Source organism: Procambarus clarkii, chromosome 29, assembly GCF_040958095.1.
Source record: "Procambarus clarkii isolate CNS0578487 chromosome 29, FALCON_Pclarkii_2.0, whole genome shotgun sequence".
Taxonomy (NCBI): domain Eukaryota; kingdom Metazoa; phylum Arthropoda; class Malacostraca; order Decapoda; family Cambaridae; genus Procambarus; species Procambarus clarkii.
Window position 1 is genome coordinate 40,581,417 of NC_091178.1, and position 72,089 is coordinate 40,653,505.

The following is a 72,089-nucleotide window of genomic DNA, read 5'->3' on the forward strand; positions in this document are numbered from 1 at the left end:
GCTGGTAATTCCCACGGATATTATGCGATCACTAGAGGGCAACACTCTCCCCCTCCTCATCAAGTGTCAAGAACAGCTGATTGCAATGGCCTCTCCGCGCGAACTTTGCTTGTTTTCTAGATTCACGCGCGCTGTTCCTTTAAATTTTCCAATATTACTAGAAACTCGCACACTCGATATTGGCACAAATAAACCGAATTACTTAGTTACACTGTACTCAGGCTCAAACAGTCTTTTCTACAATCAATTCTACAATGATTCACTGTAATGGTCTTACACTGTTATTTATCCAACAATATATTATGAAATATTAGCACGGGAGTTTTCAGTACTTTCTCTCGTGGGCGATAACGCAATAATTCACTGTACTCACAAATGATTATTCACTGAATGAACATAGACATATATATGGTATATAAATCAATCATCAATTCATGGAAAATAAATAGTTTCTGGGCACATAGCCTAACCTCCAAATACTGGCATAATATTACATATAATTTACCACTATATGTTCATATCAAAATCTATAGAAAGATATACACAACACAGTAAATTTATCACTGGTTCTTGGTGTCTGTACACACCAATAATCAACATGAATATTACAAGTACTCTTGATAGTACTGTCTAGCACACTGGTGCTTTACCATGACATAGGTGAGACTTGCTCACGACATATAAAATCTTCAGGCTAGATAATATAGCCAAATAACATAGCTAACTAAAGGGGAATGGGGAGGGAACTAGAACCACCTACTTCACCCTATCCTCCGATGAGAGTCGAGATGTAGCTCCTGGTCCTCGTGTCGGGAACGCCCCCACACTACACGTCGTCGTGTCCTACCAGAGCCTCTCGTCGTCCCACCGTTTAGCGCGTCGTCTCCGTGCCTCCTCACTGCAGGTCCGTCCTCCTCCTTGACTTCTTGAAGGTTGGAGTCGGTCTCCTGGCCGTCGTCTTCTCCCAGCAACGGCTGTCGCCTACGTCTCAGCTACAGTCGTCCGGTTCCCCAAATAGTCCTCTCTTCCTCAGCTACCCAGTGGCTCTGTCAGCCACTACGCTGTCACGAACTGGTGAATTGCCACAGACGTCAACATACGTCACTGCACGGCTTCACTGCTACTGGCACAGTACCTGACTGGAGCACTTGTTGCTCAAATAACCGTCAATTCCCTCTTCTGGTTCAACACATGAACTAGGGAAGACTTCTCAGAGTACTGGCGGACTTCAGGTGACGCGTAAATCCACGGTAGTGGGAAACAGCTGTCCGACAGATAGGACCACTCGTCGCACGTCCGACCTCTATGACGGGTCGTGTCTGACTGATGGCGCCAGCCCGGCGCGCTGGCCGGACCCCCTTCCTTCGTGACGTCACTTTTACTATGGGAGGTTTTCATTGGCTCCCGGTGCCACACTGCTGTCGGTGACCAATCCGGTGCCACTGACGTCACACGGTTTTGGCGGGAGATCAGAGAGGTAAGCGCCATCTTGGCTCCCTAAAGGGCCTAAACCACAGGCCAAAATATCACTATTTCACAAATTTCTCGGCTCTCCGAGAACACTTCACTCTCTCCCATATATCAAATTGTAGCCTGCAACGTAGAGAACGCTTGGGAAAAGTAGACATGACTCTTACTGCAGGCGTGGGAGAATTATAAGGGGAGGAACTCCGTCACAATATATATATATATATATATATATATATATATATATATATATATATATATATATATATAAATATATATATATGTTTCATTGAATATGACCGCATATTCTGTATTTATTATTTTCTGGTTTAGGGCTTCTATCTCTCTAACTATTTTCTTAGCATCAGGGCTTAATTGAAATAGGAGTTCTCCAAAACTCATTTTCGTACTTTTAAGGTGAAGAAAAGAAGTGATTTACTATAGAGTGTATTACACTTATTTGTATAATTTGCACGACGTTTCGAACCTCCATGGTTCATTCTCAAGTGAACAGATCTTACAATACTAGTTGATTTTATACCCGCATTAGGTCAGGTGATAATACAATGAAGGTGAAAAACATGGGGGGGATACATAAGGGATAAACATAGGGGATGCAGAAGGCTTATTGGCCCATACGAGGCATCTCCTATCTAAACACAAAGATTAATCCAGTGTAATGCCAATTACACTGGATTACAGTATCTACATAAGCAAGTAGATGGGGTCGCCATGGGTTCTCCCCTAGGTGTCCTGTTTTCAAACTTCTACATGGGTACCATCGAGCAAAAAGTCTTAGTCGACATGAACTTGAAACCGGCCATATACTGCAGGTATGTTGACGACATTTTTACACAGGTACCTGATGTCAGACATCTGCAGGAGTTGAAGGAGGCATTTGAGCGGAGTTCCGTGCTGCGTTTCACTTACGAGATGGAAAAGGATGGGAAGCTGCCCTTTCTAGATGTAACAGTCATGGAAAAGGGCGGAGGTTTCCACACTGCAGTCTACACTAAGGAAACAAACATAGGAATGTGCCTAAATGCCAACAGCGACTGCCCAGACAGGTACAAGAGGAGTGTTGTTAACGCATATGTCGACCGTGCTCTCAGCCACAGCTCAGAATGGAAGCAAGTCGACGAAGAACTGTAGGGTAAGGCAGGTCCTTGTATATATTTACTTCTTTATGTTATAATTACCTATATATTATGCTTGTATGTCTGCTGTATCAGATGGGCCATTGTGCTACATCGGATGTGCCAATTGGGTGCATCTGATGGGCCAATGGGCCTTCTGCGTTGTCCAAGTATTGTACCTCACCTTACTTCACCACTCCTTCCTGCCTATTTATACCCATCACTCGATCTGTAAAATGACCTTCTGAAGATGTATTTAATATACGAAAGTACTTAAGGAAATTTCCTGTTTCATTTTTCCTCCGTGGTCTGACATTGTCACATTCTTAATCACGTGTTTATTTTCGTGATATACACACATATATATATATATATATATATATATATATATATTAGTATATTTTGGTAGCAGTCTTTCCTGTAGACATATATTATTAAATATGACCGAGAAAGTAAGATTAATAATTCTAACACGAATTTTCTCAATCTTTCGTACGATTCTTTTCACTGTTGGAGGTAAATCAAAAATCAATTCTCCTAAATTCATTTTTATTTCTAGTCTGACGCGACACTCGAGCGTGTTTCGTAAAACTTATTACATTTTCAAAGACTTTAGTTAACACATACACAACTGAATAGAACTTACACATCTCCGATTTTGTTTATATCTACATTTGAGTGAGGTGGATGGGGTGAGGTGGTATTTAATAAGGTATTAATTTCATCAACACAAGCCAGAACATGAAACAATGGGTATTGAATAGAAGTGATTGGAGAAAGCCTATTGGTCCATATTTCTTGATGATTCTATATTGGAGCGGAGTCTTGAGGTGGGTAGAATATAGTTGTGCATTAATTGGCTGTTGATTGCTGGTGTTGACTTCTTGATGTGTAATGCCTCGCAAACGTCAAGCCGCCTGTTATCGCTGTATCGATCGATGATTTCTGTGTTGTTTACTAGGATTTCTCTGGCGATGGTTTGGTTGTGGGAAGAGATTATATGTTCCTTAATGGAGCCCTGTTGCTTATGCATCGTTAAACGCCTAGAAAGAGATGTTGTTGTCTTGCCTATATACTGTTTTTTTTTGGAGCTTACAGTCCTCTTGACATACCAGAAAATATCCTAAGGAAACTACTCCAAGCTTGTACTAAAGAGGCACCCTTCTTGAGCCTGGATGGGCACATGTATAAGCAAGTAGATGGGGTCGCCATGGGTTCTCCCCCTAGGTGTCCTGTTTGCAAACTTCTACATGGGTACCATCGAGCAAAAAGTCTTAGTCGACATGAACATGAAACCGGCCATATACTGCAGGTATGTTCACGACATTTTTACACAGGTACCTGATGTCAGACATCTGCAGGAGTTGAAGGAGGCATTTGAGCGGAGTTCCGTGCTGCGTTTCACTTACGAGATGGAAAAGGATGGGAAGCTGCCCTTTCTAGATGTAACAGTCATGGAAAAGAGCGGAGGTTTCCACACTGCAGTCTACACTAAGGAAACGAACATAGGAATGTGCCTAAATGCCAAAAGCGACTGCCCAGATAGGTACAAGAGGAGTGTTTTTAACGCATATGTCGACCGTGCTCTCAGCCACAGATCAGAATGGAAGCAAGTCGACGAAAAACTCTGTAGGGTAAGGCAGGTCCTAGTCAGCAACGGGTTCTCCAATGGTTTCGACGAACACATCATAAGAAGGAAAGTGAAACGCCATGCAACCTCTGAAGACACAACCAACACAACACCTATACCCCCTATTAGACTATTTTACAGGAATTTCTTTTCCACGGCTCATAAAACGGAGGAAAGGGTCCTGAAAGATATTGTTAATAGAAACGTTGTCCCTACAGACAAAAATCAGAAGATACAACTGACGATTTACTATAAAACCAGAAAAACGGCCAGCCTACTCATGAGAAACTCTCCATACACAAAACAGAACGCTTTAAAAGAGACCAACGTCGTCTATGCCTTCAAATGCCCTCTTGGGGACTGTAAGCTCCAAAAAACCCAGTATATAGGCAAGAAAACAACATCTCTTTCCAGGCGTTTAACGATGCATAAGCAACAGGGCTCCATTAAGGAACATATAATCTCTTCCCACAACCAAACCATCGCCAGAGAAATCCTAGTAAACAACACAGAAATCATCGATAGATACAGCGATAGCAGGCGGCTTGACGTTTGCGATGCATCAAGAAGTCAACACCAGCAATCAACAGCCAATTAATGCACAACTATATTCTACCCACCTAAAGACTTCTCTCCAATATAGAAGCATCAAGAAATATGGACAAATAGGCTTTCTGCAATCATTTCTTTTCAATACCCATTGTTTCATGTTCTGGCATGTGTTGATGAAATTAATACCTTATTAAATACCACCTCACCCCATCAACCTCACTCAAATGTAGATATAAACAAAATCGGAGATGTGTAAGTTCTATTCAGTTGTGTATGTGTTAACTAAAGTCTTTGAAAATGAAATAAGTTTTACAAAACGCGCTCAAGTGTCGCGTCAGACTAGAAATAAAAATGAATTTTGGAGAATTGATTTTTGAATTACCTCCAACAGTGAAAAGAAATGTACGAAAGATTGAGAAAATTCGTGGTAGAATTATTAATCTTACTTTTTCGGTCATATTTAATAATATATATATATATATATATATATATATATATATATATATATATATATATATATATATATATATATATATATATATATATATATATATATATATATATATATATATATATATATTATTAAATATGACCGAAAAAGTAAGATTAATAATTCTAACACGAATTTTCTCAATCTTTCGTACATTACGCTTCACTGTTGGAGGTAAATCAAAAATCACTTCTCCAAAATTCATTTTTATTTCTAGTCTGACGCGACACGGGCGCGTTTCGTAAAACTTATTACATTTTCAAAGACTTCACAAATACACAACTGATTAGAACGTATCTCTGATTTTATATCTACATTTGAGTGAGGTGGGAAGGGTGATGTGGCATTAACACAAGACAGAACAGGAGGGGATATTAATAGGGTATTAAAAGTATCAACACAAGACAGAACAGAAACAATGGGTATTGAATAGAAGTGTTTGTGGAAAGCCTATTGGTCCATATTTCTTGATGCTTCTATATTGGAGCGGAGTCTTGAGGTGGGTAGAATATAGTTGTGCAATAATTGGCTGTTGATTGCTGGTGTTGACTTCTTGATGTGTAGTGCCTCGCAAACGTCAAGCCGCCTGCTATCGCTGTATCTATCGATGATTTCTGTGTTGTTTACTAGGATTTCTCTGGCGATGGTTTGGTTATGGGAAGAGATTATATGTTCCTTAATGGAGCCCTGTTGCTTATGCATCGTTAAACGCCTAGAAAGAGATGTTGTTGTCTTGCCTATATACTGGGTTTTTTGGAGCTTACAGTCCCCAAGTGGGCATTTGAAGGCATAGACGACATTAGTCTCTTTTAAAGCGTTCTGTTTTGTGTCTGGAGAGTTTCTCATGAGTAGGCTGGCCGTTTTTCTGGTTTTATAGTAAATCGTCAGTTGTATCCTCTGATTTTTGTCTGTAGGGATAACGTTTCTATTAACAATATCTTTCAGGACCCTTTCCTCCGTTTTATGAGCCGTGGAAAAGAAGTTCCTGTAAAATAGTCTAATAGGGGGTATAGGTGTTGTGTTAGTTGTCTCTTCAGAGGTTGCATGGCTTTTCACTTTCCTTCTTATGATGTCTTCGATGAAACCATTGGAGAAGCCGTTATTGACTAGGACCTGCCTTACTCTACAGAGTTCTTCGTCGACTTGCTTCCATTCTGAGCTGTGGCTGAGAGCACGGTCGACGTATGCGTTAACAACACTCCTCTTGTACCTGTCAGGGCAGTCGCTGTTGGCATTTAGGCACATTCCTATGTTTGTTTCCTTAGTGTAGTCTGCAGTGTGGAAACCTCCGCCCTTTTCCATGACTGTTACATCTAGAAAAGGCAGCTTCCCATCCTTTTCCGTCTCGTAAGTGAAACGCAGCACGGAACTCTGCTCAAATGCCTCCTTCAGCTTCTGCAGATGTCTGACATCAGGTACCTGTGTAAAAATGTCGTCAACATACCTGCAGTATATGGCCGGTTTCAAGTTCATGTCGACTAAGACTTTTTGCTCGATGGTACCCATGTAGAAGTTTGCAAACAGGACACCTAGGGGAGAACCCATGGCGACCCCATCTACTTGCTTATACATGTGCCCATCCGGGCTCAAGAAGGGTGCCTCTTTAGTACAAGCTTGGAGTAGTTTCCTCAGAATACTTTCTGGCATGTCAAGAGGAGTACAGGCTGGATCACGATACACTCTGTCGGCTATCATTCCGATTGTCTCGTCCACAGGTACGTTGGTAAACAGCGATTCTACGTCCAACGAGGCTCTTATCCCTGTGGCCCGTGTGCCCCGCAGTAAGTCCACAAATTCCTTTGGAGTCTTCAGGCTGAAGGCGCAAGGAACATAAGGAGTCAGCAGGCCGTTGAGTCGCTTTGCCAGTCTGTACGTGGGTGTGGGTATCTGGCTAATGATTGGCCGAAGTGGGTTTCCAGGCTTGTGCGTCTTGACATTTCCATACGCATATCCAGGTTTATATTCCCCAATGATCTTTGGCAGGTGGAGTCCGGATTTCTTGGCGTTTACAGTTTCGATCAGTTTGTTGACCTTTGCTTTTAATTCGGCTGTAGTGTCCTTCGTTACCCTTTGGAACTTAGTTTGGTCAGAGAGTATGATGTTCATTTTCGCCAGATATTCGTCTTTTTTAAGAATGACATATATTGGCGACTTGTCACCTCTCCTGACAACTATCTCCTTGTTCTCACGAAGGCTTTTAGCTGCCGCTTTAAGCTCGGGGGACAGTATGGTGCTTCTGTAGTTGCCTCGATTCTTTCCTCCTTCTGCAATAAGTTCTGCTTGTAAGGTATCTTTGGTAGTGACCTTCTTTTGTGTCTCGAGGTCGAATATGTCGTCCAACAGAATTTCCAACTCTACTTTCCGGGCCATTTCACTCGGTCTGGACATAACATGACAGTTTATGCCCAGATTTAGGAGAGTGACTTGGTCCTCAGTGAGGTTAATTCCTGCAAGGTTCAGGAAGCCATCTCTTGGTCGTGGAATTGCCATAGGTCCTCCATATAATGTTGTTAGTTTCTTGATAATCCTTGTTTCAGTGCTGAGGTGATGTTGGTCTGTGAGGATGTCGAGGTGTTGTTCAATGCGGGTACGGATACTATGGTCGATGTTGCTATTTCTCCACTCGTTTGTAGCATGAAGTAGTTGCGTTTTGTTGTCTTTGATTTCATTCTCTGCCTTGTATATCTGATCACGAATCAGATCCTGGCGATATTTTATCGTGAAGGCTTGATTCCTTGCTGCTGGGTCGTGCACTTTAATATTAGTATATTTTGGTAGCAGTCTTTCCTGTAGACATATATTATTAAATATGACCGAAAAGTAAGATTAATAATTCTAACACGAATTTTCTCAATCTTTCGTAAATTACGCTTCACTGTTGGAGGTAAATAAAAAATCACTTCTCCAAAATTCATTTTTATTTCTAGTCTGACGCGACACGGGCGCTTTTCGTAAAACTTATTACATTTTCAAAGACTTCACAAATACACAACTGATTAGAACGTATCTCTGATTTTATATCTACATTTGAGTGAGGTGGGAAGGGTGATGTGGCATTAACACAAGACAGAACAGGAGGGGATATTAATAGGGTATTAAAAGTATCAACACAAGACAGAACAGAAACAATGGGTATTGAATAGAAGTGTTTGTGGAAAGCCTATTGGTCCATATTTCTTGATGCTTCTATATTGGAGCGGAGTCTTGAGGTGGGTAGAATATAGTTGTGCAATAATTGGCTGTTGATTGCTGGTGTTGACTTCTTGATGTGTAGTGCCTCGCAAACGTCAAGCCGCCTGCTATCGCTGTATCTATCGATGATTTCTGTGTTGTTTACTAGGATTTCTCTGGCGATGGTTTGGTTATGGGAAGAGATTATATGTTCCTTAATGGAGCCCTGTTGCTTATGCATCGTTAAACGCCTAGAAAGAGATGTTGTTGTCTTGCCTATATACTGGGTTTTTTGGAGCTTACAGTCCCCAAGTGGGCATTTGAAGGCATAGACGACATTAGTCTCTTTTAAAGCGTTCTGTTTTGTGTCTGGAGAGTTTCTCATGAGTAGGCTGGCCGTTTTTCTGGTTTTATAGTAAATCGTCAGTTGTATCCTCTGATTTTTGTCTGTAGGGATAACGTTTCTATTAACAATATCTTTCAGGACCCTTTCCTCCGTTTTATGAGCTGTGGAAAAGAAGTTCCTGTAAAATAGTCTAATAGGGGGTATAGGTGTTGTGTTAGTTGTCTCTTCAGAGGTTGCATGGCTTTTCACTTTCCTTCTTATGATGTCTTCGATGAAACCATTGGAGAAGCCGTTATTGACTAGGACCTGCCTTACCCTACAGAGTTCTTCGTCGACTTGCTTCCATTCTGAGCTGTGGCTGAGAGCACGGTCGACGTATGCGTTAACAACACTCCTCTTGTACCTGTCAGGGCAGTCGCTGTTGGCATTTAGGCACATTCCTATGTTTGTTTCCTTAGTGTAGACTGCAGTGTGGAAACCTCCGCCCTTTTCCATGACTGTTACATCTAGAAAAGGCAGCTTCCCATCCTTTTCCGTCTCGTAAGTGAAACGCAGCACGAAACTCTGCTCAAATGCCTCCTTCAGCTTCTGCAGATGTCTGACATCAGGTACCTGTGTAAAAATGTCGTCAACATACCTGCAGTATATGGCCGGTTTCAAGTTCATGTCGACTAAGACTTTTTGCTCGATGGTACCCATGTAGAAGTTTGCAAACAGGACACCTAGGGGAGAACCCATGGCGACCCCATCTACTTGCTTAAACATGTGCCCATCCGGGCTCAAGAAGGGTTCCTCTTTAGTACAAGCTTGGAGTAGTTTCCTCAGAATACTTTCTGGCATGTCAAGAGGAGTACAGGCTGGATCACGATAGCAGGCGGCTTGACGTTTGCGAGGCACTACACATCAAGAAGTCAACACCAGCAATCAACAGCCAATTATTGCACAACTATATTCTACCCACCTCAAGACTTCGCTCCAATATAGAAGCATCAAGAAATATGGACCAATAGGCTTTCCACAAACACTTCTATTCAATACCCATTGTTTCTGTTCTGTCTTGTGTTGATACTTTTAATACCCTATTAATATCCCCTCCTGTTCTGTCTTGTGTTAATGCCACATCACCCTTCCCACCTCACTCAAATGTAGATATAAAATCAGAGATACGTTCTAATCAGTTGTGTATTTGTGAAGTCTTTGAAAATGTAATAAGTTTTATGAAACGCGCCCGTGTCGCGTCAGACTAGAAATAAAAATGAATTTTGGAGAAGTGATTTTTTATTTACCTCCAACAGTGAAGCGTAATGTACGAAAGATTGAGAAAATTCGTGTTAGAATTATTAATCTTACTTTTTCGGTCATATTTAATAATATATGTCTACAGGAAAGACTGCTACCAAAATATACTAATATTAAAGTGCACGACCCAGCAGCAAGGAATCAAGCCTTCACGATAAAATATCGCCAGGATCTGATTCGTGATCAGATATACAAGGCAGAGAATGAAATCAAAGACAACAAAACGCAACTACTTCATGCTACAAACGAGTGGAGAAATAGCAACATCGACCATAGTATCCGTACCCGCATTGAACAACACCTCGACATCCTCACAGACCAACATCACCTCAGCACTGAAACAAGGATTATCAAGAAACTAACAACATTATATGGAGGACCTATGGCAATTCCACGACCAAGAGATGGCTTCCTGAACCTTGCAGGAATTAACCTCACTGAGGACCAAGTCACTCTCCTAAATCTGGGCATAAACTGTCATGTTATGTCCAGACCGAGTGAAATGGCCCGGAAAGTAGAGTTGGAAATTCTGTTGGACGACATATTCGACCTCGAGACACAAAAGAAGGTCACTACCAAAGATACCTTACAAGCAGAACTTATTGCAGAAGGAAGAAAGAATCGAGGCAACTACAGAAGCACCATACTGTCCCCCGAGCTTAAAGCGGCAGCTAAAAGCCTTCGTGAGAACAAGGAGATAGTTGTCAGGAGAGGTGACAAGTCGCCAATATATGTCATTCTTAAAAAAGACGAATATCTGGCGAAAATGAACATCATACTCTCTGACCAAACAAAGTTCCAAAGGGTAACGAAGGACACTACAGCCGAATTAAAAGCAAAGGTCAACAAACTGATCGAAACTGTAAACGCCAAGAAATCCGGACTCCACCTGCCAAAGATCATTGGGGAATATAAACCTGGATATGCGTATGGAAATGTCAAGACGCACAAGCCTGGAAACCCACTTCGGCCAATCATTAGCCAGATACCCACACCCACGTACAGACTGGCAAAGCGACTCAACGGCCTGCTGACTCCTTATGTTCCTTGCGCCTTCAGCCTGAAGTCTCCAAAGGAATTTGTGGACTTACTGCGGGGCACACGGGCCACAGGGATAAGAGCCTCGTTGGACGTAGAATCGCTGTTTACCAACGTACCTGTGGACGAGACAATCGGAATGATAGCCGACAGAGTGTATCGTGATCCAGCCTGTACTCCTCTTGACATGCCAGAAAGTATTCTGAGGAAACTACTCCAAGCTTGTACTAAAGAGGCACCCTTCTTGAGCCCGGATGGGCACATGTATAAGCAAGTAGATGGGGTCGCCATGGGTTCTCCCCTAGGTGTCCTGTTTGCAAACTTCTACATGGGTACCATCGAGCAAAAAGTCTTAGTCGACATGAACTTGAAACCGGCCATATACTGCAGGTATGTTGACGACATTTTTACACAGGTACCTGATGTCAGACATCTGCAGAAGCTGAAGGAGGCATTTGAGCAGAGTTCCGTGCTGCGTTTCACTTACGAGACGGAAAAGGATGGGAAGCTGCCTTTTCTAGATGTAACAGTCATGGAAAAGGGCGGAGGTTTCCACACTGCAGTCTACACTAAGGAAACAAACATAGGAATGTGCCTAAATGCCAACAGCGACTGCCCTGACAGGTACAAGAGGAGTGTTGTTAACGCATACGTCGACCGTGCTCTCAGCCACAGCTCAGAATGGAAGCAAGTCGACGAAGAACTCTGTAGGGTAAGGCAGGTCCTAGTCAATAACGGCTTCTCCAATGGTTTCATCGAAGACATCATAAGAAGGAAAGTGAAAAGCCATGCAACCTCTGAAGAGACAACTAACACAACACCTATACCCCCTATTAGACTATTTTACAGGAACTTCTTTTCCACAGCTCATAAAACGGAGGAAAGGGTCCTGAAAGATATTGTTAATAGAAACGTTATCCCTACAGACAAAAATCAGAGGATACAACTGACGATTTACTATAAAACCAGAAAAACGGCCAGCCTACTCATGAGAAGCTCTCCAGACACAAAACAGAACGCTTTAAAAGAGACTAATGTCGTCTATGCCTTCAAATGCCCACTTGGGGACTGTAAGCTCCAAAAAACCCAGTATATAGGCAAGACAACAACATCTCTTTCTAGGCGTTTAACGATGCATAAGCAACAGGGCTCCACTTTTAATACTTTTACTTTTAATACCCTATTAATATCCCCTCCTGTTCTGTCTTGTGTTAATGCCACATCACCCTTCCCACCTCACTCAAATGTAGATATAAAATCAGAGATACGTTCTAATCAGTTGTGTATTTGTGAAGTCTTTGAAAATGTAATAAGTTTTACGAAACGCGCCCGTGTCACGTCAGACTAGAAATAAAAACGAATTTTGGAGAAGTGATTTTTGATTTACCTCCAACAGTGAAGCGTAATGTACGAAAGATTGAGAAAATTCGTGTTAGAATTATTAATCTTACTTTTTCGGTCATATTTAATAATATATGTCTACAGGAAAGACTGCTACCAAAATATACTAATATATATATATATATATATATATATATATATATATATATATATATATATATATATATATATATATATATATATATATATATATATATATATGTCGTACCTAGTAGCCAGAACGCACTTCTCAGCCTACTATGCAAGGCCCGATTTGCCTAATAAGCCAAGTTTTCATGAATTAATTGTTTTTCGACTACCTAACCTACCTAACCTAACCTAACCTAACTTTTTCGGCTACCTAACCAAACCTAACCTATAAAGATAGGTTAGGTTAGGTTAGGTAGGGTTGGTTAGGTTCGGTCATATATCTACGTTAATTTTAACTCCAATAAACAAAAATTGACCTCATACATAATGAAATGGGTAGCTTTATCATTTCATAAGAAAAAAATTAGAAAAAATATATTAATTCAGGAAAACTTGGCTTATTAGGCAAATCGGGCCTTGAATAGTAGGCCAAAAAGTGAGTTCTGGCTACTAGGTACGACATATATATATATATATATATATGTCGTACCTAGTAGCCAGAACTCACTTTTCAGCCTACTATGCAAGGCCCGATTTGCCTAATAAGCCAAGTTTTCATGAATTAATTGTTTTTCGACTACTTAACCTACCTAACCTAACCTAACCTACCTTTTTTGGCTACCTAACCTAACCTAACCTATAAAGATAGATTAGGTTAGGTTAGGTAGGGTTGGTTAGGTTCGGTCATATATCTACGTTAATTTTAACTCAAATAAAAAAAAATTGACCTCATACATAATGAAATGGGTAGCTTTATCATTTCATAAGAAAATAATTAGAGAAAATATATTAATTCAGGAAAACTTGGCTTATTAGGCAAATCGGGCCTTGTATAGTAGGCTGAGAAGTGCGTTCTGGCTACTAGGTACGACATATATATAAATATATATATATATATATATATATATATATATATATATATATATATATATATATATATATATATATTAGTATATTTTGGTAGCAGTCTTTCCTGTAGACATATATTATTAAATATGACCGAAAAAGTAAGAATAATAATTCTAACACGAATTTTCTCAATCTTTTGTACATTTCTTTTCACTGTTGGTGGTAATTCAAAAATCAATTCTCCAAAATTCATTTTTATTTCTAGTCTGACGCGACACTTGAGCGCGTTTCGTAAAACTTATTACATTTTCAAAGACTTTAGTTAACTCATACACAACTGAATAGAACTTACACATCTCCGATTTTGTTTATATCTACATTTGAGTGAGGTGGATGGGGTGAGGTGGTATTTAATAAGGTATTAATTTCATCAACACAAGCCAGAACATGAAACAATGGGTATTGAATAGAAGTGATTGTAGAAAGCCTATTGGTCCATATTTCTTGATGCTTCTATATTGGAGCGGAGTCTTGAGATGGGTAGAATATAGTTGTGCAATAATTGGCTGTTGATTGCTGGTGTTGACTTCTTGATGTGTAATGCCTCGCAAACGTCAAGCCGCCTGCTATCGCTGTATCTATCGATGATTTCTGTGTTGTTTACTAGGATTTCTCTGGCGGTGGTTTAGTTGTGAGAAGAGATTATATGTTCCTTAATGGAGCCCTGTTGCTTATGCATCGTTAAACGCCCTATTAGACTATTTTACAGGAACTTCTTTTCCACAGCTCATAAAACGGAGGAAAGGGTCCCGAAAGATATTGTTAATAGAAACGTTATTCCTACAGACAAAAATCAGAGGATACAACTGACGATTTACTATAAAACCAGAAAAACGGCCAGCCTACTCATGAGAAACTCTCCAGACACAAAAAGAACGCTTTAAAAGAGACTAACGTCGTCTATGCCTTCAAATGCCCTCTTGGGGACTATAAGCTCCAAAAAACCCAGTATATAGGCAAGACAACAACATCTCTTTCTAGGCGTTTAACGATGCATAAGCAACAGGGCTCCATTAAGGAACGTATAATCTCTTCCCACAACCAAACCATCGCCAGAGAAATCCTAGTATACAACACAGAAATCATCGATAGATACAGCGATAGCAGGCGGCTTGACGTTTGCGAGGCATTACACATCAAGAAGTCAACACCAGCAATCAACAGCTAATTAATGCACAACTATATTCTACCCACCTCAAGACTCCGCTCCAATATAGAAGCATCAAGAAATATGGACCAATAGGCTTTCTACAATGACTTCTATTCAATACCCATTGTTTCATGTTCTGGCTTGTGTTGATGAAATTAATACCTTATTAAATACCACCTCACCCCATCCACCTCACTCAAATGTAGATATAAATAAAATCGGAGATGTGTAAGTTCTATTCAGTTGTGTATGAGTTAACTAAAGTCTTTGAAAATGTAATAAGTTTTACGAAACGCGCTCAAGTGTCGCGTCAGACTAGAAATAAAAATGAATTTTGGAGAATTGATTTTTGAATTACAACCAACAGTGAAAAGACATGTACGAAAGATTGAGAAAATTTGTGTTAGAATTATTAATCTTACTTTTTCGGTCATATTTAATAATATATATATATATATATATATATATATATATATATATATATATATATATATATATATATATATATATATATATATATATATATATATATATATATATATATATATATATATATATATATATATATATATATATATATATATATTTATATATACATATATATATATATATATATATATATATATATATATATATATATATATATATATATGTATATATATATATATGTATATATATATGCGAACAAGCCTGAATTGTCCCCAGGACAATATGCAACTGAAAACTCACACCCCAGAAGTGACTCGAACCCATACTCCCAGGAGCAACGCAACTGGTATGTACAAGACGCCTTAATCCACTTGACCATCACGACCGGACATAATGAGGTGATAGCCGAGGCTATTTGAACCACCCCACCGCCGGCACTCGGATAGTAATCTTGGGCATAGCATTTTTCCAAATCACCTCATTCTTTGGGGCACACGTGAGGAACACAAATGCGAACAAGCCTGAATGGTCCCCAGGACAATATGCAACTGAAAACTCACACCCCAGAAGTGACTCGAACCCATACTCCCAGGAGCAACGCAACTGAGGCAATTCTTGAGGCAATTCACATAAGAATAGAGCGACCTACCATGAACACCCAAATCACGGAACTATTTACTCTTCCCACCATGAGAGTAAGGACAAGACAAGAACATATCGATGCTAACACAGAAGACAATGTCCAACATAATAGGCCAATTACACTGGATTAATCTTTGTGTTTAGATAGGAGATGCCTCGTATGGGCCAATAAGCCTTCTGCAGCCTCTGTTTCACCTCTGTTTTGGATTAAGGCGTCTTGTACATACCAGTTGCGTTGCTCCTGGGAGTATGGGTTTGAGTCACTTCTGGTGAGTTTTCAGTTGCATATTGTCCTGGGGACCATTCAGGCTTGTTCGCATTTGTGTTCCTCACGTGTGCCCCAAAGAATGAGGTGATTTGGTAAAATGCTATGCCCAAGATTACTATCCGAGTGCCGGCGGTGGGGTGGTTCAAATAGCCTCGGCTATCACCTCATTATGTCCGGTCGTGATGGTCAAGTGGATTAAGGCGTCTAGTACATACCAGTTGCGTTGCTCCTGGGAGTATGGGTTCGAGTCACCTCTGGGGTGTGAGTTTTCAGTTGCATATTGTCCTGGGGACCATTCAGGCTTGTTCGCATTTGTGTTCCTCACGTGTGCCCCAAAGAATGAGGTGATTTGGTAAAATGCTATGCCCAAGATTACTATCCGAGTGCCGGCGGTGGGGTGGTTCAAATAGCCTCGGCTATCACCTCATTATGTCCGGTCGTGATGGTCAAGTGGATTAAGGCGTCTTGTACATACCAGTTGCGTTGCTCCTGGGAGTATGGGTTCGAGTCACTTCTGGGGTGTGAGTTTTCAGTTGTATATATATATATATATATATATATATATATATATATATATATATATATATATATATATATATATATATATATATATATATATATATATATATATATATATATATATATATATATATATATATATATGTATATATATATATATATATATATATATATATATATATATATATATATATATATATATATATATATATATATATATATATATATATATAATAAAGGTGAAAACATGGGGGGATACATAAGGGATAAATGTGAGGTGAAACAGATGCTGCAGAAGGCTTATTGGTCCATACGAGGCATCTCCTATCTAAACACAAAGATTAATCCAGTGTAATTGGCCTATTATGTTGGACATTGTCTTCTGTGTTGGCATCGATATGTTCTTGTCTTGTCCTTACTCTCATGGTGGGAAGAGTAAATAGTTCCGTGATTTGGGTGTTCATGGTAGGTCGCTCTATTCTTATGTGAATTGCCTCAAGAATTTGTAATCTTCTTGCATCTTGGGTTTTGTCTATTATGCAGGTATTCTTGTTCAACATTTCTCTTGTTAGAGTAATGTCATGGGCTTGTCTCATGTGATTCCTAGGGGCACCAGATTGAAGATGGCAAAGCCATCTTTGGCTTTGATGTGAGCTTTCAGTCGCATATAGTCCTGGGGACCATTCAGGCTTATTCGCATTTGTGTTCCTCACATGTGCCCCAAAGAATGAGGTGATTTGATAAAAAGCTATGCCCAAGATTACCATCCGAGTGCCGGCGAGGAAGTGATACAAATAGCTTCGGCTATCTCTTCCTTTTGTCCGGTCATGATGGTCAAGCGGATTAAGGCGTCCTGTAGATACCACTTGCGTTGCTCCTGGCAGTATGGGTTCGAGTCACTTCTGGGGTGTAAGTTTTCAGCCATATATATATATATATATATATATATATATATATATATATATATATATATATATATATATAAAGGTCGTAGCCTAAAGAACGGACGTGTGGCGGAGGAGCTGCTGCTTTCACAGACATCTTGACCTCACTGTACCAAGACCCATATTCAGCGTGAATGCACTAAGCAGGCGTGGAAGTGGCCGGATGTGCCTACGGTGTATCATCTATGTGAAAACTTATCAAAACAGGTGAGTTGGCGGTGTGGAGTCTTGGAGACTGGAGTGAGGGGCCAGGATGGACCCTGAAGGCGTCCCTTAGTGAGGGGAGGTGGGAGTGAGTGAGGGGTGTTGTGTGGTCAGGAGAGAGAGGTGGGGGTTACGCTGTGCATAATAGTGTTTTGTGTTTTTCTTTTTTGAAAGTTTTGTTGAACAAGTTACGTTGTCAGCGATTATTGGTGCAACATATTTATCATTTTGTGAGTACATCACACGTGCAGTGAGTCAAATTACAAGTGTGTGATTCAGCCATTATTGTGCAATGATATACAGAGATATTGTACCAGTATTAGTGTCGCCCTGACCCCCCACCCAGCTCACAGGCTGGACAGAACCTGCTCACCTCCTCCTACCCACCCCACCACGTCGCCTCCCCACCCACGAGGCCACATTGCCACCCGCCCACAGAACTCGGGAGACTCCTATGTGTCTATGCCACCCACCCACCCAATGTATACCCACAATTATGTAGTGGGTGTATACCCACACTTTGTATAGAGTTGGTATATGTATTACCACTCATCTGAGTGGTAAGTGCCAGGGCCAGCTGACTATCACTCCCAGCCTCCAACCGCCGCCCACCCTCCAGTCTCCAACCGCCGCCCACCCTCCAGTCTCCAACCGCCGCCCACCCTCCCGCCCATGTCGCAGCTTTCAACAGACAGCCAGGCTTCTCCAAGCCAAGATGAGTTATCAAGCAGGGGTAGACAAGGCAGATGTCAGACGTGTGACATGGTATGCTATATCCGGTCGAGGGACGATAATGTGTGCAATCATTACCACAACGGAGCCAGGTGTTTGGGTTCTGGGCGCCCTCCCAGGAAGAACACCAATTAAGCTCACACCGCCCATCAGGCAAAACACCTCCCAGAGCTTCATTCCAACAGAAAATTTATTAGAAGGTATCAAAGCAAAATCGGCTAGAACTTTGCAACACATCCCTAAAGCAGCCCGCCCCCATGCAGCAGCCAAATTATCTGCCCTCCTGAGAAAGGTCAACGACTCTCCTGGAACGACCCAAGCGTGGCACAACCTACTAATGTTTGGCAACATATGTCTAGCCACCCCTGCAAGGAGAGACAAAACCTTAGCTGCCTCAGTCATCAAAGCTATAAATTATTTTCCCAGGGAGGACAACCAGGTGCTCTTCCCACTCGCGCGAGAAACACCCATGGCAGGAAGAGCAACAGTGGCATATCCAAGACATCAAAAATCAGAATATCAGTCCCCAAGAAAATAGAAGAAGGAAACACTATTGGCGCAATAAGAGTCATCACCAGTAAGGACTCAATTGCCGACAGAGATGCTGTAACAGCTCAAGCCCTTAGGGAGAAACACCCACCCAGGGCTCCGCGTGAGGACGACATTGTACAAGTGAGGGTTACCGGAGCAGAACCTCTCTGGGTGGCCGAATCTGTGGTCCATAATGCCTTGTCTTTCCCAACACGATCAGCAGGTGGGTTCACAGGACTAAAACCCAACTACATCAAGCAAATGCTCAACCCTGCACTGGGTGACATTGCAAAGAACCTCTTGGTGGAACTAACCAGATTCACCAACACATGTCTAGCTAGCAACATACCAGAGGCCATAAGACCTATCTTTTTTGGAGCATCTCTCTGTGCTCTAAAGAAAAAGGATGGAGGGATCACGCCAATAACTGTGGGCAATTCTCTCCAGCGTCTCGTCGCAAAGGCTGCTACAAGAATAGTTAGTGAGGCAGCGGCCAACATGCTGAAGCCAAAACAGCTCGGGTTCGGCATTCAACAAGGGTGCGAGGCGGCAGCCCGTGCAGCTCGAGCCTTCATCGCCAACATCACAGACGAAAAGGCCCTGATCAAGCTAGATTTAAAAAAATGCCTTCAATTTGGTGCGGAGTGCTGCTGTACTCCGTGCAGTTCATAGTCATTTCCCTTCCCTCTTCCCTTTTGTACATTCATGCTACAGTATGGATCTAAATCTACTTTTTGGCGAACATGAAATTGACTCGCGAGAAGGCGTTCAACAGGGTGACCCCTTTTCTCCTCTCCTTTTCTGCTTAGTCATCAAACAAGTCACAGAGGTCCAGCGTCCAGCGAGCTTAACATCTGGTTCTTGGATGATGGTACCCTTGCTGGTTCCCAAGACTTCCTCCTGGAGGACATCAGAAAAATCCAGGAGCAAGGTGCAGTTTTAGGCCTCACCCTGAACCCTTCTAAGTGTGAAACAATATGTTCCAACCAGGGCATCATAGAGAAAATAGAGGGTATTCTGCCAAATATCCATAAAACTAAACCTGAAGACAGCACACTCCTAGGAGCTCCCCTGGGGTTGAAAGCCATCAATGAGGTCCTTGAAAAGAAAATTGCCGACCATAAGAGGATGGATGGGAGGATTGAGGATATTGATGCTCATGATGCACTCTACCTCATCACCAGATGTCTATCCCTCCTCAGGTTAACCTACTTTCTGAGGTGTTCACCATCTTACAGTAGCCAAAAACTAGGTCAGTATGACCGGTTACTGAAATCAATGCTAGAAAAAGCCCCTAACCTCTCTCTTGATGACCTACAGTGGAAACAAGCCTCTCTTCCCGTAAGACTTGAGGGGCCTTGGAGTTCGAACAGCAACGCAAATCACTCTTCCAGCCTTCCTGTCCTCCTCATCGGCATCCGACGACCTAGTGAAGGAAATTCTACCTGCCCACTTACATCATCTGGCAGGTGTACATGATCCCAATTTTACACGCTGTGCCACAGAGTGGGCCTCTCGTGCAGGACAATCACCTCAACCACCATCCCCGAAAGCCCAAAAGCAGTCCAGCTCGGATGGCCCCATTGTAGACCAAGTTGCCACAGAGTGCCTGGGTGATGCAACAACACAACACGACATTGCTCGCCTCACAGGAGTAGCAGCCCCACATGCAGGGGATTTCTTGTTAGCAATCCCAATGTCAGCAACAGGCACGCGTCTCACACCACATGACCTCCGCCTTGCTGCCCCAATCCACACCAGATATAGGTGTATTTGCAGCGAGGTGGAGGCTGACAGGTCCGACCACCATGGCCTACTCTGCCAAAGCACAGGGGGATGGCACTCGAGGCACAGTGAAGTTAACGACATCATCAAGAGGAGCCTCACCACAGCTGGATGCCCAGCTGAAAGAGAGCCCCGTTTCCTAGCGCCCCCATAACTCTGATGGTCTTATTGGTCGCCCAGATGGTATCACAGTGAACCCCTGGAAGAACTGCAAGCAGTTGGTATGGGGCTACACGTGCGTATCAACCCTGGCCAACACCTACATTGACCTCAGTGTTGCAAAACCAGGTGGCCATGCCACCCACAGGGAAGCAGCCAAATCCTGTAAGTACAGAGAACTGGATCACCACTACAATTTTGTCCCCATTGCTTCTGAGACACTCGGTGCCTGGGGTAAAAGTGCTACCAGTTTTTTGAAGGAACTGGGTTCTGAGCTCATTGAAACAACAAGGGACCCTAGAGCTGCCAGCTTTCTATTCCAGCGCCTCAGCGTGGCGAAACAGAGGGAAAATGCACACTGTGTTCAGGGTTCCTGTCACCATCTGAGGAGCTGGAGGAACTCAGCAACTTATGAGAACCATATTTGTACCCTATATGTAACTCCTTTTTTGTAACAAAGTTCAAATAAAAGAAATATATATGTGTGCGTACAAAAGAATGGGGTGGTAGGAGAAGAAAATATTAGTGTTCAGTGAGAAACCACAAGGTCTTCTCTGAATACTTTTTATTTTCTTCTCCGAGGCTATGGGAGAATTTCAGATTTCACTATCCATGTGGTCCTTTGTGTGGGTTTCTGTAAATGCACCAAATATTGAGTTCGATTCTATTAGAAGGCCATTTACGAACTTAACTTTATTTCTTGGCTTTGATTTTAGACCTTGTATGTTTGCAAATATGAATGATTTCCCATATTGCGTGTCACCTCTTGTGGGCTTTGGTAGTTCTCCCACCCTCTCCACCCATGTCCAGGGTATGTTGTTTTGGTAGTGATTCGTCCAGTTCTGGTAATAGTGCGGTTGTTTTGTGGTGTAGTACCTGTGTGCATGTTGATGGCTTGTATTCCAGTCTTGTGGGTATCTCCCTTCCCCTCTGTAATCCTGTAGTGGTTCCATCTGACTGTTCCTCTCTTTTATATTTTCTACTCTGTTTCTGCATCCCCCTAAAAAAAATTCCAGTAGTATTATATTGATCTTCCCGTCTAAAACGCTGTGTACCTCTTACGTGAAATTCCAGGCACTGGAGATTGTAACATTTTCTGGGGGGAGCCCATACGGTTCCCCGGAGGCATCCATGGCTGATATGGATACCTCAACTATTTTGCATCAGTCGATGTGGGTGGAGTTCTAGACCTACCGGGGACCACGAGCCAGAACCTGGCCCCCTCAGAGAGGCACGGGGAGCAATGGCCCATAGAAATGCACATGTGATTTGGAGCATTCTATATCTGCCAACGACCGGGACAGGCACCCAGAAAGGTAAGCGCCACAAAACAAACCCCTATTCTGGTTAAACAACAAAAATCGACAAACGAGTGGACAGAACTCCCCCAGGAAAACGAACTAACAAGCATGACGTCAAGCGAGCCGCATGTCTGCGCAGCTCCCACCTCCCCGGGAGGGGAAAGGGGGAGCCCCAGACCCCCGCGCCGGCGATCCCCGCCCCAGTTCCTCGGCTGATGGGATCATGCACGGTCGTGTGGCTCCAGCTCCAGTCTTGTCTCAGTGCTGTGACTTGTTTGCAGTGCTGCTCTTACGGTGGTCGTGTGAGCTGGGAGTAGTATTCTCAGGTACTAGGGCTGCATGTGCTTAGGGTCACCTTCCCTGAGTGCCCTGTAAGTACCGCCCTTGGGGCTTGGGGTTGCCTTCCACAAGTCACTTTGGGTCTACCTCTGTTGGCTTTTCGCTGCTTGGCGTTTGGCCGCCCCGAGGGTTTGGAGGTTTCACTCCCATGTTTACCTTGGGGTAAGTGGTACTTATCGCACTGGTGGGGCGCAGGGTACTGCGTAGCTAGTTTTCACCTATGCCAGCCGCCGGCTCTGTTCCCTCTGGGTACGTTGTCCACTTGTGTGGTTTTCTTTTATTTTTGTTTTTGCCTGGTAGGGAGGTCTTCCTTGTGTCCCCCCCCCCCTTATATTAGGTTCATTTGTGTGGTGGCACCCCCTGCTTTGCCCTCGCGAGTGGACACGTCCCGTGGGTTCAGCTTTAGCAGTTTGCTTGGTAGTTTGGGGCGCCGGTTAGCAGTACCCTGCCTGGGATAACCCTTAGCAGACCCTGTCTAGGGGCCCTGGGAAACCCCCCGGGGGCTCTCGGGTCCGATAGTGGAGACCCTTGCGTCCCCTCTCGCTTTGGGCGAGTTGAGGGTTGCTCTGTCCCTTTGTCTCAGGGTGACTCTCCTTGTTTTTGCCTCCGTCATGCTACCTGTTGGGTCGGTGACACATTCGACCCTTGAGTCCTGCGAGCTTTGTTGCTTGTTCGTGACTCCATTCACCCAGTCTGCTGATGAATTCCCGAGGGTGCAGGCAGCTCGCGCGTTGCAGGGTAGGATGTTGTGACGCGCTCTGGTTTGTCACTTCCCCGGACGCCCCGATGCTGCCCCTCTTGTGTAGGGACCCAGACTTGGGTGGTTTTGGTCGCTTCGGCCTTGGTTCCTTCCACGCCCTTGTTTTTCCCCCTCCTGCTTCCGGCCCCTACGCATCTGCAGGCTTCAGGGTCGGGGCGGGGTTAGAGGTTCTGAGACTTGGGCAGTTTCGGGGGTTGCCCCGACCGGGGTAGCTGCGGAGGCATTCGAGTCTGTTCCTCCGGCCGATGCTCCGGGGTTTTGACCAGTGGGCCCCCTTCTCTTTCAGCTCTCTCGGCTGCCCCGGCTTTTTCTTGTGAGGCCGGGGCTTTGGAGGTCGAGTCGGCCCCGGGGCCTGGTGCAGAGGCTCTTGGGGTTGGGGAGGAGCGGCCTTGGGGGCCTTGGGCTCCATTGCGCCCCGCCTGGATTTCCGTCCTTCTGAGCGGGGCTTACTGTTACGAGGAGTGGGGTTTTCTTTCCCCCCTCTGCATACAATTTGGGCTTGGGTTCTGCTCCTCCCCGGGTTCGGTTCCGTGTCCCTGTGGTTTCTTCGGTTCCGTCTTCAGGAGGTTTTCGGCTAACCGCATCTCTTCGCCTGCGGTGCGGTTGGCCTTTGCGGCTTCCTCCTGCGTGTCCCGGAGTTTGCTTCCATACTCGTTCCTTCTGTTCTGGACAGGTTGGGCTCCTTGTAGCCGTTTGGGCTCCTTGTCGCCGTTTGGGTTCCTTGTCGCCGTTTGGGCTCCTTGTCGCCGTTTGGGCTCCTTGTCGCCGTTTGGGCTCCTTTGTGGCCGTTTGGGCTCCTTTGTGGCCGTTTGGGCTCCTTTGTGGCCGTTTGGGCTCCTTGTGGCCGTTTGGGCTCCTTTGTGGCCGTTTGGGCTCCTTTGTGGCCGTTTGGGCTCCTTTGTGGCCGTTTGGGCTACTTCTCGCCTTGTTGGGCTACTTCTCGCCTGGTTGGGCTACTTCGCGCCTGGTTGGGCTACTTCGCGCCTGGTTGGGCTACTTCGCGCCTGGTTGAGCTACTTTCTTTCGCGTCCTGCGCATGCGCCGGGGGAGTTTGTTTTGGTTCCGGGCAGTGTGCACACGTGTTCTGCTCTAATTCTCTCGGGGGTCTTCGCCTCTCGCTCTTTTCTTATTTCAATCCGTGCCCCGTTGCTTTGGGGGTGTTCTGGGGTGCCGCTGTGTGGAATTCATGAGGTTTTTCCCTGCGTTCTAGGGTGGGGAGCCTCTTTCGCTGCTTCCCTCCTCCTCTACAGCATTGGCGCACTGGCTGCCTCCAGTGGATACGAACTCGAACGCTTGCGTCATGGCCCTTCAGGGCCTATGTTCTGCAGGTGAGTTGGTGCGGTTTTGGCGTCTCCTTCGTCCTGACGCTGTTTTTGTTTTTGGGAGTAGGAATGGGTGTACATACGTACTTGAGAACGTGGACCGTATCACCCGAGGTGCCTACTGCAGAGCTATTAGCCCATACTGGGCAGCTCTTGTTCTCTCCACCTGATTCCTTCCTCGGTTCACGGGTGTCTGCAGGTGGCCTCTTGTCCCTTCCGAGGCGGTTCTTGCCTGTACTACTCCTGCCCCTCTCTTATGCTTGTCTAACCTTGCTTGAGTTCGGGGCCCCGCCTCCACCTTGTTCCGCAGTGCAACGGTGGGGGTGCCTGTTTGGTAGTAAGTTTTCCTGTGTCGGAGGTTTTGTGTTCGCCTCCTTGTGTTTGCAGGTTGGGTTCTGGCTTTGTTTTCGCCTCTCCCCTGTCGTTTGCCTGTCGGGCGGATTCTGTGCTTCTTGGGCACTTTCATCTCTGCTCTTGGGGCTGTGTATGGGGTCAGCCCATGTTGGGCTGCCTAATGTGTTCCTTTGATTGCCTGTTACATTGCACACGTTTCTTCTACCGTCCCTGTGGCTCAGTTGGGTGCTCGGTTTCCGCCTATGTCCCCTTGTGTGCCACTCGTGTACGATTTATCTATCTTCTCTGTCGCTTCCTCGGGGAGTGTGGTGACGTTTTGCTGCGGTTTTGGTACTGCAGCTGCCTGTCGGGGTTTGTTGTTGCGTTTTGTTCGGCCCTTCCCTGCTCTCTCTGGAGCTCTCCTTCCTTGCCGGTCTTGCCGTGCCGGGCCTGGTTTTTCCATATTCTTTGGTGTCACTGTCTTGTCCTCGCCTCATTGTGCTGGCTGGGGATGAGCTTGGGGTCTTCGTCTCGCCCCTCGCCTATCCTGCGGTTTCGGTTCAAGTTCCTGAGCCTAGTGGGCTCCCTTCCTTCGTGTTTTCCCCGGCTGCCCCGGGGTTTTCTTGACGCTGGGGCTTTGAGGGGACAGCTCGGCCCCGGGGCCTGCAGAGTGGGTTCCCGGGGCTGGAGTGGGGCTCACGTGAGAGACCTCAGGCCCCGTTGGTCCCCGCCGGGGTATTTCTAACCCTCTGGGAGGGGGGGACTTGCAGTTTTGTGGTGTGGGGTTTTCCGTTCCCCCTCTCCGCACATGCTTTGTGGGCGTCGGCCCCTCCCTGGGCTTGGTTTCCTTGTCCGTTGTACCCGTTGTTTCCGTCCTGCGGTGGGTGCTTTTCTACGATCTTCGCCCCTTTTTCCGGGACGGGCCTTCTTCCATCATGTCCCCCTCCTCTTGGGGTTTCTGCATGACTTGGTCTCGGGTGTGACGGGGTTTTGGGGCCTTCGTCCTTTGTGTTTGCTTTTTTGTTCTCGAGGGTTCGGGACTGTTTTGCTCCTTCCCGTTTTCTGGTGCGTCTGTCGTCATTCGGTTGAGCTTCCCTCCGGTCCTTTCTAGGGCTTGTGGGTCCTCTTCCCAGCAACTTCTGGGTGTTGGCCTTTTTGTTCTTTTGTGAATACCTCTTCTCTTCACACTGTCTCGGCGCTCCTAGTTTTCCTGGGAGCGATTTTGCTCCTAATGAGTCTTTTCGCTCCTGCCCTTCTGCGGGATGTTGGTGCGGGGCGGCTCCTTATGTGAGTTCCTTCCCTGTCAGCTGCACTTGTGGGGGTGGTCTTGCACACTTGTGGCATTCTCGTTTTGGTCCAGCGTTTTCTTTTCCCTCCTGAGGCTGTCATAGGATTGGCTTGCGGAGGATGTAGTGGCGCTTGGGGCCGTTCCTGGGTCTGGCACCTTGGTTTCTGCTGCTAGCTTTCGGTATCGATATTCCTTCTGCGCCGTTTCGCAGGTTGTATCGTGCATTGTTACACCTCTGGCCTGCTTATGCACTGCCTGTGTCGTCCTGGTCTTTGGACAGGGTGCTCTCCTGTTTTTCTTCTCCTTGGTGGTTGTGGCTCCTTGGGGTCAGGTTTGCTTTGCCTCGGTTTTCTTTTTGTGTTGGCATTCGCCTCTGGGGGCCGTGTGGCAGAGCTTCTTGCTCTACTCAGGCGCAGGGGTTTTTGGCTCCTATTGTCGTGATCTTAAGTTTTCTTTGTCTGTGGCCGTTCTCCCTTTTTCTGGCGAATGCTTTACCTTGGGTTGTTGTCTCGACTTCGTGTTGTGGAGTGTTTCTCCGACCGCCTCCCGGGTATGTCCCCTTGTTTTTAGGTAGTCTTTGGTGAGGTAGCTCCGGGGAGCCGTAGGGGCTCCCCCCAGAAAACCAGCGTTGAATGTAATGAAACGCCATTTTCTGGGTGAGTCCCGGAGGCTCCCCGGCACCCTCCCGCCCTCCGGTCGGCGGGGTTTTTTCACGGTTTTGATATTCAGCCTCAGAACTGGGGCGGGGATCGCCGGCGCGGGGGTCTGGGGCTCCCCCTTTCCCCTCCCGGGGAGGGGGGAGCTGCGCAGACATGCGGCTCACTTGACGTCATGCTTGTTAGTTCGTTTTCCTGGGGGAGTTCTGTCCACTCGTTTGTCGATTTTTGTTGTTTAACCAGAATAGGGGTTTGTTTTGTGGCGCTTACCTTTCTGGGTGCCTGTCCCGGTCGTTGGCAGATATAGAATGCTCCAAATCACATGTGCATTTCTATGGGCCATTGCTCCCCGTGCCTCTCTGAGGGGGCCAGGTTCTGGCTCGTGGTCCCCGGTAGGTCTAGAACTCCACCCACATCGACTGATGCAAAATAGTTGAGGTATCCATATCAGCCATGGATGCCTCCGGGGAACCGTATGGGCTCCCCCCAGAAAATGTTACAATCTCCAGTGCCTGGAATTTCACGTAAGAGGTACACAGCGTTTTAGACGGGAAGATCAATATAATACTACTGGAATTTTTTTTAGGGGGATGCAGAAACAGAGTAGAAAATATAAAAGAGAGGAACAGTCAGATGGAACCACTACAGGATTACAGAGGGGAAGGGAGATACCCACAAGACTGGAATACAAGCCATCAACATGCACACAGGTACTACACCACAAAACAACCGCACTATTACCAGAACTGGACGAATCACTACCAAAACAACATACCCTGGACATGGGTGGAGAGGGTGGGAGAACTACCAAAGCCCACAAGAGGTGACACGCAATATGGGAAATCATTCATATTTGCAAACATACAAGGTCTAAAATCAAAGCCAAGAAATAAAGTTAAGTTCGTAAATGGCCTTCTAATAGAATCGAACTCAATATTTGGTGCATTTACAGAAATCCACACAAAGGACCACATGGATAGTGAAATCTGAAATTCTCCCATAGCCTCGGAGAAGAAAATAAAAAGTATTCAGAGAAGACCTTGTGGTTTCTCACTGAACACTAATATTTTCTTCTCCTACCACCCCATTCTTTTGTACGCACACATATATATTTCTTTTATTTGAACTTTGTTACAAAAAAGGAGTTACATATAGGGTACAAATATGGTTCTCATAAGTTGCTGAGTTCCTCCAGCTCCTCAGATGGTGACAGGAACCCTGAACACAGTGTGCATTTTCCCTCTGTTTCGCCACGCTGAGGCGCTGGAATAGAAAGCTGGCAGCTCTAGGGTCCCTTGTTGTTTCAATGAGCTCAGAACCCAGTTCCTTCAAAAAACTGGTAGCACTTTTACCCCAGGCACCGAGTGTCTCAGAAGCAATGGGGACAAAATTGTAGTGGTGATCCAGTTCTCTGTACTTACAGGATTTGGCTGCTTCCCTGTGGGTGGCATGGCCACCTGGTTTTGCAACACTGAGGTCAATGTAGGTGTTGGCCAGGGTTGATACGCACGTGTAGCCCCATACCAACTGCTTGCAGTTCTTCCAGGGGTTCACTGTGATACCATCTGGGCGACCAATAAGACCATCAGAGTTATGGGGGCGCTAGGAAACGGGCTCTCTTTCAGCTGGGCATCCAGCTGTGGTGAGGCTCCTCTTGATGATGTCGTTAACTTCACTGTCAGGAAATCGCTTTAAGAAAGGCACTTATGTGTTGTTTTCCCAAGGCAACATTGTTATTGTGTAGTAACCACCTGAAGGAAAATGTTCGACACTATTTAACTGATAATATTGGTTGTACAAACACCGAGAGGATTTGTATCCAAAAGAAAATTTTTGGTAAAAATGGTAAGAAGTTTTTTGGTAAGAAGTGTTTGTGAGGATCAGTTTGAAAGGGGAATCAACAATTTCATATTTTGCTTTTACAAATACCCAAAGTTCAAAGATTATTTTGATAGCCGTTTGAAATCTTCTCTATGGAATTATGTGTGTGTACCTCATGCAAAAGTGCCAAGTGAAAAAATCGTCCCAATTTGTTGCAACTGTCGAGGCAGCCACAATGCTGGTTCCTCTCTATGCCCCATGAAGCCTCATCTGAAAGAGACTAGGACGGGTCCTACAAGCAGGATAGATGTATCCTCGCAGCAAGGAAAGATTGTGCAAGAGGAACATGGAGGAAACAGCTGGAAGCCAATGACAGCCCCTATGATCAATGTGTGGGAGAAAGGGACGGAAAAAATAAAGGCGAGCTTAGGGAAAGTACATCATGCAGTGGGAAAACTGAAACCTTGTGAGGACAAGGTTCAGGACAATATGGTCACCTCTGTGGTTGGTAATCAAATTTTGGAGTATCTAAAAAAACTAGATAAGAGGATTGAGGCATTGGAAAAATTGGCTATGGAAGGTAGACGGGGTGAAGATGGTGGTGAAACAGGACGTGTAATTGAAAGTGAAACAGGACGTGAAATGGAAAGTGAAACGTGCGTAGAAGAAAGTAATGATGTGCATGACGTAACGATGATAGAGGATAGTCAGGAGAATACACTTTCTAGTAGTGTTAGCGGTGTTCAACCTCCTGTTGTCACAAATGTTGAAAGAACGGTTAATGTAAAACGGGTTACAGAAATAACAAAGAAAATAGATATGAATAATATTACCTTCGATGTTAGTAGTAGTTGTGAAGGTGAGGAGAAAGAAAAAATGTCACAGTGTTGGAAGGAAGTTTCTAAGATACTCTCGTATCTCATGAAATGTGACGGACAGGGCAAAGGTAGTTTTATTATTAATCATGGATGAAAGTAAATTGAGAATATTATCTTGGAACGTTAATGGATTAAAAACTAGAGCGGTGGATGTAAACTATTATACTCTTAGAGAGGATATTTACATAGTAGCACTCCAGGAAACTGGGGATAGGGATGGTAGCATTCTGAGGCTAAATGGCTATAGAGGTTTTCACTTATATGCTGATGGGATGGTAGCATGGTTGGTTGGATGGTAGTGGTTGATAAATGTTGGTAACTCTAGTGGACACACAAAAATTTATGAAAAAATTATTTTTCCTTTTGACATTGTTATTAATCATCCAGGAAGCATAAAAATACAAGTATAAAGTCTCTAGCGCTCATGGCTTAGCTGTTGTGTCGCAGATAAGTTGTGTTTTTTGGTTGAAATGAAGTAAGGTACCACACGGGAATGGCACTGTCTATTTTGATCACTGTGTCATTTGCAAATTTTAAGATGTAGTTCATGAAGTTGTCATCTATGTCATTGCTGTATAATTTTACAAAAAAGGTTGAAGCTAATATTAGTACTGTGTTAGTACTCTAGTTTTCATTTTTCCAATCAGATTCTCTTCCATTTAGGTTGACCATTTGCTATCTTTGTTTTAATCGTTGTTTAATCTATATCAGTATTTTACTATTAATTCTGTGTTTGTAGTTTCTGGCTCAACCTTTAATGTGGTATATCATAATCAGTTTCAGAGAATCCTTGTGTATGTTATCGACTGGAAATCCTGTGTCTGTGTAGTTGATTACTACTTCCTGAAAAGTAAGCAAGTTTGTTACGCAGTATTTGTTTTTGACAAAACTGTGTCGTAATGCCTTTTGCAAGACTGTGAACTGTTAGATAGCAAATAAATTCTTCTCATACTATTTTCTCCATGAGCTTGCAGATTTGGGAGGTTAGGTTGATAGGTCTCTAGTTTTCTGATGCACTTTTGTACAGTATTTATTTAATACAACAGTGACTGTTGCATATTTCAAGATTTAAAGAAACTTTTCCCTTGGTCTAGGTATTTTCTTAATAGGAGTTTGTGTTAAACACAGTTTATCAGCCAGCTCCTTTGGCTTTCGCCTGAATTCCCAGGAAAAATAGAGGGGTCCTTTAACATGTTACTGGCTTCCTGTCCCTATTGTGGCCATGAGATAGATGTTGACCCTCAGGGAAAATTCTGCTTCAGACATCTATGTCCATCTTGGCAAATGGTCTTATCTTTCTAGTGTGAACATTAGTGTAAAATACTTGTGTAGTAGTTACTTGTACAGTAATGTACATTACTTGTACAGTAGTGTAAATGACTTTGCAACACTCAGAGAAATATACAGTACTCTTCAAGATACCCTGACAGAAGGACAGTAAACACTACCACTCAACAGCATACCACTATACCTGATCAACCAGGCTGTGACTCATCCGTCAGGCTGCGAGCAGCCGCGTCCAACAGCCTGGTTGATCAGTCCAGCAACCAGGAGGCCTGGTCGACGACCGGGCCGCGGGGACATTAAGCCCCGGAAGCACCTCAAGGTAACCTCAAGGTATGGAGGAACTAGGGGGGTCTCATGTTATGTCAAAAGTACCATACCTGCCGAGATAACTGGAATCCCTCAGAGATATAGAGGGATTGAAAGTATTAGCTTACGGATACAATTAAAGGACCGAGAGTTAAATTTCATTAATCTATACATCTCTGATAGCTCCCTTGATTTAAGATACTTGCCAGATTCCTTCTTTTCTGAAGATAAACTTGTGGTAGAGGATTTTAATGCCAGACATCCAGCTTTAGGATCAAGGGGTAAAGCAAATAGGAATGGTTAGTTGCTGCGTCTACAATTTCCTCCATAGAGACGGCTGTCTCATGACAATCTGCAAGAGTGGGGTCAGCTTTCTGTAACTCACTCAAGGAGGCATCTAGGCCTTGGTCAGATGCTATTGGCCGAGGCTCAACAGTGTTCTCCTCCACCTCCCCACTACTCTCGGTAGATGGCGGTGGCAGGCTCTCCACAATGTCCTCAGCCACGTCATCGAGTCGGGCCATGAATGTGTCCGCGAGGTCCACTTGGTTTTCACCACTCGGAAAGTTCCTCGTGTCCTCGGGATTTACTACCTTGGCAAGCACAGGGCTGCCCTTACATTTAAGTCCCATAGACCTGGTCACTGCGCACGCAGGGTACACAACATTATCCTCTGCGGCGGGTGGATCCAGGCAAACCTTAGGGGTAGGCAATATAATAGGCAGTCTGGAGTCCCCTACCTTATCCCCTGCTAAATCATTACCAACTATTACATCAACATTAGGGAAAGGTAGGTATGAAGTGACTCCGACTGTACAAACACCCTTGTGGAAATCAGATTCCAGGGTAACCTTATGGAGGGGTACTGCCCGAGTATCACTAGTGACACCCTCGACCAGTACCACCTCTCCAGTGTCGAGAGTGTTGGCACCTTGCAACGCACTCTCTAAAATTAAAGTCTGGATGGCACCGGTGTCTCGGAAGATCACCACGTCCTTCCAGGAAGAACCCTCAGACAAAAGTAGTCTCCCTTTCGATAAGAATGGGGTAAGCAAGTCCAACCACTGTGGGTTGGAGGTCTTACTCCCTAACCCTTCTGAAGGCCTCAAGCCCTGTGTCACAACTAGAGCATTGGGTCTTTTTTCCGGGTACAGTTGCCAACAACGGCTAATATTGTGGTTTGAACGATTACAGTGACCACAAAAACGTCGGGGAGAAGAGATATTACTAACAGAATTACCCTTCGGTTCACCCTTAGGTGCCGTGGGGCTAGACACTTTAACAGGGTTAGTTATGTCTGAAACAGAAGGTGCATTAGTTAAAGGGTTAGAATGAGCTGGTCTGGACTGGCTGTGGGTATAAGTTTTGCTACTCTGTGGGGTATAATTATTTTTATTGGGCCTTTTGCCCGCCAATTGGTAGTTTTCTGCCAACTTGGCCAAATCCCCTATTTTAGAATTTACCTCTACCCTTCCTCTAATGTACTGTGAAACATTCTCTGGCATAATATATATAAAATGCTCCATTAAAATTAAGTTCCTGAGAGCCTCGTATGTTTTGGTTTTCGCCGAGCGAATCCATCTATCAAACAATCGAATTTGATCATTCACAAATTCAGTGAGCGGTTGGTTGTGAGTAGGCCTAAGGTTGCGATAAACTTGGCGGTGAGCTTCAGGAGTAATTTCATATGCCCGCAAAATACATTCCCTGACTTTATCATATTCAAAACACTCGTCGTCAGGCATGTTTATAAAAATATCTTGTGCTTTACTCCTAAGTCTTCCCTGTAGGATTTTCACCCACTCTTCCTTTGGCCAGTTCATGGACGTGGCCAATCTCTGAAAATGGTTGAAAAACCTTTCAGGGTCAGACTCGGAAAATTCAGGCAAATTATGCTTTTTCTCATAATGCCTGGGGTTTGAATCCCCGGCAGGTGGAGGTCCAGTGGCATTCGCTCTAATTCTAGCCTCCTCGGTTTTGAGTCTTTGCTCCTCTAATTTTATTCTTGCTAACTCTAGAGCTAATTCTCTATCCTTATGAGCTGCACTTTCTGCTTGGCTAGGCTGGCATAAAGGTGTATCACTTGCCAATAGTTCTTCATTAATACAATGTTGTAATATTTCATTCACCAAAGTCCACTTTTTATCCGCTTCATTTAATTCTAGGCCAAATTCCTTGCTTAACAATACTAAATTAGACTTTTTAAGTTTCTTTATCTCTACCACTGAAGGCTCGCTTGCCAGTCTCTGCATTTCAGAAGACATCACTAATAATTTTAGCTCCCAGCCAAAGAAAAAATTAAAAAATAAAAATTGGAAAAAAAACAAAAATTTGCACGGCCCCTAACACAAGGCCACACTAACCTTAATCGTGAAGGGATCCAGCTGGGTGTCCAGTCAGTGCAAGAATGTCCTTAGCTAGATGAGCTGGACCCTAGGCTAGCACACAACCGTTCTGCGGAAACAAAAATTTTAGTTTTGGCACTCAAGAATCTAATTTTTTACACTTATAATGTTCCTCCCGGACAGGCCCCCACTTGTTAAAAATAATGGTGTATTGGCTTCTATGGGGTACTGGTACTATTAAGGGGTAAGGGTAGTTAGAAGACAAGAGTATCAAATATGGGAGAGCTAAAAGGCCCGGCCCCCAAAATAAACTATCCACAGTAGTAATAACTTGCTACTAGACCATATATGTTAGTCTAAGGGTTGATCAATGCGCTCCCACACAGGAAGAAGGGATACTCTGTAATTTATGTACTTATTTATTAACCCCTTAACAACCCCCCATATACACTCACACCAATAACAATAATAATAATAACTTTACCACACTATCTTACGTTAAAAGCCTTGGTCCACATAGGCAGGATACAAGGTTTACACTAATAACAAGCTAGGGTAAAGTACTACTGGATAAGCACTGAAGCTGGATGCAGCTTAGGGTAGCGAGACCCCACGTGGTACCCTAATACAAAACACAACACTTAGGGTTACCCAAAACACTGGCAACTACTACCCCCAGGTCTCACCAATCGTTACTACCAGAGAAGGTACACTTAGAAATCATACAATACTTAACTTAATGGTACAGGAACTTAAGGTAAGGGAAATAAGTAAGAGGAGAAGGGAGGAGATTAGGGGTGCAGCCACAGAGTAGGTCTCGTCCGCACGAACGCCAGCCAGAGAAGGCCTCCTAGCGACCAGCTAGGCCTCCTATGTCGTGGTGCCGGAAGGAGCCTAATTGATCGTGCAGCTAAGCACATTAAAGATCTTCCCCTATGCAACGTATTGTTACTTTACAAATGATTGGAAAGTATTAGTAAGCAAAGTTGGTGCCTATGTTATTATTTAATAATCAACCCCCAGCTCAGTCTTTAAATGCTCTTTGAGAAACAATAATAGTCTTACGTCTGGCAGGGAAGATACAAACAATTGCCGCTCGAGATGCACTCAACTGTACTACCAGAAAGTTTAATCACTCAATTTTGACCTCTGGTTTCCACTGGAGAACCCAGGGTCGTAACAGGCACTCACACAGACAACAATACTGGATTCCTCAGGGAAGACAGTCAGTCAAATCAATCTTGAAGAATTGCATGATATGCCAAAGGTACGATGCAAGAACTTGATCTTATCCAGGGCCACCACCCCTACCAAAGGAACGAGTGGTCCATCTACACCCTTTCAAAACGACTGGAGTAGATTATACAGGAACAATATATCTAACAGGGACTGCAGATAAGCAACCTATCAAGGCATACATCTGTCTGTTCACCTGTGCTACCACCAGGGCAGTACATCTAGAGGTAACACCCGATATGACTGCTCAATCATTTATTCAAGCTTTCCGCAGATTCGCAGGACGCCGATCATGCCCTAAGGTAATGATTTCAGATAATGGAGCAAATTTGGTAGCTGGAGAAGTATGTCTACGAGAAATCTGTTCCTATCCTGCAGTTACTTCCACACTGGAACATCGTCATTGCAGATGGAAATTTATCCCTCTGAGAGCTCCATGGCATGGAGGATTTTATGAACACTTAATTGGAACTGTCAAAAGATCCTTGAGAAAATCTCTACACCGTCAGAAAATCAATCTTCAAGAACTCCAGACAGAAGTCACGGAAATAGAATCAAGGGTGAATAACCGGCTGTTGACTTACTTGTCTGATGATCCTACTCAACATGAGCCATTAAGTCCTGCCCACCTAATGTATGGAAGACTTCTGACTACGGTACCATCTCTAGTGGATGATGAGATCAGAGATCCCTCATATGTGAGTCAGAGCGAGTTGGTTCAGGGGTATAAGCATCTGTCCAGCATAATCCAAAAATGGAATGATGTTTGGACAAAAGGATATCTTATATCTCTAGGAGAACATCACTATGGGGCCAATGTCCCCCATAATATATCTAATCTCCAACCTGGTGATATTGTCTTGGTAAACAGTGATGGCCCTAGGGCTGACTGGTCATTAGGAAAAGTTGTCTCAGTCCATCCAGATAGCCAGGGGTTTCTGAGAATAGTAAAAATCCTGTCTAAAGGAACAACTTCCCTGAAGACATTGGACAAACTCATCCACATGGAATCAGTGAGCCAGCTGCAGCAGTTAGATCCTGAGAGACCTCAAGACACTCTAACTCCATATGACCCACAGACTCCTAACAGACACAATCGTCCACAACGGACAGCAGCACAAAAGTGCAAGCAAAATTTGCACTTGTATTATCAATCCAATGGAGAGTAAATAAATTCATATGGTTAATATTGTCCTTAGTATTGGACTCTGTGCCAGTTCTCTCCCTCTGGAAGATGTGGGAAATTTTTACCCACCTACCTATATAATCATCTAAGAAATGTATAATTTCTGTATCATTTCTATATCATATCTATATTATATCAAAATCATATAAAATCGTATCAGAATAAAATCCGAATCAAATTAGATTCATTATACAGCTTGATCCTAGATGACAATGTTACTATGATCACGTACACCATAGGGGCCCTATAGATGCCTACGTGACTTTGTGCATGATCTCTCAAGGATCCAGAAGCTTCTAGAAGGATTTCTTAATTAAAAAACTATTGGAACATTAATCGCTTCCGGTAGAGATTAAAAATCGAATATGTTTGTATTAAAACAAATCGAGTATTAAACAAAATCGAGTATTAAAAAAAGTATGTTTGGGGGTGTGGCGAGCGTGTGGCAGTGGGTTCCCTTTGGCCGTTGATATATCCAACACGTGGGAAATATTTGTATGTGTTATGTATATGTCTGTGTAGGGAATTTTACTGCGATCACTGTCATACAAATTATAAAATGTTTCAACATGTATAAACATGACAATCATCAAACGAACGAAAACAATGCATTTGTTTCTGCCGCGAACGCATACTGAGTGACGTGGTTCTATATTTGGCGCTTCTCTTACACATGCTTTGTACAAATGTTATACAGTTCATCTTATAGAACATTTTATTGCGAACACATTGGTATAAAAAAGAAATACGTACATAGAAAAGTAGGGTCAGGAAACGTATAAACTTTCCAAGCATGATTTCCCCCCTGTGTTTTCGCCAGTGCGCTCGCGGCTAACTACTCTCCACTTCACACACTCTTGCGGGTGGGCAATTACCTATATTAAACATTCATATGCATATGTCCGTGTAGAGAATTTTATTGCGATTCCAATGATACCAAAATTAGCGATGTAGGACAACTGTAGGCTTCGCAACCATTAAGAGAGTGGAAACATTTTGTTGCTGTTTGGCGCTCTCGGCGAGTGATCTGCATAGTTTTTTATTTGGTGTTGATACTCCTTATGCTTGGGCGGAATTTTATAGGTATGCTCTTATAGACAATTTCATTGCGAACACAGTGATACCAAATTTAAATACGTGCGCCTTCAATTATTGTCAGGACAGTCAAAAGAGTGTACACTTTTTCGGTCTTACCGCGTAGGCGCGCGAAGTGCCGAAAGCATCTGGGGTATTGTTTTTTTTGAGCGCCGAGAGCGCGAAAGTGTTTATTAAGTCGTACTCTAGGAATATCAAAACTGTATTTATTTCTGGTGTGGTGCTCATGGGTTCTGTTACAACCTTCTATGAAGCTTTTGAGATCAGGATTGGCATTATAGTTTAGCGTTTTATATATGTATAATACACATGAGAGAATGTGCAGTGACTTAATGTCTAACATATTCAGAGATTTGAGTAGGGGTACCGAGTGATGTCTGGGGCCAGAATTGGATATTGTCCTAATAGCAGCTTTGTGTTGAGTAATTAGAGGACGTAAGTGATTTTGGGTAGTAGAGCCCCAAGCACAAATACCATAGTTGAGATATGGATAGATAAGGGAGTAATAGAGAGTCACCAGGGCAGGGCGTGGTACATAATATCTGATCTTAGAAAGAATGCCCACAGTTTTTGAAACTTTTTTTGATATGTTTAGAATGTGTCCCTGGAAATTCAGCTTGTGGTCAATGAGAATGCCAAGGAATTTGCCATCTAATTTGTTACAAATTTGGGTATTGTTTATTTTGAGATTTATTTGATTAGAGGATTTATTGCCAAACAGAATATAGAAAGTTTTGTCAATGTTAAGGGTGAGTTTGTTGGCAGTTAGCCACAGATGGACTTTATTTAGCTCAGTATTTACTGTGGCATTTAGAGCAAGGGGATCAGAACTGGAGTAAATGAAGGTTGTGTCGTCAGCAAATAGAATTGGTTTGAGGTGTTGGGAGGCATTTGGAAGGTCATTAATGTAGATGAGAAAGAGGAGAGGGCCAAGTATGCTGCCCTGGGGAACACCAATGTTGATGGGTAGGGTGGGAGAAATTGTATTATTCACAGAAACATATTGGAGCCTGTCAGTAAGGTAGGATTTGAGGTATTGTAGGGAGTGTCCTCTGACTCCATAATGATGTAATTTAAGAAGAAGGTTTTGGTGGTTGACAGTATCAAAAGCTTTACGCAGGTCCACAAACAACCCAACAGGGAACTCATTTTTATCAAGAGCTGTATGAATCGAGTTAAGCATACTAATAAGTGCATCGTTAGTGCTTTTTTTGGGTCTGAAGCCATATTGGCAAGGGCTAAGTATATTGAGTTTGGCTAGATATGAGTAAAGCTGCTTATAGATTAGTTTTTCAAAAATTTTTGACGAGTTTGGCAGGATAGATATAGGTCTGGAGTTGTTAACATCTGTGAGATCACCACATTTGTGGACAGGCGTTACTCTCGCTTTTTTTAGAATATCTGGGAAGGTTTGGAGTTCAAGTGACTTGTTGAAGAGCAAAGCAATAGCAGGGGCTAAAGAACTGGAGGCTTTTTTGTAAATTAAAGTTGGTATCTCCTCAAGGGCACCAGACTTGGTTTTAAGGGAAAGGATTATCTCATTGACGTCAGTGGAATTAATAGGCTTTAGGTACAGAGACTGTGGATAGTTACCTGTAAGATAGTCCTTAATGTCAGTACTGGAATATGGAATATCATTTGCAAGGGATGAACCAATGGAAGAGAAGAACCTATTGAACTCTTCTTAGATTAAGGACCTGCCCGAAACGCTGCGCGTGCTAGTGGCTTTACAAGACTGTAATTACCATATTTGTATCTTCACATTCCTTATGTACATTCTTGTATATGCATAAATAAATAAAAAATAAATAAATAAAATAGCAGAATCAGAGGCTGAAAGCTGACCATCGTTATTAGACAGTGTGGTGTTTGTGTGTTACTGAGGAAGTCTTGGCTGTAGGGTTGATGTAAAGTCATGACTTGGTTACTGACTTTAATACTTAATATGATTACATGACTAGTAGCTACCAAGCTTGGCAGGCGTCCTGTACGCTCTATTGTTTTCCTCCTGTCTCTCTCTCTGGCGTCTCAGCCGCCGCACATAGAAAACGGATGGTACCATTTTCTGTGAACATGACATCCCTCCTTTTCTTTAAAAAGAATGAATACAGGATGTCTACCATGCTTGTAGCACAAAGCAAAGTTATTGACACAAAGTAAGTTATTAACATATCAAGAGATACTGCATACATTTAACATTAATTAAGCACACAAAGAATTTAAACAACTTAATCTTTTCCACAAAGGATTTCAATGTTAAAAATACATATGCAATGTTAAACAAACATGAAAGAAACTGTAATACAAAGTTACAAAATATTGAATGAGATATCTGCATTATTCAAACAATATTAAATTTAGTTTAGCACAATAAGTAAATACTTTTCATTACATAGGAACACAATTAATCATCAAATCGTGTAGGGCGTTTAACATGACGTTTAGGACGAGAGTCCTTAAATGCAATAACATCCCTTGATGAATTGTTTGTCGGGTTATAACTATTTTTTTCTTTTTCTTTGGCACGACTTTGCACTTCATCATTTTCTACACTAGTTGGAATCACTTTGAAATAAGCCATATTACGTGTTATACTATGATCTCTATTACTAGCTGTTACCATAGTTCCTTTTACACTAATCACTTTATATGGTTTTGTATCATACGGCATATCTAACTTTCCCTCTTTTTTCTTTTTAACGAGAACAGTGTCTCCAACCTTTATGAACTGTTCCTTTGCACGTTGATCATGAGCAATTTTCATTTTGCCCTTGGCTAGTGCATCCTTCTGAGCGAGACGTTTATCCGTTACCTCGGCTGGCATGACGGGTAGTGCGATTCTCATAGGACGTCCAAATAAAAGTTCACCAGGTGACTTGCCCAGTGTTCCATGCGGTGTTGCACGGTAGTTCCTGAGAAAAGCATACATAGCTTGTTTCCAGGATCGTCCTTCGGCATGAGCACAGCGTACCGCTTTCATGAGAGGTTGCATGAATCTCTCAACTTCTCCATTTGCTTGAGGATGTAGTGGCATCACACGGCGGTGTTTGAATCCAATATGCTCAGCAAAGTTGACAAAGTCTTGTCCATTGAATGGCGGTCCATTGTCTGTCTTGACAATTTCGGGAATGCCAAAGTTTGAAAAGATCTTGTCGAGTTTCGGGATGACGGCCTTTGCAGATGTGGAATTGATGATTTCTACTTCTGGATAACGTGAGTGATCATCAATGACTACCATCAAGTACTCTCCAGTTGGTAGTGGTCCGCAGAAGTCCATCGATACTTCCGTCCATGGTGCAGCAGGTAGTGGTGAAGGTTGTAGAGGTGTTGGTCTTGAAGTATCCACTGCAGCTTGGCAAGGGACACAGGCATCATGCATATCCTTTGCTTGACGATCAATGCCAGGAAACCACACCTTTTCTCGTAGCAGCTGTTTCGTCCTAACAAGACCTTGGTGTCCTTGATGTGCAAGCTTCAGAGCACGTTGCTGGAGAACAGCTGGAATCACGATACGAGTACCTCGCAGCACAGTGTCGCGTTGTTGCGTAACACTTAATTCTGTCTGGATGCGTTCAAGTGCTTTGAATGCATCTTGGTCAACTCCTGAGGGTGTGATGCGTGGAAACTTTTTCTTAGTCAATGCATCCACTGTTGCTTGCAGAGTTGGGTCCTCTAGGGTTGCAGTACGGATTTCATCAAGAGTAAGAGCCTTAGGGACTGCATCACAGGTTACAGAGTGTACATATTCCTCGGCAACTTGCTGATGCTTGGTGATGGTGAAACTGTTTGCAGGATGTCGACTGATGTAATCAGCGGGATTGCCTGCAACCGGCTTGTATTTCACCGTAAAGTTGTATGGTTGCAGACGAAGAGCCCATCTCTCAATGCGAGCTGGTGGTTTGGACTTTGGATTATTGAAGATGGTCTCCAACGGTTTGTGGTCAGTGACCATCGTGGTGAAGGGCGCACTAAGCAGATACACATTGAAGTGTTCACAGCCCCATACAAGAGCAAGAGCTTCCTTCTCTGTCTGACTGTATCGTTGCTCAACATCTGTGAGAGAACGGCTGGCGTAGGCAATTACTACTCGGGAATCTGGTTGACCAGGTTTGTGTTGGGCTAAAACAGCACCTAAACCAACAGGACTAGCATCCACCGTTAACTCAGTGTCCATTGATGGATCAAAGTATGCAGCAGTCGCATTCTCTACTAGTGCATCTTTCACAGCATCAAATGCATTTTGCTCGATATCGCTCCAGTACCATGATGCATTTTTCTTCAGGAGCTCACGTAGAGGCTTCGTAATGGTAGCAAAATCTGGAATGAAGCGAGAACAGTAGTTTGCCATTCCCAGAAAACTATGTACTTCAGTGGACGTTGAAGGAGGTGCAGCATTCTTGATATCTGCAACTTTCTTAGGATCTGGAGACAGACCTTTGTCACTAAGTACATGTCCAAAGAATTCAATTTTATGTTCATTGAACTCACACTTTGCTCGGCTTAGCGTCAAATTCTTTTCTCGTAAGCGTTGCAATGTTGCACAAAGAGCTTTGTCGTGTTCAGCTTGGGTACGGCCATAAACAATGATGTCATCAGACATGTTGTCAGCATTAGGTATATCTTGCAATACCTGGCTGATGGTGTGCTGGAATACCTCGGCAGCACTGTTAATACCAAAACTCAGGCGCTTGTACCTATACAGACCTCGATGTGTCGTAAACGTTGTGATGAAGCGACTCTCATCATCAAGTTCAAGCTGATGATAGCCCTTGTTTAAATCTAACTTGCTGAATATAGTTGCACCATTCAAGCGGTAGATCATATCATCTACAGTCGGTGTAGGATGGCGTTCACGCATTATTGCCTTGTTGGGAACACGCATGTCCACACAAATGCGTATCTCATCTGGATTCTTCGGCTTTGGTGGAGTGACAATTGGGCTTACCCATGGTGTTGGGCCTGTTACTGGTTCAATGATATCTAGTTCTATCAGCCTATCCAGTTCAGCATCGACTTTCTTGCGAGTATGGAATGGTTGTCGGCGATGTGGTTGGGAAACTGGAATTACATCTGGGTTGATATGCAGATGTACTTTGCTATCAGTATAACAACCTATGGATTTAAATCGATCAGAAAATTCAGCAACAATACCATCAACATTGTTTGCAGATTCCACTGCTACAGCATTAGAAAGCTGAAGTAGCCCCAATTTGGTTGAAGTCTTGTAACTGAGTAAAGACTCCTTTGCATTCCTAACAACATGGAATGTAGTAATGAGCATTGCATTCTTTGACTTAATCTCTGCAGTGAAAGTTCCAATCACTGGCAAGGCTACCTTTGAAGCATAGGCAGTGGCTTTGCCATTATAGTTCTCAAGCTTTGGGAACTGTTTTTTAAATTTCTCATAGTGGCACTCAGCAATGGTATCAATGTTTGATCCAGTGTCAATGAGAACCTTGAGACAAATACCAGCAATGCATACACATGTCTCTGGGTTGTTTGGAAGATCATTCCATTCTGTGATTGCTTGTACTCCATAAGTATAATCACATTCACTGTCATCTGAGACTGGTTGTAATGAAATGTTGTCTTGTACATTATTAACATTCTGGATATGAGGTGCAATATTGTGTTTACCACCTCGACCCCTATGACCTGATCCTCGTACAGTGCTTTTATTCATTGACTGTGGTTTCTTTAGTGCGGAACGACACATAGCACCAAAATGACCTAGTTTTCCACACTCATAGCACTTCTTACCTTGAGCAGGACAAACATTATCTTGGTGAGGGTAGTCTCCTCCACAATTGTAACATTTATTGTTGACACCCTCTGATGTGGGTCGTTGTGACTGCTTGAGCCTTGTTCCTTGACCCCAGTTGTGACGTGGTTCTCGGCTAAATTTACTGTTAGGTTTGCCATGATATCTTCTATGATCACGGTGTCCTCCCTGAACCTTACGTACCTCATCACTGTTAGTAACAGTGGCAGAACCGTTATTAGCACTGCACTCCATGACACGAGCATCACGTGCAGCATCTTCCATTCGACGAGCCATATCCAGTATCTTGGTAAGAGAACTGTCATCATCAACTAGTTCTAGAGCTCTTCGACGAAGACGTGTAGATGTGCATGATTCAATTATTTGCTGTTTGATTTCTTTGTCAACATCAGCAAACTCACAATGGGCTGCTAAACCCTGCAGACGTGTGTGGTATTGATCCACAGTTTCATTAGAGAGTTGTTTTGCTCTCCTGAAATGCGCTAGCTACTAGTCATGTAATCATATTAAGTATTAAAGTCAGTAACCAAGTCATGACTTTACATCAACCCTACAGCCAAGACTTCCTCAGTAACACACAAACACCACATTGGCGACGAGGATGAACTGTGAACGCAGGTATTTGTTCAGTTTCAAACACAAGGGAGAAGCATGCTGCCTGGAGGAGGAAGAGAAGCTGTGAGCGCCATACCAGATGCTGTATGTTAACCGATGCTGTGTGCTAACCGATGCTGTGTGCTAAACGATGCTGTGTGCTAACCGATGCTGTGTGCTACCCAAGCTGTGCTGAAGAAACTGTGTACTGAGGAATCTGCCGACGTTGTGTACGAAACGACGCTTTGATGTGTACAAAACCTGATGTTTTGGTTACGAAACGACGCTTCGTGCTACAAAATTCATCACACTGAACTGACTGCTGTACCGACTGCTGTACCAACTGCTGCACCAACTGCTGTACCAACTGCTGCTGTGCCAACTGCTGTGCTGCTGCTGTGAGTAGGAACAACACATGTACACAAGGGCTAGGTAAGAAGTCAGTTGCTGCTATATTGTGCACTGTTGTGAACTTTTGCATTAAAATGCTTGTGTGCTTTGCAAAATTAAAGTAATTACAGTGAATTCTTGACTAACATATACAGTGCAGTAAGTGTTTAATATTCTGAGGAACATTTAAGTGATAAGTTACATTTATTCAGTAAAAATGGCAAATATACCTCAGTTTCCTGCATTTGATCCTGACTGTGACCAGACAAACCTGTCACAGAGGTGGGTCAAATGGCTTAAAAAGTTTGAAAATTTGTTGATAGTTTCTGACATCAAAAGTGCTGAAAGAAAGCGTGCCTTTCTACTTCATTATGCAGGTGATAGAGTTTGTGACATCTTTGACACACTGAAAGACACTGGTGGTGCCAAAGATTATGACACTGCCAAAGCCAAACTAACAGAGCATTTCAAACCAAGGCAAAATACTGCTATGGAAATTATGCATTTCAGGAGAGCAAAACAACTCTCTAATGAAACTGTGGATCAATACCACACACGTCTGCAGGGTTTAGCAGCCCATTGTGAGTTTGCTGATGTTGACAAAGAAATCAAACAGCAAATAATTGAATCATGCACATCTACACGTCTTCGTCGAAGAGCTCTAGAACTTGTTGATGATGACAGTTCTCTTACCAAGATACTGGATATGGCTCGTCGAATGGAAGATGCTGCACGTGATGCTCGTGTCATGGAGTGCAGTGCTAATAACGGTTCTGCCACTGTTACTAACAGTGATGAGGTACGTAAGGTTCAGGGAGGACACCGTGATCAAAGAAGATATCATGGCAAACCTAACAGTAAATTTAGCCGAGAACCACGTCACAACTGGGGTCAAGGAACAAGGCTCAAGCAGTCACAACGACCCACATCAGAGGGTGTCAACAATAAATGTTACAATTGTGGAGGAGACTACCCACACCAAGATAATGTTTGTCCTGCTCAAGGTAAGAAGTGCTATGAGTGTGGAAAACTAGGTCATTTTGGTGCTATGTGTCGTTCCGCACTAAAGAAACCACAGTCAATGAATAAAAGCACTGTACGAGGATCAGGTCATAGGGGTCGAGGTGGTAAACACAATATTGCACCTCATATCCAGAATGTTAATAATGTACAAGACAACATTTCATTACAACCAGTCTCAGATGACAGTGAATGTGATTATACTTATGGAGTACAAGCAATCACAGAATGGAATGATCTTCCAAACAACCCAGAGACATGTGTATACATTGCTGGTATTTGTCTCAAGGTTCTCATTGACACTGGATCAAACATTGATACCATTGCTGAGTGCCACTATGAGAAATTTAAAAAACAGTTCCCAAAGCTTGAGAACTATAATGGCAAAGCCACTGCCTATGCTTCAAAGGTAGCCTTGCCAGTGATTGGAACTTTCACTGCAGAGATTAAGTCAAAGAATGCAATGCTCATTACTACATTCCATGTTGTTAGGAATGCAAAGGAGTCTTTACTCAGTTACAAGACTTCAACCAAATTGGGGCTACTTCAGCTTTCTAATGCTGTAGCAGTGGAATCTGCAAACAATGTTGATGGTATTGTTGCTGAATTTTCTGATCGATTTAAATCCATAGGTTGTTATACTGATAGCAAAGTACATCTGCATATCAACCCAGATTTAATTCCAGTTGCCCAACCACATCGCCGACAACCATTCCATACTCGCAAGAAAGTCGATGCTGAACTGGATAGGCTGATAGAACTAGATATCATTGAACCAGTAACAGGCCCAACACCATGGGTAAGCCCAATTGTCACTCCACCAAAGCCGAAGAATCCAGATGAGATACGCATTTGTGTGGACATGCGTGTTCCCAACAAGGCAATAATGCGTGAACGCCATCCTACACCGACTGTAGATGATATGATCTACCGCTTGAATGGTGCAACTATATTCAGCAAGTTAGATTTAAACAAGGGCTATCATCAGCTTGAACTTGATGATGAGAGTCGCTTCATCACAACGTTTACGACACATCGAGGTCTGTATAGGTACAAGCGCCTGAGTTTTGGTATCAACAGTGCTGCTGAGGTATTCCAGCACATCATCAGCCAGGTATTGCAAGATATACCTAATGCTGACAACATGTCTGATGACATCATTGTTTATGGCCGTACCCAAGCTGAACACGACAAAGCTCTTCGTGCAACATTGCAACGCTTACGAGAAAAGAATTTGACGCTAAGCCGAGCAAAGTGTGAGTTCAATCAACATAAAATTGAATTCTTTGGACATGTACTTAGTGACAAAGGTCTGTCTCCAGATCCTAAGAAAGTTGCAGATATCAAGAATGCTGCACCTCCTTCAACGTCCACTGAAGTACATAGTTTTCTGGGAATGGCAAACTACTGTTCTCGCTTCATTCCAGATTTTGCTACCATTACGAAGCCTCTACGTGAGCTCCTGAAGAAAAATGCATCATGGTACTGGAGCGATATCGAGCAAAATGCATTTGATGCTGTGAAAGATGCACTAGTAGAGAATGCGACTGCTGCATACTTTGATCCATCAATGGACACTGAGTTAACGGTGGATGCTAGTCCTGTTGGTTTAGGTGCTGTTTTAGCCCAACACAAACCTGGTCAACCAGATTCCCGAGTAGTAATTGCCTACGCCAGCCGTTCTCTCACAGATGTTGAGCAACGATACAGTCAGACAGAGAAGGAAGCTCTAGCTCTTGTATGGGGCTGTGAACACTTCAATGTGTATCTGCTTGGTGCGCCCTTCACCACGATAGTCACTGACCACAAACCGTTGGAGACCATCTTCAATAATCCAAAGTCCAAACCACCAGCTCGCATTGAGAGATGGGCTCTTCGTCTGCAACCATACAACTTTACGGTGAAATACAAGCCGGGTGCAGGCAATCCCGCTGATTACATCAGTCGACATCCTGCAAACAGTTTCACCATCACCAAGCATCAGCAAGTTGCCGAGGAATATGTACACTCTGTAACCTGTGATGCAGTCCCTAAGGCTCTTACTCTTGATGAAATCCGTACTGCAACCCTAGAGGACCCAACTCTGCAAGCAACAGTGGATGCATTGACTAAGAAAAAGTTTCCACGCATCCCACCCTCAGGAGTTGACCAAGATGCATTCAAAGCACTTGAACGCATCCAGACAGAATTAAGTGTTACGCAACAACGCGACACTGTGCTGCGAGGTACTCGTATCGTGATTCCAGCTGTTCTCCAGCAACGTGCTCTGAAGCTTGCACATCAAGGACACCAAGGTCTTGTTAGGACGAAACAGCTGCTACGAGAAAAGGTGTGGTTTCCTGGCATTGATCGTCAAGCAAAGGATATGCATGATGCCTGTGTCCCTTGCCAAGCTGCAGTGGATACTTCAAGACCAACACCTCTACAACCTTCACCACTACCTGCTGCACCATGGACGGAAGTATCGATGGACTTCTGCGGACCACTACCAACTGGAGAGTACTTGATGGTAGTCATTGATGATCACTCACGTTATCCAGAAGTAGAAATCATCAATTCCACATCTGCAAAGGCCGTCATCCCGAAACTCGACAAGATCTTTTCAAACTTTGGCATTCCCGAAATTGTCAAGACAGACAATGGACCGCCATTCAATGGACAAGACTTTGTCAACTTTGCTGAGCATATTGGATTCAAACACCGCCGTGTGATGCCACTACATCCTCAAGCAAATGGAGAAGTTGAGAGATTCATGCAACCTCTCATGAAAGCGGTACGCTGTGCTCATGCCGAAGGACGATCCTGGAAACAAGCTATGTATGCTTTTCTCAGGAACTACCGTGCAACACCGCATGGAACACTGGGCAAGTCACCTGGTGAACTTTTATTTGGACGTCCTATGAGAATCGCACTACCCGTCATGCCAGCCGAGGTAACGGATAAACGTCTCGCTCAGAAGGATGCACTAGCCAAGGGCAAAATGAAAATTGCTCATGATCAACGTGCAAAGGAACAGTTCATAAAGGTTGGAGACACTGTTCTCGTTAAAAAGAAAAAAGAGGGAAAGTTAGATATGCCGTATGATACAAAACCATATAAAGTGATTAGTGTAAAAGGAACTATGGTAACAGCTAGTAATAGAGATCATAGTATAACACGTAATATGGCTTATTTCAAAGTGATTCCAACTAGTGTAGAAAATGATGAAGTGCAAAGTCGTGCCAAAGAAAAAGAAAAAAATAGTTATAACCCGACAAACAATTCATCAAGGGATGTTATTGCATTTAAGGACTCTCGTCCTAAACGTCATGTTAAACGCCCTACACGATTTGATGATTAATTGTGTTCCTATGTAATGAAAAGTATTTACTTATTGTGCTAAACTAAATTTAATATTGTTTGAATAATGCAGATATCTCATTCAATATTTTGTAACTTTGTATTACAGTTTCTTTCATGTTTGTTTAACATTGCATATGTATTTTTAACATTGAAATCCTTTGTGGAAAAGATTAAGTTGTTTAAATTCTTTGTGTGCTTAATTAATGTTAAATGTATGCAATATCTCTTGATATGTTAATAACTTACTTTGTGTCAATAACTTTGCTTTGTGCTACAAGCATGGTAGACATCCTGTATTCATTCTTTTTAAAGAAAAGGAGGGATGTCATGTTCACAGAAAATGGTACCATCCGTTTTCTATGTGCGGCGGCTGAGACGCCAGAGAGAGACAGGAGGAAAACAATAGACCGTACAGGACGCCTGCCAAGCTTGGTAGCTACTAGTCATGTAATCATATTAAGTATTAAAGTCAGTAACCAAGTCATGACTTTACATCAACCCTACAGCCAAGACTTCCTCAGTAACACACAAACACCACACTGTCTAATAACGATGGTCAGCTTTCAGCCTCTGATTCTGCTATTTTATTTATTTATTTTTTATTTATTTATGCATATACAAGAATGTACATAAGGAATGTGAAGATACAAATATGGTAATTACAGTCTTGTAAAGCCACTAGCACGCGCAGCGTTTCGGGCAGGTCCTTAATCTAAGAAGAGTTCAATAGGTTCTTCTCTTCCATTGGTTCATCCCTTGCAAATGATATTCCATATTCCAGTACTGACATTAAGGACTATCTTACAGGTAACTATCCACAGTCTCTGTACCTAAAGCCTATTAATTCCACTGACGTCAATGAGATAATCCTTTCCCTTAAAACCAAGTCTGGTGCCCTTGAGGAGATATCAACTTTAATTTACAAAAAAGCCTCCAGTTCTTTAGCCCCTGCTATTGCTTTGCTCTTCAACAAGTCACTTGAACTCCAAACCTTCCCAGATATTCTAAAAAAAGCGAGAGTAACGCCTGTCCACAAATGTGGTGATCTCACAGATGTTAACAACTCCAGACCTATATCTATCCTGCCAAACTCGTCAAAAAATTTTGAAAAACTAATCTATAAGCAGCTTTACTCATATCTAGCCAAACTCAATATACTTAGCCCTTGCCAATATGGCTTCAGACCCAAAAAAAGCACTAACGATGCACTTATTAGTATGCTTAACTCGATTCATACAGCTCTTGATAAAAATGAGTTCCCTGTTGGGTTGTTTGTGGACCTGCGTAAAGCTTTTGATACTGTCAACCACCAAAACCTTCTTCTTAAATTACATCATTATGGAGTCAGAGGACACTCCCTACAATACCTCAAATCCTACCTTACTGACAGGCTCCAATATGTTTCTGTGAATAATACAATTTCTCCCACCCTACCCATCAACATTGGTGTTCCCCAGGGCAGCATACTTGGCCCTCTCCTCTTTCTCATCTACATTAATGACCTTCCAAATGCCTCCCAACACCTCAAACCAATTCTATTTGCTGACGACACAACCTTCATTTACTCCAGTTCTGATCCCCTTGCTCTAAATGCCACAGTAAATACTGAGCTAAATAAAGTCCATCTGTGGCTAACTGCCAACAAACTCACCCTTAACATTGACAAAACTTTCTATATTCTGTTTGGCAATAAATCCTCTAATCAAATAAATCTCAAAATAAACAATACCCAAATTTGTAACAAATTAGATGGCAAATTCCTTGGCATTCTCATTGACCACAAGCTGAATTTCCAGGGACACATTCTAAACATATCAAAAAAAGTTTCAAAAACTGTGGGCATTCTTTCTAAGATCAGATATTATGTACCACGCCCTGCCCTGGTGACTCTCTATTACTCCCTTATCTATCCATATCTCAAATATGGTATTTGTGCTTGGGGCTCTACTACCCAAAATCACTTACGTCCTCTAATTACTCAACACAAAGCTGCTATTAGGACAATATCCAATTCTGGCCCCAGACATCACTCGGTACCCCTACTCAAATCTCTGAATATGTTAGACATTAAGTCACTGCACATTCTCTCATGTGTATTATACATATATAAAACGCTAAACTATAATGCCAATCCTGATCTCAAAAGCTTCATAGAAGGTTGTAACAGAACCCATGAGCACCACACCAGAAATAAATACAGTTTTGATATTCCTAGAGTACGACTTAATAAACACTTTCGCGCTCTCGGCGCTCAAAAAAAACAATACCCCAGATGCTTTCGGCACTTCGCGCGCCTACGCGGTAAGACCGAAAAAGTGTACACTCTTTTGACTGTCCTGACAAGAATTGAAGGCGCACGTATTTAAATTTGGTATCACTGTGTTCGCAATGAAATTGTCTATAAGAGCATACCTATAAAATGCCGCCCAAGCATAAGGAGTATCAACACCAAATAAAAAACTATGCAGATCACTCGCCGAGAGCGCCAAACAGCAACAAAATGTTTCCACTCTCTTAATGGTTGCGAAGCCTACAGTTGTCCTACATCGCTAATTTTGGTATCATTGGAATCGTAATAAAATTCTCTACACGGACATATGCATATGAATGTTTAATATAGGTAATTGCCCACCCACAAGAGTGTGTGAAGTGGAGAGTAGTTAGCCGCGAGCGCACTGGCGAAAACACAGGGGGGAAATCATGCTTGGAAAGTTTATACGTTTCCTGACCCTACTTTTCTATGTATGTATTTCTTTTTTATACCAATGTGTTCGCAATAAAATGTTCTATAAGATGAACTGTATAACATTTGTACAAAGCATGTGTAAGAGAAGCGCCAAATATAGAACCACGTCACTCAGTATGCGTTCGCAGCAGAAACAAATGCATTGTTTTCGTTCGTTTGATGTTTGTCATGTTTATACTTGTTGAAACATTTTATAATTTGTATGACAGTGATCGCAGTAAAATTCCCTACACAGACATATACATAACACATACAAATATTTCCCACGTGTTGGATATATCAACGGCTAAAGGGAACCCACTGCCACACGCTCGCCACACCCCCAAACATACTTTTTTTAATACTCGATTTTGTTTAATACTCGATTTGTTTTAATACAAACATATTCGATTTTTAATCTCTACCGGAAGCGATTAATGTTTCAATAGTTTTTTAATTAAGAAATCCTTCTAGAAGCTTCTGGATCCTTGAGAGATCATGCACAAAGTCACGTAGGCATCTATAGGGCCCCTATGGTGTACGTGATCATAGTAACATTGTCATCTAGGATCAAGCTGTATAATGAATCTAATTTGATTCGGATTTTATTCTGATACGATTTTATATGATTTTGATATAATATAGATATGATATAGAAATGATACAGAAATTATACATTTCTTAGATGATTATATAGGTAGGTGGGTAAAAATTTCCCACATCTTCCAGAGGGAGAGAACTGGCACAGAGTCCAATACTAAGGACAATATTAACCATATGTATTTATTTACTCTCCATTGGATTGATAATACAAGTGCAAATTTTGCTTGCACTTTTGTGCTGCTGTCCGTTGTGGACGATTGTGTCTGTTAGGAGTCTGTGGGTCATATGGAGTTAGAGTGTCTTGAGGTCTCTCAGAATCTTACTGCTGCAGCTGGCTCACTGATTCCATGTGGATGAGTTTGTCCAATGTCTTCAGGGAAGTTGTTCCTTTAGACAGGATTTTTACTATTCTCAGAAACCCCTGGCTATCTGGATGGACTGAGACAACTTTTCCTAATGACCTGTCAGCCTTAGGGCCATCACTGTTTACCAAGACAATATCACCAGGTTGGAGATTAGATATATTATGGGGAACAATGGCCCCATAGTGATGTTCTCCTAGAGATATAAGATATCCTTTTGTCCAAACATCATTCCATTTTTGGATTATGCTGGACAGATGCTTATACCCCTGAACCAACTCGCTCTGACTCACATATGAGGGATCTCTGATCTCATCATCCACTAGAGATGGTACCGTAGTCAGAAGTCTTCCATACATTAGGTGGGCAGGACTTAATGGCTCATGTTGAGTAGGATCATCAGACAAGTAAGTCAACAGCCGGTTATTCACCCTTGATTCTATTTCCGTGACTTCTGTCTGGAGTTCTTGAAGATTGATTTTCTGACGGTGTAGAGATTTTCTCAAGGATCTTTTGACAGTTCCAATTAAGTGTTCATAAAATCCTCCATGCCATGGAGCTCTCAGAGGGATAAATTTCCATCTGCAATGACGATGTTCCAGTGTGGAAGTAACTGCAGGATAGGAACAGATTTCTCGTAGACATACTTCTCCAGCTACCAAATTTGCTCCATTATCTGAAATCATTACCTTAGGGCATGATCGGCGTCCTGCGAATCTGCGGAAAGCTTGAATAAATGATTGAGCAGTCATATCGGGTGTTACCTCTAGATGTACTGCCCTGGTGGTAGCACAGGTGAACAGACAGATGTATGCCTTGATAGGTTGCTTATCTGCAGTCCCTGTTAGATATATTGTTCCTGTATAATCTACTCCAGTCGTTTTGAAAGGGTGTAGATGGACCACTCGTTCCTTTGGTAGGGGTGGTGGCCCTGGATAAGATCAAGTTCTTGCATCGTACCTTCGGCATATCATGCAATTCTTCAAGATTGATTTGACTGACTGTCTTCCCTGAGGAATCCAGTATTATTGTCTGTGTGAGTGTCTGTTACGACCCTGGGTTCTCCAGTGGAAACCAGAGGTCAAAATTGAGCTATTAAACTTTCTGGTAGTACAGTTGAGTGCATCTCGAGCGGCAATTTTTTGTATCTTCCCTGCCAGACGTAAGACTATTATTGTTTCTCAAAGAGCATTTAAAGACTGAGCTGGGGGTTGATTATTAAATAATAACATAGGCACCAACTTTGCTTACTAATACTTTCTAATCATTTGTAAAGTAACAATACGTAGCATAGGGGAAGATCTTTAATGTGCTTAGCTGCACGATCAATTAGGCTCCTTCCGGCACCACGACATAGGAGGCCTAGCTGGTCGCTAGGAGGCCTTCTCTGGCTGGCGTTCGTGCGGACGAGACCTACTCTGTGGCTGCACCCCTAATCTCCTCCCTTCTCCTCTTACTTATTTCCCTTACCTTAAGTTCCTGTACCATTAAGTTAAGTATTGTATGATTTCTAAGTGTACCTTCTCTGGTAGTAACGATTGGTGAGACCTGGGTGTAGTAGTTGCCAGTGTTTTGGGTAACCCTAAGTGTTGTGTTTTGTATTAGGGTACCACGTGGGGTCTCGCTACCCTAAGCTGCATCCAGCTTCAGTGCTTATCCAGTAGTACTTTACCCTAGCTTGTTATTAGTGTAAACCTTGTATCCTGCCTATGTGGACCAAGGCTTTTAACGTAAGATAGTGTGGTAAAGTTATTATTATTATTGTTATTGGTGTGAGTGTATATGGGGGGTTGTTAAGGGGTTAATAAATAAGTACATGAATTACAGAGTATCCCTTCTTCCTGTGTGGGAGCGCATTGATCAACCCTTAGACTAACATATATGGTCTAGTAGCAAGTTATTACTACTGTGGATAGTTTATTTTGGGGGCCGGGCCTTTTAGCTCTCCCATATTTGATACTCTTGTCTTCTAACTACCCTTACCCCTTAATAGTACCAGTACCCCATAGAAGCCAATACACCATTAGTGGGGGCCTGTCCGGGAGGAACATTATAAGTGTAAAAAATTAGATTCTTGAGTGCCAAAACTAAAATTTTTGTTTCCGCAGAACGGTTGTGTGCTAGCCTAGGGTCCAGCTCATCTAGCTAAGGACATTCTTGCACTGACTGGACACCCAGCTAGATCCCTTCACGATTAAGGATAGTGTGGCCTTGTGTTAGGGGCCGTGCAAATTTTTGTTTTTTTCCAATTTTTATTTTTTAATTTTTTCTTTGGCTGGGAGCTAAAATTATTAGTGATGTCTTCTGAAATGCAGAGACTGGCAAGCGAGCCTTCAGTGGTAGAGATAAAGAAACTTAAAAAGTCTAATTTAGTATTGTTAAGCAAGGAATTTGGCCTAGAATTAAATGAAGCGGATAAAAAGTGGACTTTGGTGAATGAAATATTACAACATTGTATTGATGAAGAACTATTGGCAAGTGATACACCTTTATGCCAGCCTAGCCAAGCAGAAAGTGCAGCTCATAAGGATAGAGAATTAGCTCTAGAGTTAGCAAGAATAAAATTAGAGGAGCAAAGACTCAAAACCGAGGAGGCTAGAATTAGAGCGAATGCCACTGGACCTCCACCTGCCGGGGATTCAAACCCCAGGCATTATGAGAAAAAGCATAATTTGCCTGAATTTTCTGAGTCTGACCCTGAAAGGTTTTTCAACCATTTTCAGAGATTGGCCACGTCCATGAACTGGACAAAGGACGAGTGGGTGAAAATCCTACAGGGAAGACTTAGGAGTAAAGCACAAGATATTTTTATAAACATGCCTGACGACGAGTGTTTTGAATATGATAAAGTCAGGGAATGTATTTTGCGGGCATATGAAATTACTCCTGAAGCTCACCGCCAAGTTTATCGCAACCTTAGGCCTACTCACAACCAACCGCTCACTGAATTTGTGAATGATCAAATTCGATTGTTTGATAGATGGATTCGCTCGGCGAAAGCCAAAACATACGAGGCTCTCAGGAACTTAATTTTAATGGAGCATTTTATAGATATTATGCCAGAGAATGTTTCACAGTACATTAGAGGAAGGGTAGAGGTAAATTCTAAAATAGGGGATTTGGCCAAATTGGCAGAAAACTACCAATTGGCGGGCAAAAGGCCTAATAAAAATAATTATACCCCACAGAGTAGCAAAACTTATACCCACAGCCAGTCCAGACCAGCTCATTCTAACCCTTTAACTAATGCACCTTCTGTTTCAGACATAACTAACCCTGTTAAAGTGTCTAGCCCCACGGCACCTAAGGGTGAACCGAAGGGTAATTCTGTTAGTAATATCTCTTCTCCCCGACGTTTTTGTGGTCACTGTAATCGTTCAAACCACAATATTAGCCGTTGTTGGCAACTGTACCCGGAAAAAAGACCCAATGCTCTAGTTGTGACACAGGGCTTGAGGCCTTCAGAAGGGTTAGGGAGTAAGACCTCCAACCCACAGTGGATGGACTTGCTTACCCCATTCTTATCGAAAGGGAGACTACTTTTGTCTGAGGGTTATTCCTGGAAGGACGTGGTGATCTTCCGAGACACCGGTGCCATCCAGACTTTAATTTTAGAGAGTGCGTTGCAAGGTGCCAACACTCTCGACACTGGAGAGGTGGTACTGGTCGAGGGTGTCACTAGTGATACTCGGGCAGTACCCCTCCATAAGGTTACCCTGGAATCTGATTTCCACAAGGGTGTTTGTACAGTCGGAGTCACTTCATACCTACCTTTCCCTAATGTTGATGTAATAGTTGGTAATGATTTACCAGGGGATAAGGTAGGGGACTCCAGACTGCCTATTATATTGCCTACCCCTAAGGTTTGCCTGGATCCACCCGCCGCAGAGGATAATGTTGTGTACCCTGCGTGCGCAGTGACCAGGTCTATGGGACTTAAATGTAAGGGCAGCCCTGTGCTTGCCAAGGTAGTAAATCCCGAGGACACGAGGAACTTTCCGAGTGGTGAAAACCAAGTGGACCTCGCGGACACATTCATGGCCCGACTCGATGACGTGGCCGAGGACATTGTGGAGAGCCTGCCACCGCCATCTACCGAGAGTAGTGGGGAGGTGGAGGAGAACTCTGTTGAGCCTCGGCCAATAGCCTCTGACCAAGGCCTAGATGCCTCCTTGAGTGAGTTACAGAAAGCTGACCCCACTCTTGCAGATTGTCATGAGACAGCCGTCTCTATGGAGGAAATTGTAGACGCAGCAACTGGGTACTACTACAATGATCGGATTTTGATGAGAAAATGGAGACCACAGAGTGCTCCCTTGTCAAATGAGTGGGAGGTAGTCCACCAGGTTATGTTGCCGACCTGCTATAGAGAAAGAGTTTTGGCAGCTGCTCATGATGATCCTATGGGGGGACATCAAGGTATAAATATTACGTATCACAAAATTTTAAAGTATTTTTTCTGGCCCAAGCTGAAAAGCGATGTGGCAAAATTTTGTAATGCGTGTATTGTTTGTCAACTGGTTGGGAAACCAAACCAGACTCCACCTAAAGCTCCTCTAAAGCCTATTGTCGTGCCAGAGGAACCATTTTCTCATGTGGTAATGGACTGTGTTGGACCATTACCTAGAACTAAATCTGGTAATATTTACCTAATCACAATGATGTGTATCACTACTCGTTACCCAGAGGCTTTTGCTGTAAGGAACATCCGAGCAAAAACTGTGGTTGCTCGTATGTTGCAATTTTTTTCCACTTTTGGACTGCCTCGGGTCGTGCAAACTGACAATGGTACTAATTTTAAGTCTGATATTTTTGAGCAATTTTGTAAGGAACATGGAATAACTCATAAGGTTTCCAGCCCATACCATCCACAGAGTCAGGGGGTAATTGAACGTTTCCATCTAACTCTGAAGCAGATGTTGAAGACATCGTGCGAGAGTTCCCACACCTTCTGGGATGAGAATTTACCGTATGTTTTGTTTGCGGCTAGAGAGGGATTACAAAGTTCACTGGGTTGTTCTCCTTTTGAGTTAGTCTTTGGCCATAAAGTTCGTGGACCCTTGCAAATGTTACAGGAGAATCTGTTAGGGAACGTAACGTTAACCGAAGGTTCGGCTTTCTTTGCGCAACACCACCAGAGACTCAAGAACTGCAAGGCGGCTGCATTAAAGTATCTTGGCAAGGCCCAAGAAAAGATGAAAGAACGTAACGATGCTAAATCTAAGTTACGGGTATTTCAGCCTGGCGACCCTGTCCTGGTATTAAAGCCTCGACTAGGGAACACTATGTCCCACAAGTACGAAGGCCCCTACATTGTGACAGAAAAGACTGGGGACCTCACGTACAAAGTGAGGCACTCTGACAAACGTAACCAGGTAATGCTCATACATGTAAATCGACTGAAGAAGTTCCAGGGCCCCAGGCCCATTGCGCTAACCAATGTTTCCATTTCCAGTGAGAGAGGGGATGATTGTTCTGGGGACCCAACTAATCTCATTTTCAATAATTCTAGTTCTGTGAATGCTGTGGAGGAGAGACTGTCCCATTTGCAGATGACCCAACGTGAAGAGGTGCAGTCGTTGGTTGACGAATTTTCCAGTCTGTTCGGGGAGGTCCCGACCCAGACTGATGCCATTTGCCATGATGTCGAGTTGACGGACTACACTCCCATTCGCCTTCAACCCTATCGGATGAGTCCAGAAAAGGCCATCGTATGGAAGGAGGTCGACTTCTTGCTCCAGCACGGCCTCATCCGGCCGAGCCAGGGCTCTTGGTGCTCGCCCTGCCTTTTGGTCCCCAAACCAGACGGCTCCTGGCGATTATGTACCGACTATCGGCAGCTCAACAAGGTGACCATTGTGGATGCCTATCCGCTGCCCCTCCTCGAGGACTGCATCGACGAGCTGGGAAATGCCAAGTACGTCTCGAAATTTGATCTCTCGAGGGGGTATTATCAAATCCCCCTCACTGAACGTGCTAAACAACTAACTGCGTTTGTGACACCTGAGGATGTTTTTGAGTATCAAGTGTTACCATTCGGCTTGCGTAATACTCCTGCCACGTTCCAGAGACTCATGAACTCTCTGCTCGCTAAGGTGCCAAATTGTCAGGCGTATTTAGATGATATCGTGCTCTTTGACAGTAATTGGGCTGACCACATAGCTAGGTTACGCCAGTTGTTTGCCATCTTGAAAAGGGCAAATCTTACCTTAAATGCTAAAAAGTGTCATTTTAGCCAAGGCACAGTGACGTACCTCGGTTATGAAGTGGGCCAAGGAAAAGTGTTACCTCGGCAAGATAAAATCAGTGCCATTCTGGAGTATCCAGTACTAAAGTCTAAAAAGGACGTTCAAAGATTTATCGGTATGTGTGCGTACTATCGACGTTTTTGTCAGAACTTTTCCAGTGTTGCCACTCCTCTCACAGACTTGTTGCGAAAAGCCGTTAAATTTAAGTGGTCATCAGACTGTGCAGAGGCATTTAAAAATTTAAAATTGATCTTAGCTTCCGCCCCAGTGCTTGCTAGTCCAAGGTTCGACCGACCGTTTAAAATTCATGTTGACGCGTCTGACTCGGGTGCTGGTGCAGTGTTGTTGCAAACTGGGGATGATCAGGTGGAACACCCAGTATATTATTACTCTGTGAAATTCGACAAGGCGCAACGCAATTATTCAGTGGTAGAAAAAGAGGCGTTGGCGCTAGTGTTAACATGTAAAAAGTTCGAAGTTTACCTCACAGGTAATATAGTGGAAGTGTACACGGACCATAACCCACTAGTCTTCCTGACTCAGATGAAGGGTAAGAATAAACGCATCCTCAGGTGGGCGTTCTACCTACAGGACTTCAATCTTTCCATTACCCACCTACCGGGCAGACTCAACGTGATAGCCGACGCTCTGTCCCGGTTGCCTGAATAACATTCATCTGAGCCACAGAAAGCCATTTACCAACTGTCATGCTTTAGTTATTTTTTTTAGGTTCTCCTGTGACATTAAATATTCCGTGTCCAATTTATTTACTTCCCTGTTCTTTTATTTTTTTTTCTCCTTTCAGAGAACTCCTTTGTATTTTTTTTGCAGAGAAATTGTTTTTGATTGATTTTGTGTTTTTGTCATATGTTTTTTTTTTTATTCTCTGTATACTCTTACAAAAAATATGACTACTATTCTAGTAGTCACATTTTTTTTTCTCTGAAGGGGGGAGGAGTGTTACGACCCTGGGTTCTCCAGTGGAAACCAGAGGTCAAAATTGAGCTATTAAACTTTCTGGTAGTACAGTTGAGTGCATCTCGAGCGGCAATTGTTTGTATCTTCCCTGCCAGACGTAAGACTATTATTGTTTCTCAAAGAGCATTTAAAGACTGAGCTGGGGGTTGATTATTAAATAATAACATAGGCACCAACTTTGCTTACTAATACTTTCTAATCATTTGTAAAGTAACAATACGTAGCATAGGGGAAGATCTTTAATGTGCTTAGCTGCACGATCAATTAGGCTCCTTCCGGCACCACGACATAGGAGGCCTAGCTGGTCGCTAGGAGGCCTTCTCTGGCTGGCGTTCGTGCGGACGAGACCTACTCTGTGGCTGCACCCCTAATCTCCTCCCTTCTCCTCTTACTTATTTCCCTTACCTTAAGTTCCTGTACCATTAAGTTAAGTATTGTATGATTTCTAAGTGTACCTTCTCTGGTAGTAACGATTGGTGAGACCTGGGTGTAGTAGTTGCCAGTGTTTTGGGTAACCCTAAGTGTTGTGTTTTGTATTAGGGTACCACGTGGGGTCTCGCTACCCTAAGCTGCATCCAGCTTCAGTGCTTATCCAGTAGTACTTTACCCTAGCTTGTTATTAGTGTAAACCTTGTATCCTGCCTATGTGGACCAAGGCTTTTAACGTAAGATAGTGTGGTAAAGTTATTATTATTATTGTTATTGGTGTGAGTGTATATGGGGGGTTGTTAAGGGGTTAATAAATAAGTACATGAATTACAGAGTATCCCTTCTTCCTGTGTGGGAGCGCATTGATCAACCCTTAGACTAACATATATGGTCTAGTAGCAAGTTATTACTACTGTGGATAGTTTATTTTGGGGGCCGGGCCTTTTAGCTCTCCCATATTTGATACTCTTGTCTTCTAACTACCCATACCCCTTAATAGTACCAGTACCCCATAGAAGACTCCTCCATGTTTGATGATTTGTTGATGTGTATGTAACACAATCAACGTTGTGATCCAATGATTTTTGGTAAAAGCCATGGATGCACGGTATCTAGATTGATATCTGCGTGTTTAAGTCTCCCTCCACAATGCAGAATGTTGTGATTTTCTTGGTCTATCCACAGACCCAGATTGTGTTTTAACTTATGCGGAAGATTTTCATAGTTATTCCCATAAGTTTCTCTCTGGGCTTGTCTTACCCAATAGATAAGTGCATCTGGAAAAGTGTATTTTATACCCTTTTTCCTGAGATATTGAAACACGTTCCGCATTACATTGATTAATTTGATGAGCGAGGAGTAACGAGTACAATCCAAGACTGATATTTGAGCTTGCTGCCTGGTGGTAGTTATGGTTTGTGTCGTGATGACGTGTGGCTTTTGTTCAGGCCAACTACCATTCACTAACCATCGAGGCCCATGAAACCAAATATCTGCCTTTGCAAACTGTTTAAATGTCATACCTCTTGATAAGAGATCAGCTGGATTATCTTTTGTTGGTACATGCAACAACTGAAAGCCTGCGGAAATTTCTTTAATTTCCGAGACGCGATATTTTACATATGGAGTTGGACAGTTGTCGTTTCGTACCCATTGTATGACAGCTTCATTGTCAGACCATATAATGACATCTTTGTAGTTCATGGTAGACAAGACTTGTTTGATATGCACTGCTAAGTATGTGCCAGTTAGCAGTGCTGTTAGTTCCATCTGAGGCAAAGTCCTCTTTTTTTTAATGGAGCGACTCTGGCCTTAGAGGTGATAAGATATGATTGATTAGAAGTCACTAAGTAAGCACAAGCTCCAAAAGCTTTGGCTGATGAGTCTGCGAATACATGTAGTGATACTTCTTCATTTTCCTCGACTATGTGTCTCGGAAAGATTATCTTTTCGACTAAAGTTTGTTCTTGAGCCACTTCCATCCAAGCTTTTTGTAACTGGAGTGGTAGTGGATCATCCCAACCAACATTAGTCTTCCAAGCTTCTTGCACCAATAAACACCACTTGATAGTCGAAGGATTTAGTAGACCAAGTGGGTCGAATACTTTACTAACTTGTGAAAGCAAATCCCTTTTTGTAGCAATGCAATAATTTACTGGTACAGCTCTGATTTGAATTGTGTCCGAGATTAAATCCCACTCCATACCTAACACCTTTTGTGATTCTGGTACGTGATATTCAGGGTAATCTCTTGCTATTTGATTATTCAATGTTGCATTATTAGAGGCCCAAGATTGTAGTGGCATGTTGGCACCTTGTAGCTCCTGGTTGGCCTCTTGATATAATTGTAACAGTTCAGTAGTACTGTTAACTGCCCCTTGAAAATTATCTACATATAGATTTTGACTGATTTCAGCCTTATAGGGACGTGATGATTTCTTCAGATGCGTATCTAGAGTCGCTTGCAACAGAAATGGACTTGACGTCGCGCCAAAACGAACTGAGGAGAATCTGTAAGTTACTATAGGACTATTGACATCTTCTGGTTTCTCTACCCATAGAAACTTAGTGAAGTCTCTTATCTTCTTCCTGCAAGCCGACTCTTAGAAAGGCCTTACTAATGTCTGCTGAATACGCATATTTGTTAAGTCTAAACTTCAGCAGTATATCATACAATTTCTGAGTTAGACTTGGACCTGTTTGCAAACAATCATTTAGACTGGTTCCTTGGGGTCCAGATTTAGAGCTACAATTAAAAACTATCTGTAAAAGAGTCGTTTTTGATTCTCTCATTACAGCCATGTGGGGTAAAAAATGGCCTGTTTCCTTATTGTCGTGTTTCACGACTTCGATGAATTTATTCTTTAATTGTTGAGCAATAAACTTATGATAGAGTTTTAAATGCTCAGGCCTTTTTCTTAGCTTTGCTAATTGAGATTTAAATTGACTGTAAGCCATGTGATAATTGGTAGGTAAGGTTTTATGGTTGATTTTCCATGGTAGCCTTAACCAGTACTGTCCATCTTGGTACTGTACAGTTTCTAAGTACTGATTGTATCCACAGACATCATCAGGACTTGGTTGTTCAGGAATTATTCCTATGGCATCAAGTTCCCACAATTGATGTACAGATTCCAATCCATCATCAATCATATGGAGGATTTTAAGTGGCGACTGTTCTTTGCCTAGCCACGCCACAATTACAGTTTCTATCTAATGTGATTTTTCAGGAGTTGAAGGTTCAAGATCTAGTATAGGTCCTGTCATCAATATGCCTCCTGTTGATTTGAGTATATTCATACCCATACATTCCTCTGATCCGAGAATGAATCGATGATAGTAGTCAGCTCCAATCAGGATTCCAATATTCCCTATGTAGTCAGAATCGAGCAGAGGATCTGCTAATTGGATTCCTTTTTCTTTTAGGAATTTAATTGTGGCTGCCAGACCAGTCACTTCCATTTCAGTAGGAATTTTATCAACTACTATGGCTTCGACTGTCCTTTGGGATGTACCTAGACCGACATTGAGTTTTACTACTGGAAAGGTTCTACGACCTGAATTAGTAAAAAAACCTGATAAGGATGTAGATATTTGCTTTGAAGATTTAAGTTTTTTATCTTCTGCCATCTTTTTACTGATAAAGGTTTTCTGTGATCCTTGATCAAAAAAGCCTCTTGTTTGAATACAAGTTCCTTGATTGCATAGTTCTAGCTGTGCAGTAGGCAATATGGCTGTTGTAACAATTTCTGTATCTAAGACATTGACATTACTCATTACTGTACATAATTGTACGGCTGTTGTGGTATTATCATCTTTTGGCTTTGCCTGAGATGCAGGTTGATTATTGGATGTCTGTGATCTGGATTGAGTGTTGATATCACCACAGAGTGCTGTGTGATGTACTCTTTTATGACAATATTGGCAGTTCTGCAACTGAGTGTTACACTCACTTGTATCATGCTTCCGTAGACAACGGATGCACCTGTTCAGAAATTTCAGTCGACTGATTCGACTGACACGGCCTTCATAAACTGTGCATTGATAAATGTTATGTGCTTCTTGACAGAATAAACATTTTGGGGCGCTTGCAGCTACTTTTGTCTTATATGTCTTGGGAGCTTGATTTCCTACAGTTCTGTTAACTGTGGGGGATATAGCATAAGAGCCAACATTACTCTGTTTCCACTTTGCAGAAGAGGAGTTTTGTTGCCTTGATTTTTGACTGCCAGTATGGACATTTATGTTTTTGTCCGTGGATTCACTTTTAGTGATTTTTTCTTGAGATCTAAGTTTTTCTCGGCTTCGTAATCTTTATACGTAAGCTCGAAGTCCATCAAAGATTTGGCTTTGTGATAAGATGTTGTTACAAGTATGTAAAACTTGTAGGTAAGTAATTACATGCAAGTAGGTCATACAAGCATGTAACACTTGTACTCCTCCAAGGATTATCTTAAAGGATGAATTGTATCTGTAATAATGTGTATCTTCATTATTCATGACATGATGAAGCATTTTGCTTTTGCTTTTTCTCGGCTTTGCCTTTTCTATTAAGTAAGTCTCTTTGAGATGCTTGACTGCCTTCAGATTTTCTGAGATTAGGTGATCAAGACTATATTATTGGATTAAGATAGTTATCTTAGATGGATGATAATACTTGTATTGACATTGTCAATGGGCTGTTAGCCTTTCAGATTGTAGATTAGTGATGAGGGGCTGTTTAGCCATTCAGATTGTGATGTGAGATTAAGATTGGTCTTAACCCCCAATGGTAGACTATTGTAGCCAAGTGATGGTGACATTTGTCTATCACCTGATTTAAATGATCTGTAGGCTGTAGATTCAAGTGATTTTTTAGAATCACTTTTTGTCCTTTTATTTAATGTTTCTGTAGCTGGTTTAATACTGTTAGCCATTTTGACTTTTTCCGAGTTTCGAAGATTCCGAGATATTTTCTTTTTTTCTGATAAATATGTTTAATGTTAATGTGTTTTGATAAATGAGCTTTCCTGTCTACTTAGGTAATGATTCCAAAGATCGTCCTTCATTTGCTCCCTGGAATCTGGATGTAGCAGGTGTTCAATTATCAAAAGTACTGTAATAATTTTGTTTGTGATCCGAATGCACCGTATGCACGAAATCGGTAAATCATGTAATAATTTTTTAAAAATAGTAAATGGCACTATTTTTGCAAAGTTATTACAAGATCTGTTACCCTAATAATTGTTTGATAAAATACAGTAGAATGCCTACTGGTTTTACCTGTAATAGGGTTTGATACAGTTGATTTTGGTTAGATTGTAATGAAATGCTCTTACAGTGATAAAAACACTTTTTTAAGGAATATTATGTAATGAGCAGCTTTGAAAATCAGTTGATTAGAGATAATGTTAGATAATACGCTTAAATATGTATATATGTTACCACAAGTGAGGTAAATAATGGTATTTATGATTAAGATGCAGTGCAGTTGTGTCTGTGACACTGATATACTTAAGTACTGTGGTTTTTTAACACAGAACAGTATTAGTATGCTTTGAATGCTTACTAGTTAATGGATATGGTGGCTTAAGCCACTGCAAACAATCTTAGATATATAGCTATGATAAATATTGGCTGTTAGCTAGGTTAGGTTAGAATATGTAAAACTTATTCCAATGCAAAATCAGGAAGTTTCTTGTGTATTTGCTATTGAAATATAATCTAGTTTCTAGACTATCTAGGTTTAAGAGACCATAAATATCTAGGTTCAAGGGACCAAAAATATCTAGGTTCGAAGGACCAAAAATGTGGGAAATACCTGCTGGGATTGATATAAGAGGAGACTACCAGGGACTTGTACTGAACTAAATTAAAAAATTACTGTCTGCAAATTAATTCAACTAAAATCTCTAGCTAGGGTTGTAAATCCTAGTTCCTCTTTTCCTAATGACAGATTGTGGGCTGTAAGGGACAGGTGGGGTGAATGAATTAGTTGATAGAAGTTCCAGTCCACCTGTAGACAGGGATCTCACATCAGCTTATATTTTATACAAGGATAAGATTTAATAAATTCAGTTATATGACTGAACACTGGCTCTGTTTAAATCAGAGATTTAAACATGTACATAATCGAGTCTAGCACCATAACTATTAACAGCCAATATATTCTTATACTATAAACAACAATTTAAATTGTAAAAGTATAATAAATGACTTTAAATGTAGTCTAAGTACTGTTAACTAAGTACTAAAAATTATATTCAATTAAATGAACTTATATGATAACTGAAAAAATAACTAAGCAAGCAATTGTTAACTTAATTTATATATTCAAGTATATATGCAATGTATTTATACTCAATTTATATGATTAGGTAAAGTCAGCTTGATTGAATCCTCCACCTCCCAGCTCAGCTCGTTGTTGCCGTGTGGGGGCTTAGTGGGCGGCTGCCGGAATGTGATGCTCCTTGGGACAGTCCTCTGTCCTTTTCTAGCTTTGTGCTCCTGCTGCCGTTCTCTCCAATTCTGCTGAGCACCTTTTCTTTTTCCTTCTGTTTCGTTTTTCTCCCCCCTCTTCTCCTATCTGCTTGCCGTTTCCTGCCGACCTTTTGCTTGTTCTGGTTCTTCCCTTGGACTTGTTCTATTTTGACGCCCGGGTGCTTGAGGAGGCATACTCTTGCACCCGTAGAACTGTAGTACCCGACGTCGAGAGCGAGGGGAACCTTTTATTGTCAATTCCCCTTTCGTCACTGAACCCAATCTCGACGGACTGTCGGTTTCTTAAGGTGGTGTTTGTGGGGCGTATACTCACGACGCACCCCTAGGAGGCCCCGGCAAGATCGGCAATAGCTTCTTGTTGGGTGCCCTGCCTTTAATTGTGGCTCCATGGTGGGTGTGGAGGCACATTCGGGAATGAATTTTTCTTTTCGTAATGATGATGACCCGTGTTTCGGCTGTTTCTGGTTTACCTTCTCAGGCTCGTGGGGTGGGCGACCAAGCCCCCGAGTCAGTCCGTGTTGGAAGACCGGGCTCTGTAGCCTCCGCTGCATTGGGCCCCGACCTTGCTCCTCCTTTGGCCTCTCTGACTCCTTCCCCTGGCTCCCCTTCCTTCTCTGTGGTTGGGTCGAGCCCCAAGCCCCCAGTGGTGACTACCTCGTCCCCTGGCACGGCTCCTTCTCTATTTGTAACTACTGCGCCTTTTAACCCCTCTCTCTCTGGGGGTTCTCACCACCGTCCTCGTCACGGCCGCCCTCGCTCGATTCCTTCCAGTTCTGCTACCTATCAAGCCTTGTTTGGTCCCGCTTCGTGGGCCAAATATTTTGATCTTCTCCCTCTTGATTCTGCGCCTCCTGACGATTTCTCCCTCCATCGACATCTCGTTGATTCCGTGGATGCCTCCATTACTTTCAACCCCACTCGTCTCGGTACACGTGTCGTTGCTGCTTCTTCTCGGGATGCTGCTTCCCGCTTGGCTGCCTTATCCTGCCTTGGCGAGACCCCTGTTCGGGTCTCGAAGAACGCTCAGTTGAATGCCAGTGTTGGCACTATTCTGCTCCCGCCCCATGTTGCGACCGGTGTTCGGGACCTGCGCGACTGCCACGACGATATTCGACATATCCTTGCTGCACAGGGCCATTCTATTCTCCAGGTGGACACGTTTACTCGTCCCCCTCGTGGTAGTCGCCGTCAACCCCTCCGGGTTGTGAAGATTGCCTTTGATGTAGGACCCTTCCACCCTCTGTCATTCTTGCTGGTGCCAAGTGCTCTGTCCAGGAGTACATTCCTTCTCCTCGGCTCTGCAACAAGTGCTGGAGGTTTGGGCATGGTGCCCTCCGCTGCTCCAGGACTGTCTCTATCTGTCCTTTGTGTGGTGGCAAAGGTCTCTCTAAGTCGGAGTGCACTTCTCCCCAGGCTTGTTGCCTCAACTGCGGTGAGGCCCATCCTACCTTTTCCCGTGCGTGTGTCCATTACAAGCTTGCGGCAGCTGTCCTCAACTTGAAGCACTGGGAGCGTTTATCTTTTCCTGAGGCGAGACGCCAGGTTCGCCGGCTCCCGCCTTATGCTAATATCTCTTATGCGCGCGTGTTGCACTCTTCCTCTCCTCGTCCTTCCCGCCTTCCTCAGACTCACAACCGTTTCCGGGCCTTGGACCCTGATACGCCCACTGCCCCCTCTTCTGTTCCTTTGGGTTTTCTCCCGAAGGATCCACCTCCTGGTCCTCTGTCTGGGGTTCCCCTTCTTTCTACCCGGTCTGTCGTGTCTCCTGTGTCTTCTTCCTCGTCTCCCTCCGTTCCTCCTACCCATCCTTCCCCTCCATCTCTTGACTCTCCCCTATGCCTGTCGGTGCGGGCTGATGTCCATCGCTCTCCAAACGGCCGTCATGTGTGCTCTCGTTCAGCTTCTCCTGTTGAGACGCTAGAATCCGTTGCCCAGTACGTGGTTGCTGGGACACCTGTCTCTTTAAGTCAGAAGCGTAAATCTGGCTCCTCTCCTTCCTCCTCCCCGGCGGGTAAGAAGGTTTCGCTTTCTTCCTCGGCCCCTACTTCTGCCTCTCTCGCTCCTTCCCCTCCCATTTCGGTGGTTGCGCCCCCTGTTCCTGCTATGGAGGTTTCTTTAGCCCCTGCTTCCCTCTCGGTTCCTGCCCTTGCTGAGGTACACTCCCCTCTTTCTACCCCTCCTCTTCCTGCTGCTGTCCTTGACTGCTCCTCTCCGTTGTCTCCTCCTCTTCCTCCTCCTCCTCGTCCTCCGGACCCCGCCCGCCCACCTCTGATCTGTTCTCCCGTTTCCTTCCCTCCGTCTTTGCTCAGTTTACCCATGCCCCCTAACCCTGACTTTGCTGACCCTGATCCCGACCCTGATATTCTTTAACGTGCTCTGTTGCTCTTTCGCCTTTGTTTCTTCCTTGTTCTCTGTTTTTGTCCTTTCTCTTCTCGTCGTTGTCCATTCTTCAATGGAACGTTCGAGGTTATTACGCCAATTTCCTCGAACTCCAACTTCTGATTTCGCGGTTTTCGCCCCTTTGTGTCTGTCTCCAGGAGCCGATGCTTGGTGCTTGTCCTGGTCGTTTTCGTGGCTATTCCTTTCTCTCCCCCCCCCCCAGCCGTTGCTGGGGCTTCTAATTCTTCTGCTCTTTTGATTCGTGCTGATGTTTCCTTTGTTCCTTTACTTTTTCCTTTGCCTCTCCATTGTTCTGCTGCTCGTATCTTTGTGGGGAAATGGTACACAGTTTGTTCCATTTATCTCCCCCCGAGTGTCCCACTTTCTCTTCCTGATTTGAAACACCTCCTAGACTCCTTGCCGGAGCCTGTGCTCCTGCTGGGTGACTTCAATTGTCGTCATTCTCTTTGGGGTGACGTTTTGACGAATACCCGGGGTCGCCTTCTTGAGCCGTTTCTCCCCTCTTCTTCCCTGTCTCTTCTGAATTCTGGTGAGCCCACTCATTTGGACTCTCGGACTCGCACCCTTTCTTGTCTTGATCTTTCTCTCTGCTCTTCTTCTCTTTACTTAGATTTCACGTGGCAGGTTCTTGATGACCTCCATGGAAGTGATCATTTCCCCATCCTTGTTTCCTTTTTCTCTTTTCGCCCTTCCCTCTCTTTCCCTAGGTGGCAGTTTGCTAAGGCAGACTGGACCCTATTTACCCTCAGTGCTACTCTCTCTGACCTCTCCCTTCTGCCTCTCTCTCTCGCTCTCCTCCTTTTTCATGACACTGTCTTCAACGCTGCCCTCTGCTCTATCCCTCGCTCTTCCTCTCGGGGTCCGCGGAAGTGCATTCCCTGGTGGAATGCGGACTGTGCTCGGGCTGTCCGCTGTAAGCGTGCAGCCTGGATGAAGCACCGCCATAGGCAGACGACCGATTCTTTTCTTTTCTTTCGGAAAGCGAGTACAGTGGCCCGTAGGGCCATCCGTACAGCTAAACGTGAATGTTGGGCGTCTTATATCTCAACAATTATGTCCGAAACTCCTCTGGCCCAGATCTGGAAGCGTATCCGCAAGATAGCGGGTAAATTCGTTCCCGATGTTTCACCGGTCCTTCACCTCCATGATACTCTTGTGGGGGACCCGTTGCAGGTCGCTTCCGTACTGGGTTCCCACTTTTCTTCTGTTACCTCTGGTCTTCATCTTCCCCAATCTTTTCTTCTTCGTAAACCTGTCCTTGAGTCTCGTCCTTTAGATTTCTGCACTCGTCTTCAACTTCCCTATAATGATCCCTTCTCTCTCTCTGAACTTCGTTCTGCCCTGGCCCTCTGCGATTCTACGGCGGCGGGCTCCGATGGTATTCATTATGAGATGCTTCGCCATCTCCCTCCGTGCACGTCTCAGTATTTACTGAGTCTGTATAATCGGATCTGGGAGTCGTCGTCAGTCCCTGAGGACTGGCTCGATGCAGTTGTCCTCCCTGTTCGCAAACTGGGGTCTCTGGGTACTTCCCCTAAGGACTTTTGCCCTATTGCTCTCACAAGTTGTGTCTGCAAACTCTTTGAACGTATGGTTAACGTTCGTCTGATGTGGTTCCTGGAACACCATCACCTCCTCTCCCCTTCTCAATTTGGTTTCCGCAAGTGCTGCAGCACGACAGATGTCCTGGTGAACTTGGAGGTCTATATTCGTACTGCTTTTGCTGCGAAGACCTCCGTTGTTGCCGTCCTTTTTGACCTGGAAAAGGCTTACGACACCACTTGGCGATATCATATTCTATCTCAACTTCATTCTTTTGGCCTTCGTGGTCATCTCCCTCTCTTTCTCCGCAGCTTCCTCTCCCATCGTTCCTTTCGGGTGCGCCTTGGTACCGCGCTCTCTGCTTCTTTTCAGCAATACGAAGGTGTGCCCCAGGGTAGTGTTCTGAGCACTACTCTTTTTCTGGTTGCCCTCAATGGTCTTCTTTCCTCTCTTCCTTCTGGTGTCTTCTCCGCTCTCTATGTCGATGATCTTACCCTTTGCTGTCAGGGTGATGATTCGCCTCTCCTTCAGTGCCGGCTTCAACTTGCAATTGATGCCGTGTCGTCTTGGGCCACCGATCATGGCTTCAAGTTCTCTACTTCTAAGACTTGTGCCATGACTTTTACGCGGAAACGGGTTGTTTTTCGTCCCTCTTTGTCACTTTATGGTCATCCCCTTGAATACAAAGATTCCACGAAGCTTTTGGGGTTATTCCTTGACACTCGTTTGTCTTGGTCTCCCTATATCTCTTACCTTTGTGTTGAATGCTCTAAGGCCCTTACCCTCCTTCGGGTCTTGTCCCATACTTCTTGGGGGGCAGATAGGCGCATTCTCCTTGCTTTACATTCCTCTCTTGTCCTGTCTAAGCTCGATTATGGTTGCCCTGCTTACTCGTCTGCTTCTCCTTCTACTCTTCGCCGTCTTGATGCTTTGCACCATACTGGGTTGCGCCTTAGTTCGGGTGCCTTTCGTTCGACTCCCGTCCTTAGCTTGTATGTTGACACTGGCTTCCTGTCTCTCCAGGACCGCCGTGATCGCTATTGTCTTCGCTATCTTGTGCGGTCCTTACAACATCCTTCCTCTCACCTCTGTCGTGCTTTAACTTTTACCCCTCCTGCGGTTCCTGTTCCTCTTCACCACCTCCTTCTTTCTGTCCGGTTATCTCACCTCCAGGATTCTCTTTCCGTTCGTATTTCTAATGTTTCTCCTCGTGTTGTTCCTTCTTTGCCCTCGTGGAGAGTCCCTCTTCCGCGGTTTTGTACTTCCTTGACCCGTATCACTAAAGACCCCTCCTACGGTTCTAAAACGCATTTTCCTTGAGCACTTTTCTTCTCACTCCCGCTCCGTTTCTGTCTTCACCGATGGGTCTAAGTCGGCGGACGGTGTTGGCTACTCTGTTGTTTTTCCTGATCGCACTTATATGTGTCGCTTACCTCCGGAGACTAGCATCTTTACAGCGGAACTTTATGCTATTCTCTATGCTCTTCGTCTCGTGCTTTCTCGTTGTCAGTCTTCCTTTGTACTTGTTGTTGACTCTCGTAGTGCCCTCATGGCCCTCGGGTCCTTTAATCCGGTTCATACAGTAGTTGTCGAGATCCAGCATTGGCTGTTTCTTGTTCACAGTAAATTTAAGTCGGTTGAGTTTTGTTGGGTTCCCAGCCATATTGGTGTGTCTTTAAATGAGCGTGCGGATGCTGCAGCCAAGGAAACTATCTGCTCTTGTCCCGTCTCTCGTAAAGGCATTCCGTATCCAGACTTTTACCCGGTTATCCATTCCTCAGTCCTTACCCGTTGGCAGGCTTCTTGGTTGTCTGTTACTGGTAACAAGCTACGTACTCTTAAATGTTGTATTTCCTCGTGGCCGTCCTCCTTCCACCGTAACCGGCGGTGGGAAACAGCTCTGGCGAGGTTGCGTATTGACCATACTTGCTTAACCCATGGTCACTTGATGGAGCGCCGCCCTGCTCCTTATTATCCTAGATGCATTGTCCATCTTACGGTCGTGCATGTTCTTCTTGAATGTCCTGACTTCCAGGACGAGCATGTGTCTTGCTTTCCAAACGCCCCTCGTGGTCACCTGTCCCTCAATAGAATTCTTGGTGACTCGGATACTTTTGATATCGTTCGCCTTATGCGTTTTCGTTCTCGTATTGGCATCCTTGGTGATATTCAGCCCCCTCTGATTATTTTGCGCATTTGATGGTGCTACATAGCCTTCCCGGTTTGGTGCCTTCTTTTGATAATTACTTACTTACTTGATTGAATCCTTTCCCACACAATGGACATTCATGAGATTTTATTTACTTATTGCAGCTGAATCTTTTTCTGACACAAATGGACACTCATGAGGTCTAGTGCTTGGATAAAGATTCACAGCTACACTACAATTTTAATAAACTTACTGAGATATGAGGCGTTGCCTCGCTTTATAACCGACAGACAGACTTATAGGATATTAAAGTTATACAAGCATACAATTGGCCAATTTATACACTACTGTAATAACCTTCAATATACTTATCTGAAGCCGGTTGCCTGTCTGACAAGTGTACCAGACTGGTTAACTCTCTTGTCGCAAGTATAGGCACGATATTTTATATCGCAGTTTCCG